At 38.0% G+C, this 72,089-nt stretch overlaps 1 protein-coding gene across 5 annotated transcripts; it reads left to right on the top strand.

Annotated features, from left to right (window-relative positions):
* The first annotated feature begins 37,074 nt into the window (after positions 1-37,074).
* On the top strand, positions 37,075-42,792 carry LOC113313318. Of its 5 annotated transcripts, none has more exons than XM_026562076.1 (15): positions 37,075-37,183; positions 37,298-37,399; positions 37,473-37,630; positions 37,734-38,197; positions 38,689-38,755; positions 38,839-39,098; positions 39,189-39,231; positions 39,412-39,653; positions 39,832-40,192; positions 40,321-40,421; positions 40,536-40,579; positions 41,363-41,588; positions 41,720-41,864; positions 41,999-42,135; positions 42,254-42,792. In XM_026562076.1, the coding sequence occupies exons 3-15, from the start codon at positions 37,588-37,590 to the stop codon at positions 42,434-42,436; spliced, it is 2,316 nt and encodes a 771-aa protein (XP_026417861.1). In that variant the 5' UTR covers positions 37,075-37,183; positions 37,298-37,399; positions 37,473-37,587; the 3' UTR covers positions 42,437-42,792. The 5 variants fall into 5 exon arrangements, with proteins under 5 accessions (XP_026417861.1, XP_026417862.1, XP_026417860.1 ...); XM_026562077.1 differs by having other exon boundaries at positions 37,075-37,187; XM_026562075.1 differs by lacking the exon at positions 37,298-37,399 and having other exon boundaries at positions 37,075-37,218.
* Positions 42,793-72,089: the final 29,297 nt, after the last annotated feature.

Below are 72,089 nucleotides of genomic sequence, written 5' to 3'. Positions count from 1 at the left end.
TCATGAAATCGGAGTAATGAGATAATATAGTTATTGATATTCTATGAGATCAAGCCGTGGATTCGATCACAGAATCAAAACAATTGTTTATTTCCATTCCATGGGACCAGTCGTGGATTCGACCATGGAATAGGAGCAATTTTTATTGCCATTCCATGGGACCAGTCGTGGATTCGACCATGGAATAGGAGCAATAATAGATTATTCTGGGAATTCAGTAGTGAATATCACGGCAGAATTAATCTTAATTAGGAATAATTAACTTTGTGGCTCTATACTAGCAGAGCAAGCTGTCTAGGAGCATTAATTATCCCGATATGAGCTTGTCGGTAAGTCATATCCTTTATATAGTCAGGGTAAACTCGTTGTTTGTCCCTGAAGACGTTACCGCTCTATACTAGCAGAGCAAGCTGTCTAGGAGCCGTCCATCTCGTGATACTATATAGAAATAATCACTGAAAGTGTTCAGTATTCATGAGATATGTCGTTGTCCAGTCGTGAGACTACATATCTACATGTACTCTAAGAGAAAGTACTATCCGTTGAGAATTCGATGAGAGACCCGTGTCTCAATACTCACGTCTGATTGCTGGATCAGAGCTTTGTATAATTATGAGTTTACGATTTTAGCCCTTGTCGAAAATCCACCATCTACATTAAGTCCCCTGCTTACTGAGGAAAGCTGTGTTCCTCAGTCAGCATTAAATGGTAATTTTCCGGCCATAAATAATAATACCATTAATTGAACTTAGTCGTAAGTTGAGACGTTACCGTATTTAGAGAGCATGAGAAAACCACGACTTGATGAAGGCTTCAATGTCATGATTGGAGCATCGTTTGATGAGCATAAAGTGGTAGCACCGCTGATTTGGTGATGGAACCTTGGTCGTTTAGGATTCGCGGGCCGGGCCCAAGAAAGGAATCCGTTTTAGCACGAACGCTCATTCGTTCGTTAGTTTAAGAAACAACAAAATGGACCTAAGTCTAATGATAAAAATTTTGTCTATGAGCTTTCACGAAAAACAAAATTTTATTTTTTAAATATGTGAGATTTCACAAAGTATAATAAACTCTCGTTTCAAAGGTGGATGCTCGTACGAGAGAAAAGTTTTTTTTTTTTAAATAGACGTGCGTCTGTTAGTAATAAAACTTTGTTTATGAGCTTTCATGAAAAAAATTATCTCGAGCTTTCAGAAATCTTTGAGAATATACTCTCGCTTCAGAGACAGATGCTCGTGTGAGGGAGAAAAAATATATAGATATATTTTCCAAATTTACGTGAGTTTCACGTTAAATATTTATATAGTTTGTAAAATCATGTTTTGATTTTGAACAACTGTTGAATGTAAACCATTATACATGGTAAAATAATGTCTATATGTGAGTTTTCACAATCGTAGAATGAACGTCTGTCCAGATTTTGAGAAACCAGTGAATGTTCACATTGTAAAATTTACGTGGGTTGTTCACGGTTTTATGAAAATCATGTCAGAATTTTGCTCGTCTTAGCAGGTTTGAAGGAACGAGCAAGATTGGAAGTATTAACTCATGTACTGTTAGTGGAATCGTAAACAGGTAAGAGTTTAAAGTTACCATTTTTGCAGACGCTGATGTGAGCATCTTTATTCCATGATTCGTTGTTTTGTTGAATCATGCGCTTTGAATTATGCGCTGAATGTTATGCATCTGTCACAGCCACTTTGCAGAATGACTGACTCCCATGATAACACTTTCAAATACGATATTTCCAGGGATGACATCTCCGCGGGTGTAACTTCAAGAAATGGTACTTCTGGGACCTCTGAGTGATGGTGAGAGATCTTTCATACTGAGTTGTACTCCTGGTTATTTCATCAACTATACCACAGGATGATCATGTAGTGAGGTTTCAGATCAATGTAGACTCCTCGGAAATGGAAGAAAGTCTTCGGGGCGGAGCACCCAGAAGTAAGGACTACAGGATGTTAGCAAATGACGTGCAGTCCCTAGCCGTTTCTTTGGTGAGTTGTTAGCGCACCTTGTGTCATGACTTTTTCCTTCCCGTGCAATTAGGATCACGAGACCAAGGTTTTTTTATTTCTTTTCAGACCTTTTCTCCATCGATTGACGGTCTTCAACTTGTTCCCAGGCGAACAATTCAGGAATCCAGTACTGATGAAGAAGTCGATGTAAATATCTCTTTCGTGCAGGTGATCGCGTCATCTCCTTGAATGAAATAATAATAATTTCTGTTGATGAATCCAGGAAGATATCATTGTAGATAAGAATCATGTTGATGAAGCGCACTCTTCTTTGGGAGATGGGAATATGGAGAATTCCCGAAATCCCGAACCGAATGGAGATAGTGGTGTTGTCAACGGAGATTCTGGCATCTTCGAGCCTTCAAATGATTTAGAGACTCCCTTGGTAAGTATGTCTCCTGTAATTTCTTAAAAGAAGTATGATATCGTTGATTAGTGAAGAATGAATGAAAATCCATGTGAATTTATGGATAACTTTGCCGAAATACGTCACCGGAAAATTTCAGACTTCAGATTTTACTAGAAACGCTGTAGAATCTTCGTCCGAAGTCGGATTTTCGCGGTTTGCATATGTATATTAAATCCCAGGAAATTGCCAAGCTTTAACACAGAAGCTCTTTGAAGTTTGAGCATTTTTAAGGCCTGAAAAAGGCGAAATAGTGAACTTCCAGGAGACCTTCAGAACTTTTTCAGATGGCATGTTGCTCCATGTTTTAGCCACATCTCTTTGTTCGTTCATCGGATTGTCATGAAATTTTGAGACGTTGTAGAGGACATCCATACGAAGAGAATGGTATATAAACCATTTTCATATTCCTCGTAGATTTCTCCCATTTCGTCTTTTTTTACAGGGCAGAGTACAATTTCTTCAGACGAGGTTACTGTAAAACGTATTTTCATGACTTTCATGCTATTTTCTCGTGCCTTGAGTGTATAATGATTAATATTGATAATTTTGGATTGCTTGTATAATGTATTTTATGATATCATTTGGTTTCAAGCTTAAATGACTCTAACCTCATGTAATCTTCGTATTAGGTGTCAAATACCGAAGTTGGGGATATTGAAACCAATGAGGATAACTCAAACTGCCCTGGAGTTATTGATGAAGATACAACCATCTCCGCACTTCAAGGCCATGAGAAGGTTGTCATTGAAGTCTTGGAAACTCAGATTATTGCTGTTTCAGTGATAGAAGAAACTGAAACACCAGTAGAGAATACTGAAGAAACTGTTGCCATGGAGGCTGCTCCAGTAATTGAGAACCGTATAGTGGTGCATGAATATCCAAGTGCAGGAGTTTCTTTTGATCCTCCGTTCGATGCTTCACTCCCGTATCATGAACTAGTTGGAGGATTCAGCGTTCCCATTGGATATGCAGGCTTGTACGAGAAACCGTGGAAGATGTATGGGCACATCGTCGTTACCAAGGATCCGGAGCATAGTTATTTCTTGACGAGGCAAGTAGAAGCCATATTGCGTGTTATAAATGATATCCGCATCACAACTAGAAATACTGTCACCCGGGATGTACTCTTTGATTGGGAGTACAACTTGAAGAAAGCTGAAGAACTTGGCTTCAATTTGAAGTAGCTTCGTCAAAAGATTGATGCTATAAGGAAAGCGGTGGAAGGTGACACTTCTTTCACCACCAGTGATGTCGTGTTGAAGAAGATGGATGAAGAAAAGCAGAAATCTTATTTTGCTAACTTTTTTTAGTTTTCTTTTCATGATATCTTGAACATTGGACTTCTGAGAGATGCGAGGTTTTATTCTGGTCTTGATTTCTTGATCGGTTTTAGATTGTGAAATCGATCGTCTCGACAAGTGGACCGTCAGTCCTCAGTATTTTGTTAAGTCTCTCCCTTTCGTTTTCCCTTCTTCTGGTGAGACCTAGATAGAGGACCCAGCTATAAAAATTGATGTAAAGACCTAGGTGGTCGAAGTTGGGGGTACCTTGATGAACGACTTAGCGAAGAGACCTGGTGGACACCGATCGACTGTGGAAGTCATGAATCCCGTCCAAGAATTGTTGCTTGCATGTTGTACGCTTTAGAAGCTGTAGGGACCTCATACAAGGTCGGAATTCGATGCTTGACCCTAACTTTCGAAGCTAAGAGGCTGAGTTATCACATGAGAAAAGAATCACTCAATTTGGAGTTGTAGAGGTCATCCAACGAAGCGTGCGCATTTGCAATTTGTAATCCCGTACAAATTTTTCAGATTCCGTAGACCTGACGGTAAAGGCCATATCTTTAAGCTCGTATGTCCGATTGATGTGCCCTTTTGGTATGTTGTAGAAGAAACATAGACGAACATCTTTCGTTGAGGAAGTATTGTCCTATTCCTCACTAATTGGTACGTTTATGTAAATCCATGGCCCGGAGCATGTCGTATCTCATTTGTAGAGGCGATGAGAACATCTTGGAGGAGACTTTGGATTATGCCCACCAATCGTGCCAGCTTTGGGAAGACTTTCATGTGAGCATGTTATCAGGTCTACACATCTTGATATGAATCATTAGTTCTTGGAGAAGTCTGCTTCATGTGTAACACTTAAGAGAATGATTAGTTGATGAAGCCCTGAGGATGTTGCTCCTGAGACCGTTGTTGGTGCTGAGACCATGAATGATTACGCTCCAGAGATCCTTGTCGATGCTGAGATCATGGATGGTGTTCCTTTAGAGATTATTTGATGTTGATGCCATGGTTGGAATTGCTCCAAAGACAGAAAAAGGCTAGAACCATGATTATAGATATAATTTTTGCTCCTCCATCCAGTGAGCCTTTTACATTCACGAACTAGTTGATGAGTTGAGCGTCCGTAAGATGAAAGAGTACTGAGAGTTCAACCTGAATTCTCTTGAAAGCATAACTTTACCATGAATTGGCTTTGTCAATGCGTCGACATTGTTGTGGTAGATGGCATCAAGAGTTTTCATATTGAATGTGATTGGTGAAGAGATAAAGTTCCTCAATCATGCAGGGGCTTGTGATGTAGCGAAACCCCGTTGATGAAGTTTCACGAAATCACCTCAGGTTGCCCAGTGTATATTGAAGGAGTTAGTGTCATCCGTGTATGAATGATGTTGCATATGCTTCAGAAGTCTTATCATGGGATAATGAAGACTTATCGTTTAGTTACACTTTGATGTGCTGGTGTTGAATCAATGTGTCATCGTGGAGATATTTGTGCTGAAGTTGTACTCTTTGATTGGGAGTACAATTTGATGGCTTCTTAGATGCTTCAGCGTTGAAGCGTATATTCCTTAAGCATCGAATGTTTGATCATCTCGGCCTTGGAGTATCTTCCATTGATTCATCATCCCTTTCGTCGCGGTAGTGGGATTCGACACTTGTGCAGACATCAGAGATTTCTGATTTTGTGGAACACATGGACTTCCAGGAGAAACACCCAAAGTGTTCTTTGCCATGTTTGGACGTCATCTCGGTAATGAATGTTTCAGTGCTTGATTCGAAGAGCGTCAGATTCAACCACTTGGTAAAATACTAATGTGGTGAAGCTACCATTCATAACGTCTTGCAGAGTTGCTAGCGGAATTGAGTCCCCATGCTAGTATAGCATGTGAGGAAATAAATGACATAGACGTGGGATGAGACTTGCCTGAGTGCGGAACCTCTTGATGGATGTATATGCATCTTTTGCAGGTTCTTTCTTCAACCTCGTCAAAGTTTGAAATTCCTCCAAGTACTCTGATGATGGAATGTCCGTCAAATCTTCTGGATCATAATTTTCTTCGTTGGAGAGACGTGTAACCAAAGGCGCTTTGTAAGTACCCATCTTTTCAGCGTGTATCCACGCTCGTCTGAAGGACATGTCATATCCTGGATCTTCCTGATTATGTGAAACTTGGTTTCTGTCCAGTGTTGAACTTATGTTCACTTTGAGAGTGATGTAGCCATAAGTATTCCAAGCGCTCCTTCAAGGTCTCTGATTGAGATGGGAGCATGATTAGCTTCTTGTCGACTGATGCCTGCGGCTCTGAGGTTTTCAGTGGAATGATGTTGATGACGGTGCTGGCATGGACCAACGTTCTCCCGAATTCGTTTCTTCTGAAATTGAGTGTGGTAAGCAGTCCCCAGTCGAACATCTCTTGATCTGTGGAGGCTCAAGAAGTATTTCCGGAATGAACTTCTTGACACGATGTGGTTTAGTGCTGTGAACATGTCTCTCTTTTGTGCCTTCGACGGATAGAGCAATCCACATTCGACCAAGGATTGAACTGCCTCTTTGACAGGTTGTTCAGAGAGTCGAGGTATTGATTGGGAGAGGATCTGTGTACTCCTTTAGTCCCCAGTTGAATCTTGTGTACATCAACCTTCTCTTTGAAGATGTGCTTCAAAATATTGCAGTTACTTGTTGGATGATTGATGAATCCATGAAGATGACAGTACCTGGGGTTCTCCATCTTGCTTCAGTTGGCTCTGTTTGATGAACATCAAGTTGATTGTATCATCTTTCACCCAGACTTCCGGTAACTCGATCACTTCAGGGAGGTTTGAGTTTGTCAGATCATTTCTCGTTTGTTGATGCTAGGTCGAGGTTTGTGCATCTTGGTTATCCTTCCTTTGTGCTTTTAAAGGAGCTGAGGTATGCTTGCACGGCGGTTCGACTTTTCGTTTGCTCCCTTCTGCAACAGCGTTTGTGGAAGGATAGAGGTTGTACTGCTTGTTGATCAGACGTCTGCTACCTCGAGCGCGGTTCTTCGGCCTTTTGTAGCTTTTATTCTTTCCAGTAAAGCGGGTGCAGTAGTCGCCGATCTCTTCGCCGCTTCATGAAGCTCTGAGAAGGTATGGAAACGTAGATTTTCCAACAAAGCTCTGTAAACCGGGATCATGTTGTTGATACAGAAGTCTACTGATGAGTGCCAAATAATGTATATATTTATCCCTTTTTGTTGGCATTTAACTCATCTTTTGTGCAGTAATTCTACATTTTATCCCATATTCTGTATTTTCATTGTTTTCAAGAATAAATATTTTTGTTACTTAATTTTGCATTTTTAGGTAATAAATAAAGTTTGGATGAATAGCAGAGCGGAAAAGAGCAGAAAAGTAGTGAAAAGCCGGAAGAAATTACGCAAGGAAGACGCAAAGAATGGAGCGCACGTCCAAAAAGCTAGGAATGGGCTCAAGAAGGAAGAATTGTTCTTAAAGAAGATATGGGCTTGGCATACCCAAGGCCCAAAACCCTTACCCAAACCCATTTTCTATATCCATACCCGCCTCCATTCTCAGCCGTTAGATCGGATCCATCTCATCATCCAATGGTCGCTTCTTCATCGTTCATCAAAATCTGAAGTCCCTGCAAAACACCATAGTACCTAAATTCCAAGCCTTCATATTAGATCACATTTAGATCCTACGGTCGCTTCTTTGCCTGCGCATCAAACCTCGATACTTCCGCTTAACACTACAACACCTAACTCCATCTGGTGTCGTCAATTTTGTTACATCCCTTCATCCGACGGTCGCTCCACGCTTACCTCCGTATCGCCGTTGGATCCACCTACCATCTTCCCATCCATCGCTCCTTGTCGCAGATCATCAAACCGCGCTATCCCCGCTTCACACCCTAGCATCCAGAACCCATCGACCTAAAACAAGAATCTCCTTCTTCCCAAATCAATTTTCCCCAAATTTCTCTCTTCCTCCCCCGACAGTTGCAGTCGAGCTCTGCTCCTGCCTCTCTTCCATGTCCACTGCCACCCTCTGCCTCACTACCATCACCACCCCATTCACTCGACAGCAACAAAGCCCGAAATCCCTATCCCCCTAACCTAGTTGTTTTACCATCTCTCACCTTTCCTCACTAAAACCTAGGTGAGGGCAGATAAAACACCTCGAGTTAGGGAATCAGTAGAGTTGTTGGAGCAGGAGGAAGAACAAGTACAGAGGAGTTATGGGTCGACAACAATTTCAGAGAATTAGGTGAGATTTCTCCAATTTCTAAAAGCCCTAATTTCTCAAATTTGGGGATTTTGATTGTAAACCCTAATTGGGTATTGGGTATAAATATGGGTGTGGGATTAGTGTTAAAGATATGCTGGACTAGCCAGTGTCCAGGACTTTCAAGTTCTGTTAAAATTGTTCTGTTAGAATTTGTGCTCCTGTTTAATCATGTGTTCTGTTAAATGTTGTGATGTTCCTGTTAATGTGTGTTGTTTACATGTGTTGTTCCTGTTTTGCCATCCTAAGTTGTTCCTGTTAATGTTAATCCTGTTAGTGTTTACTCTGTTTAATGTGCCTTTGTTAGTTTAAATGCTCAACTGTTAGGTTTAGTTCACTGTCAAGAAATGGAATGTTAGGCTAGAAGCTTTGAAACACTGAATTGATTGAGTAATGGAAGAAATCAGTGCTCAACTGTGCTTAAGATTGATTGTACTGTCAAAAGACAGTCAATGCTAGGAGCACATCAGTTGAGCAAGCTAATTCTCTTTCCATTCCATTTGTATGCTTAGGATGCACTGATTTGATTGAGCGATGGGAGAAATTAGTGCTCATAGCAAGCTAATTCTCTTTCCATTCTATTTGTATGCCTAGAGCCACTGCCTTGGCCTTGCATTGCACTGTCACTTTTCCTCATTCCTTCACTGCCACTGTTTTACTTTCACTTGTCCTTCATTTTGTTTGCTATTTTCTCCTGCTACTTCAACTTCTCCTGCTGCTGCTCCAGCTTGCTTCTCTTGCCCTGTGCTACAGCCACTGCTGCTGCTGCAACTGAGCTTGGCTCACAGCACAAGCCCAGCTCATCATTAGGTTACCAAGCCCAGTTCTCAGTCATTACAAAGGCCCAGGTCACTTTTAAAGTAAAAGCCTGATTCAATCAAAGCCTGAACTCAATTAAAGGCCCAGTCCAATTCAGGTTTAAGGCAAAAGCCTAATTCAGTCCACCAAAGGCCCAGTTCACTGTCAAGGGTACTCAAAGCCCATTGACATTCAAAGCCCAGTACACTTCAAGACCAACTGAGCCCAAGCTCAGTTCACTTCATTATCAAACAAGCCTATAATCCAAAGGTACCCTAAGCCCAAAGCCCAAAAGGCTTCATAGTTAACCAACAACAAATTAGAGCCCAAAATAGCTAGAGAACTCCCAACACACCCAATCTCTGTGGATCGACCCGTACTTGCACGAGCTACAACTGACGACCGTGCACTTGCGGTATTACTGTAGGCCCGCGTTTCATTACGCTCAATTTTATACACATCTCCGGGCCCACCAAGTTTTTGGCGCCGCTGCCGGGGACTTGGGTCTGTGTTTTTTATTAGCTATTTTTGCATTTCACTGCATAGCATTTGCATCTGCATCTGCTTCACTTCATTTGCTGTTGGACCTGCTGTTCTGAACCTGTTTTTCCTCTGCTGGGACGCCACCAAGGAAAAGAACCAAAGCCCAACTGGGTTTTTGCAACAATATCAGAGCAGCTGGGCTGTGCTTAAAAGGTAACCCATTTAAGAGAACCCGAATTGTGGGCTTCCAATTTTTTAATTGTGGGCATGTAATATTAAAGCCAATTTTTGGGCTTCTCTTATTTTCTGTTGGGTTTGTAATAATTTATTTGTGGGCTTGTTTGTTTAATTTGTGGGCTTGTATTTAATTTTTTGTGAGCTTGTTTAATTTGGACTTGTATTTTGTATTCTGGGTTTTTAAACCCAGCTGAGCTTGTAACCGATCACGCTAGTTGAACTCGTTAATGGGCCGAGTACCCAAATTCTAGGCCGAGATTTTGGACTCAGTTTCACCAAACGTTTTCAAACCAGCTGAGCCAAAGCAAACACAAAACCAACAGTGGGCTTGCTCCCATTCAAAAACCAAATTTTATTTTCTATTAAAAAAAAAAAAAAAAATATTACTTTTCTCCCATTCAAAAAAACCAAATTTTACTTGCTCCCATTTTTACAACCAAATTTTTTCCTCTTTTCCCATTAAACCAAACTTGCTCCCAAAATTTTCAAAAAAAAAAAAAAAACCAAAATTTGCTCCATTCAAAAACCAAAATTTTCCAAAAATCCAAACCCATTAAAACCAAATAGTGGGCTTTGTGTCATTTCAAATGGGCCAACCTCGTGCTCTCCATGATACATGTATCCGACAATAAAAATTCCATTATCATGTATTGTATTACCTCAAACCAATAACCCTTTTAAAATAAATGCAAGCATGATACAAATACTTCCTATTTCGAGGGTTCGATTCTGAGAACCCTATACTCATGTAAGAGAGTTTGAACAAATTTGTCGGACTATGCAACCTGATCATATGTCCGAAGACTCTCTGAAATTGCGTTTGTTTACATTTTCTTTAAAGGAAAGGGCCAAAACATGGTTTTACGGTTGAGACCACAATCAATCAACACTTGGGACCAACTCACAGATCTATTTTTCAAAAAATTCTTTCCACATCATAGGACCATCGCTATTCGTCAAAGTATCAATTGTTTGTCCAATTGGATGAGGAAACTGTTTTTCACTATTTTGAACGTTTAATGATTTGTTGACGAATGTCCGCACCATGGATTTGAGAAGTGGAGACTTGTCGTCATCCTCTATGAGGGACTAGACTTTAAATCTCGAACCATGGTTGAGTCTATGTGTAATGGTGAGTTTATTGATAAATCTGTGGATGATGCATGGAATTTTTAGCCGAGATTGCAGAAAAACCCATCAATGGGAATCCGTTAGGGAAACAGGAACAACACCACATGATATGAGTCACCCCCATGAATTAGAGTTTTATCTTGTAATAGCTCCGACCTTAGGATTGAAAATTATCCTAGATTGCAAAATCCCTATCATGATGATGATGATGATTATGATGTTATGTTAGAAGAACATGTCTATACTGAAAATGTTATGGAACCTTTGGGTTCAAATACATTAGGCTTCTCTGCCCCGACCTTAATGCATGATATTTCTTCTAGTATTCCATGTGATGTTTCCCCTGATGTGCCGATACACGAGAATAAATCTGTTGATGATGTTGATGATTCTGATTGTGATCTTGCCAATTTGATTGATGATTGTGAGCATGATGTGACATGTGTAGATGAGTTAGGAGATTTTGATTTGATTAATAATGATGCCTATTCTTCTACCTAAGTCACAATCTGATGGCCTTTCACCCAACCTAGATTTGGTTTTTGACCAATATTTGTCTTTTTTTTTTCTGAAAATCCTAATCTAGGTTGGAACTGTGTGCTTCCCAAGTCCTCTTGGACTATTTTGCTTCTAAGTATAATATCTTGAGGAACCACAGTTGGAATTGCATGTTTGCCCGTCCCTAGCACAGTTCATTTCGAGCTAGACCTTTGCATGATGAACCCCCGAAACTGCGCGATTTTGTTTTCAAAATTATATCTTCTGTAAAATCCAGGTTTGGGGGTAGCTCATTTTGTTTCACAGTTTCACTTGCGTTTCTTTCCTGTTATATGTGTGAAGCTGTTGAAATGTCTACACTTCGTTTTGGGTTGATCCTCAACTCTTTAGATTGTTAGTGTATGGTGAATTTTTGTATATAATCCAGTAGATAAAATTTCTTAAAAACCCTTTTGTTCCTTTTGTATTATTTTGCTAATCCAATATGATCTCGGCTGAAATATGTTGGATTTTTGCCTTGAATAACGGAGTTTTAATTCTGCTTTCGCCGAAATCGGGTATTCTCTCTCCTTTTACTCTACTCAGCATGTCCCTTCCATATGTTTTATTTAATTCTTTCCATATTTGAAACATTGAGGACAATGTTTAGTTTAGGTTTGGGGGTATAGAGTAGATACCACGATAATTGCCATAATTGAAAACGAACTCCTTCTTCTTTTTGAAAAAATTGAAAAATTCCAAAAAAATTGAAAAATCAAAATTAAAAAAAAAAAAAATTAAAAAATAAAAATAAAAAATGGAGCTCATTTACCTTGAAATGTTGACTCTTGTGCAAATATGTAATTATTAGGAGTCTTAGTCTAGATATTTAGGCACCCTGATTCTAGCACAATTCACATAGTGATAAGAAATTTGCACGCGCACGATCTACCAATACATGTATGGCCTCGATCTTCAAGGTGTTTGATAGGAAGTTACGATTGCCAATCACTTTAGAATACTGAACGAAACTTGACTAGCTTGTTCTTTGGTTGGTTGGGATAGAAGGTGGAGGTTACATTAAGAAAGACAACCATCGAATTTAACTGGGTGCATCAAAAAGGGCTACCTCTTGCAAAGTGTCATGTAATCTTTTGTTTCCTTTTGTATATGTATCAAAAGTGTTTCCTTATTCAAAAAAAAAAAAAAAAAAAAAAAAAAAAAAAAAAAAATCAAGTATTTATCAATTCCATCATCTCTTGTTCTAAAAATAAAAAGAGAGTAGTCAATGTAAATAAGAGTCATGTAAATAGTCATTTTGTTGTTTCATTATAATAAGCAAGGAGGGTGTATGCCATTGATGTACAACGCGAGTAATTGTGAAATACCTCCAACTCATTCACAATTCTCGTAAAGTCCGGACAGCTAGCTAGATTTCGACCTTGGTTCTTAGCCTGAGAAACTATCTCTTGGTGATTAGTAGTCATAACTTCAGATCTTTCTTTACACATGTGTAGATACACTTTACACTCTTATCACATGTCCTTATTTGTTATCATTGCTAGGATTGTGCCTTTGATAGCTAGATTGACATCTCCATTTTGCTGTGAGCTTAAACTGTTTTGCACATGTCACATTTGATGGAATCTGAGCTTATATTTTGACCTAGAACTTTGTAGGTACGTTCTAAGCAAACCTTCACGAGACTTCAACTCGTCCACTAGGGACACTTAGTGGTTTAAAAGGCTTAGTGCATACGCTAAATGCATTCGAGAGACCAGCGACAGTGGTATAGTTAGGATTTCCTTAGTTTTGTTTTACTTGAGGACAAGTAAAATTCAGGTTTGGGGGTATTTGATGAGTGCCAAATAATGTATATATTTATCCCTTTTTGTTGGCATTTAACTCATCTTTTGTGCAGTAATTCTACATTTTATCCCATATTCTGTATTTTCATTGTTTTCAAGAATAAATATTTTTCTTACTTAATTTTGCATTTTTAGGTAATAAATAAAGTTTGGATGAATAGCAGAGCGGAAAAGAGCAGAAAAGTAGTGAAAAGCCGGAAGAAATTACGCAAGGAAGACGCAAAGAATGGAGCGCACGTCCAAAAAGCTAGGCATGGGCTCAAGAAGGAAGAATTGTTCTTAAAGAAGATATGGGCTTGGCATACCCAAGGCCCAAAACCCTTACCCAAACCCATTTTCTATATCCATACCCGCCTCCATTCTCAGCCGTTAGATCGGATCCATCTCATCATCCAATGGTCGCTTCTTCATCGTTCATCAAAATCTGAAGTCCCTGCAAAACACCATAGTACCTAAATTCCAAGCCTTCAGATTAGATCACATTTAGATCCTACGGTCGCTTCTTTGCCTGCGCATCAAACCTCGATACTTCCGCTTAACACTACAACACCTAACTCCATCTGGTGTCGTCAATTTTGTTACATCCCTTCATCCGACGGTCGCTCCACGCTTACCTCCGTATCGCCGTTGGATCCACCTACCATCTTCCCATCCATCGCTCCTTGTCGCAGATCATCAAACCGCGCTATCCCCGCTTCACACCCTAGCATCCAGAACCCATCGACCTAAAAAAAGAATCTCCTTCTTCCCAAATCAATTTTCCCCAAATTTCTCTCTTCCTCCCCCGACAGTTGCAGTCGAGCTCTGCTCCTGCCTCTCTTCCATGTCCACTGCCACCCTCTGCCTCACTACCATCACCACCCCATTCACTCGACAGCAACAAATCCCGAAATCCCTATCCCCCTAACCTAGTTGTTTTACCATCTCTCACCTTTCCTCACTAAAACCTAGGTGAGGGAAGATAAAACACCTCGAGTTAGGGCATCAGTAGAGTTGTTGGAGCAGGAGGAAGAACAAGTACAGAGGAGTTATGGGTCGACAACAATTTCAGAGAATTAGGTGAGATTTCTCCAATTTCTAAAAGCCCTAATTTCTCAAATTTGGGGATTTTGATTGTAAACCCTAATTGGGTATTGGGTATAAATATGGGTGTGGGATTAGTGTTAAAGATATGCTGGACTAGCCAGTGTCCAGGACTTTCAAGTTCTGTTAAAATTGTTCTGTTAAAATTGTTCTGTTAGAATTTGTGCTCCTGTTTAATCATGTGTTCTGTTAAATGTTGTGATGTTCCTGTTAATGTGTGTTGTTTACATGTGTTGTTCCTGTTTTGCCATCCTAAGTTGTTCCTGTTAATGTTAATCCTGTTAGTGTTTACTCTGTTTAATGTGCCTTTGTTAGTTTAAATGCTCAACTGTTAGGTTTAGTTCACTGTCAAGAAATGGAATGTTAGGCTAGAAGCTTTGAAGCACTGAATTGATTGAGTAATGGAAGAAATCAGTGCTCAACTGTGCTTAAGATTGATTGTACTGTCAAAAGACTGTCAATGCTAGGAGCACATCAGTTGAGCAAGCTAATTCTCTTTCCATTCCATTTGTATGCTTAGGATGCACTGATTTGATTGAGCGATGGGAGAAATTAGTGCTCATAGCAAGCTAATTCTCTTTCCATTCTATTTGTATGCCTAGAGCCACTGCCTTGGCCTTGCATTGCACTGTCACTTTTCCTCATTCCTTCACTGCCACTGTTTTACTTTCACTTGTCCTTCATTTTGTTTGCTATTTTCTCCTGCTACTTCAACTTCTCCTGCTGCTGCTCCAGCTTGCTTCTCTTGCCCTGTGCTACAGCCACTGCTGCTGCTGCAACTGATCTTGGCTCACAGCACAAGCCCAGCTCATCATTAGGTTACCAAGCCCAGTTCTCAGTCATTACAAAGGCCCAGGTCACTTTTAAAGTAAAAGCCTGATTCAATCAAAGCCTGAACTCAATTAAAGGCCCAGTCCAATTCAGGTTTAAGGCAAAAGCCTAATTCAGTCCACCAAAGGCCCAGTTCACTGTCAAGGGTACTCAAAGCCCATTGACATTCAAAGCCCAGTACACTTCAAGACCAACTGAGCCCAAGCTCAGTTCACTTCATTATCAAACAAGCCTATAATCCAAAAGTACCCTAAGCCCAAAGCCCAAAAGGCTTCATAGTTAACCAACAACAAATTAGAGCCCAAAATAGCTAGAGAACTCCCAACACACCCAATCTCTGTGGATCGACCCGTACTTGCACGAGCTACAACTGACGACCGTGCACTTGCGGTATTACTGTAGGCCCGCGTTTCATTACGCTCAATTTTATACACATCTCCGGGCCCACCATCTACCAGTTGTTTCTCTGTGACGCTTGGATCATGATAGTCCAGGGCCTGTGCTCTGAATCTTTTCACATAATCATTGGGATGTTCATCACTCCTTTGAAGCATCCTTCCTAGATCAGAGAGAGTGACTTGCTCTGACACGAAGAAGTATTTTCTGTAGAAAGCATTAATCATCTCTCCCCAATCGGTGATACTTCCCGGTACATTGTACCAGGTGTATGCTCTGCCTCAGAGACTTCGAAAATTCATTCAGACGGACGACATGGTTGTGCTCGTGCCCGAAACCGAGAAATGTGTTTTTGAGTATTGCACGTTCCATCATAAAGAATGTATGTTGGAGCGGTATAACCTTTTGGGAGAGGAATCCTCCGTATGGCAGTGGGATATGAAGGTTGACGAAGATGGACAGATGATGTCTTGTCTTTTCCTCGATCTTCAAAAGAGTGCTCCAGGTCTTCACGAGTGATTGATGAAACTTGTAGGTTCCATTGCTGGAGAGTCATTTGAAGCTTTGCGGGATTCTTCATCATGTACAACATGGATTGGAGAGATTTCAGGATCAGCAGTTGAAGATGTTTCTTTAACTTTTCCTTTCTCGCGCTGAGGATGAGTTCGTTCAGACGCAAGCTTTTCTGTGAGAGTTTTGGGATAAGTACACAACTCTTTCTGTGTTGCATCCACGTCAATCTGAACCTTCATGAGATCAAAAATGGCAGGCTGATTTCCTATGGTTTCTTCAGGAGATCAACGAAGAGTAGATTGTTGATGGCGCAAGTGTCGTCACTTGCAGGGGTGATCACTGGAGCACCAGTGCTTGGAGCAGTAGTAGTAGCAGGTTGCGTCGAAGGAGTGGCGTTAGCGGTACCACTAGAGATTGCGATGTTAGGATCGGGTTTTGAACCCGGATTGGTAGACCTAAGACCGTCCATCCTTGTGAGAATTGAGATTGCAACCGAGAGAATGATCTCCCACTGGGGTCGCCAATCTGTAGATGAGGAAAAACGATTTGCTGGTTTCTAAGGAATTGAGGAGACGAGTGTACGGAGGAGACTCCTCGAACCGAGTGAAATGTTAAACCTCACACAGATGCACCGCTGCAAAGGGGGTGCTTTAGATTCGAGAGATCAATCTGTAGTACTCCGGCCTAAATCAAGACAATGACCGTTTCCAGAGTAAATTCGGTCACAAGAGAGGATGGGTTGATCTGTAGGAGGGAAGCTGAGAAATGTGTGGAATCAATGGTAATAAAAGATTGTGGGTGTGTGAATTCTGAATATGATAAGCTCTAAGTGATTGAAATTGCTCAATTGAGAGTAGTTGCTCAATTGATGAATTGATGATCTCGTGTTGTCAGTTTGACGTGAGATTGATGATGCCGATGATTCAATCATGATTCAGAGACTTATGTATATTGATGGAATTTTAGACACCATGATTCCGTGAAGTGTGACAGTTGATGGGATGAAAGAGTGGGGAAATGGAAATCGCGTTTGAGACCAGTTGCTCATCGTGTGATGACTTGGTCGATTTTCCATCCACTACTTTGTGAACTCCTTCAACTGATTGCACGACTTGCTCACATTCCAACGTGTGTTTGAACACATGTGTCGTAGACCGCCAGACCAAAACCCTAAGTGATATCCCCCCCAAAGTGACACGATTGACGTCTCGTGGTATGTTAGTAAATTGATGACTTTGTGGTTTGATGGGACGATGAGTCCATGTAGTTGCTGAGTTGAACATGATGTTCTGAAACTCATGAATTGAACATGTCATGAGACAGAGGTATAGTTCTTACGATGAAGTGAGCAAGTATTGCTCATTCGATGGATCGTTGAATATTGATTGTTGAACCAATATTCCTTGGTTTGAGCAAATATTTATCATCTGAGCAAGTGTTGCTCATGTGATGAATTGTTGAATATTTGATCGTCTGAGCATGTGTTGCTCATCTGATGGATTATTGGCAGCGTACCAAAAATATTAATTAGAATACTGGTCGTTGAACCGAGCATAATTAATAAAATTAATGACCATGAGGTCGTCGTAAAATTATTAAGGTTGGAATCTGGAATGATGATCCTTGGATTCAGAAACCCTAATTTGATCAATTGATGATCAATTCATGGTTCGTCAGAAGTTTAACCATGGGACAAAGGAGGGAGTGACTACATGGGACCGTGGATCAACCATGTAGTGTCCATATGCTCACGTGAGCAAATACAAGAACTCCTGAAGAGTTGACGATTTGTTGGTGAAAGAATGATTAAATGCTGGTTTAATCATTTATTCGAAAATGCTCGTCTGAGCTTTAGGTGAGAAAACCTAATTAATTATGACGGAGTGAGGGACCGACCATGGGGTCATAAAACTGGCCCTAGGTAGTCACGTGACCGCCTGATGATCACTTCATGAAAACCCAAAGTGTTTGGAAGAATCTTGGACCTAATACGTGCAATTGTGCAAATTAGGTCAAAACTGTGAAACTTGATGGGACCGACTTCTGTAAGCCAAAGAGCCAATCTTGGTCGGTCAAGATAGCGTGATCGTGTCCCTAAGGCGTCCGCGTCTCAGTCCTGAGAATTTTGATATTTTCTGGCGTGCAATTGAGCATCCATTCGAGAAAATATGCCAAAATTAGGGTTTCGACGAAACAGAGGAAAACACCATGAGATGATGGAAAATAATTATAAAATAAGGAATAAGGAGGCGCTGGACCGCCGAGGCCACGGCATGGTCGGCCGGTCGTGGCCACGGTCCTGTGGTGCCTTTTCCTTAATTTTATAATATTTTGATGATTTTATGAAAAATTCATGAATTTTGAGAAATTTGATGAATTTAGGGAGTTTCCATGAATTGAAGGAATTTTCATGAGTTCGGGGAAGCAAAAAAATATTCAATAAACAAAAAAAAGGGCATGTGGGACTGTGGAGCCGCGGCCGGCCGGCTAGGGCTCGGTCCCACGAGTTTCCATAATTTTTAATATTTTTTTAGGTATTTTTTCATGATGTGAGGGAATTTTTCCTAATTTGAGAGAAATACCATGAAATCAAGGAATTTGATGAATTCAAGGAAAATAAAAATAATAATAAAACAAAGGGGCGTGTGGACCGGCTAGGGCCCGGCCCCACAAGTTTTCATAATTTATTTTATTTTATTTTATTATTATTTGGTGATTTGTGCAAAATACCATGAAATCAAGGAGTTTTTCATGAAATTAGAGAAATAATAATAATAAAATAATGAGGAACCGTGAGGTGTGGGGCCGGCTGGGACCAAGGCACGGCCGGTTAGCCCATGGTCACGCCCCACACTCCTTTCCTTAATTTTATATTATTTTTTATGGATTTATGACAATACCATGAAACCGAGGAGTTTCCTCGAGACGAAGGAGATTTGATCAAATGAGAGAATTTTCATTAAATCATGGAAAATAATGTATTAAAAATATAAAAACTGTTGTAGGACTGACCATGACACGGTCGGTTGGTCGTGTGTCCGTGTTCCCAGCATCTTGGTCAATATTTTTAATTATTTATTATTTTCTTCCTTATTTTGCATAGGTTCATCGTTTCGTTGTATTTTGAAATACTCGTTCGTGCAGTGACTGTTAGTGCATCGGCATTGAACACACTTTCACCATTTGGATCGGGGCTTACTTAGAGGTAGCTCAGACGCCCGGTTGTTGATTATTTGTTACTAATTGTGGCATTCAGTGGAGAATAATTCACAAAACTGAGTAATAAGATGTTTATTATTAATTCATAGGATCAGCTGAGGATTCGACTACGAATTCAGAATAATAAAGTGAGCATTACCATTCCATGGGATCATAGACTCGACCATATAATCAGAGTAATTAAGATTTATCTATTACCATTTATGAGACCAGTTGTGGATTCGATCATGAAATCGGGGTAATGAGATAATATAGTTATTTCTATTCTATGAGATCAAGTCGTGGATTAGATCATAGAATCAGAACAATTGTTTATCGCCATTCCATGGGACCAGTCATGGATTCGACCATGGAATAGGAGCAATTGTTATTGTCATTCCATGGGACCAGTCGTGGATTCGACCATGGAATAGGAGCAATAATAGATTATTCTAGGAATTCAGTAGTGAATATCACGGCAGAATTAATCTTAATTAGGAATAATTAACTTTGTGGCTCTATACTAGCAGAGCAAGCTGTCTAGGAGCATTAATTATCCCGATATGAGCTTGTCGGTAAGTCATATCTTTTATATAGTCAGGGTAAACTCGTTGTTTGTTCCTGAAGACGTTACCGCTCTATACTAGCAGAGCAAGCTGTCTAGGAGCCGTCTATCTCGTGATACTATATAGAATATAATCACTGAAAGTGTTCAGTATTCATGAGATATGTCGTTGTCCAGTCGTGAGACTACATATCTACATGTACTCTGGGATAAAGTACTCTCCATTGAGAATTCGATGAGAGACCCGTGTCTCAATACTCACGTCTGGTTGCTGGATCAAATCTTTGTATAATTATGAGTTTACGATTTTATCCCTTGTCGAAAATCCACCATCTACACTATCCAACAAACAATGTCGGATTTATCAATTGTGATTGAACTACGCATAACCTGTGAAATTTCAATTGTATAACGAAATATAATGCGGAAAAGAAACAACACTGACACCAGAAATTTTGTTAACGAGTAAACTGCAAATGAAGAATTACCCCAGGACATAGTCCAGACTTGAACACCACACTGTATTAAGCCGCTACAGACTCTAGCCTACGACAAGTTAACTTCGGACTGGAATGTAGTTGAGCCATAATCAAGTCTCACATCGATTAAGGTATAGTCGCGCTCCTTACGCTTCTTGAATCTCGCAAGACCCTACGCACTTGATTCCCTTAGTTGATCTCACCCACAACTAAGAGTTGCTACGACCCAAAGTCGGAGACTTATAAACAAATTCTTCTCCCACAAATATGTCTATTCTGTTTGTTCCCTCATTTGATTCAAGATCAAGGTGAATAGGAACCAACTAATAATATGTCTTATACTCCCGGAGAGCAGCCTAGAATATTAGTCACCTCATAATAACTTATTTATTTGGTGATAGAAGAAGTTATTGCGGAACCACAAAGTCTGAGATGAAGAACTTTGTGATTTCTTGTATCTTACCTATCGGAGATAAATCTCGAGAAAACCTTAAAGAAGATTAAACTCAATACGATAGAAAGTGTAAGATCATGATACATTACTACAGAGTAAAATAGTTGGACCTAGATTCACGAATCCCAAATGAAGTCTTCAAGTCATTAACCCTAGAATGGTTTTTCAGAAGAACTGAAAACCTGGGTTAATGGAAAATCGACTCTAGTACGCAACTAGGACACACAGAATTGTCAGGATTAGGTTTCCCAGATGCTAGAGTTCTCCCTTATATAGTCTTTCAAATCAGGGTTGGTTACAATCAAAGCTAAGATATCTTAGTAACAAAGCAATTGATATTCACCGTTAGATGAACTCCTGATTTAAGATTCAAGCTAAGTCTGCTTAGAAAATAAGCAATTAATCTCCACTATTAGATGGTCTTAGCTTAGTACACACAAATAAAATATACCTATATTTTGATATGGGTCACCGTACTTAAACGTGTATATCAAGTTGGCTCAATAACAGTAAACCGAAGTTAGCCATATGAACACTTTTGGTTTAGTCATCTTCATCTAACACTTTTAGACCAAATATGATAATCAATCAATCATGAGAGTTGTTCAAATGTTCATTATCTCATAGAAATATTATTCAATAATTTGAAACATATTCGGGTTGGTTTGTAATCGTACAAAGTACTTATACAAGATACAATTCATGAACATAATGCAACGGTTTGCAAAACAAGTTCGCATACCTTAATTCATTAATCATTCCAAGGACTTTTGTTCGCAACCTGAGTTCGCAAATAAACCTGAGTTCATGAGTATGAGTTTACATACTTACCAATTTTAGAACCTACACAATGTGTTCGACAACTGAGTACGCAAACCATAGTTCTAGAGTCGGCTAGTCTAGCCGTTCGAAAACCATGTTCGCGAACTACGGTTCCAGACCTCTTACAGATAAACCCGTTCGCATACTAGGTAAGCAAACAAGAGTTCCGGACCTGAACTAGCACTTCACAGTTCGCATACTATGTACGCATACTGTGTTGTAACCATACATTGGTGGTAGTTCTAAAACTCTTAGTTAATCATTGAAACATCCTTGGAAGACGACTGAAAATGCGGGGGTCTAACAACCACACCCAACAATTCATTTGGAAATATGAGAGGACTAACTCTAATATACTTTCTAGAGAATCACCTAGATAGTCAGACTCAATCTGGAGAAAAGTATATACAAGAGTTTTATATCTCTAATACTTAATTCAATACGCAATCAACAAATATCAATCTGCGAGCCCGATTGAATATAAGAGGAGTAACTTGAATGGTACCAAAGACCAATGTTCAAGGATCAATTAATTTCAGTCAACAACCAAAGGTTGGATTTCCCAATTGATCGATTCAACGCACAACCTGTGATATTTCAATTATATAAAAAAATATAATGCGGAAAAGAAATAACACAGACACCAGAAGTTTTGTTAACGAGGAAACCGCAAATGCATAAAAACCCCGGGACCTAGTCCAGATTAAACACCACACTGTATTAAGCCGCTACAGACACTAGCCTACTACCAATGAACTTCGGACTGGACTGTAGTTGAACCCTAATCAATCTCACATTGATTCAAGGTACAGTTGCGCTCCTTTCATCTTTGATTCCAGCAGGATACTACACACTTGATTCCCTTAGCTGATCTAACCCACAACTAAGAGTTGCTACGACCCAAAGTCGAAGACTTGATAAACAAATTTGTATCACACATAAAAGTCTATTGGAACAGATAAATTTGTCTCCCACAGAAATAGATATGAGTTTTGTTCTGTCTTTTGATAAATTAAGGTGAATAGGAACCAATTGCTCGAAGAACAACCTAGTATTATCAATCACCTCACGATGATCTAAATCGTATGCTGGCGAAACTAGATATTGTGGAATCACAAACGATGAGGCAAAGGTGTTTGTGATTACTTTTTATCTTGCCTATCAGAGATTAAATCTCGAGCAAATCTTAGAGAAGATAGTACTCAAACGATAGAATCGGGCAAGATCAGAACACGCAACTACAAAGAAAATAGTTGGGGTTGGATTCACAATCCCAATGAAGTCTTTGAAGTCGTTAACCTACAAAGTCTCGATAGAAACCTAAGGTTAAAGGAGAATCGTCTCTAGCTTATGCAACTAGTAACACACAGGAGGTGTGGGAATTAGGTTTCCCAGTTGCTAGAGTTCTCCTTTATATAATTTTCAAATCAGGGTTTGCAATCTAAGTTACCTTTGTAACAAAGCATTCAATATTCACTGTTAGATGAAAAACCTGATTCAACCAAGCTAATATCTTTCAACCGTTAGATCAAACTTAGCTTGTTACACACAAATGAAACATACCCTCATTTAGGTTTATGTAACCGTACCCAAACGTGTACACCATGTTGGATCAACAATAGTTAACCGAAGTTAGCCATATGATTACTCTCATATCAACCTTATTCATATTAACCATAACTAGTTCAAATGACTCAAATGAAACTAATTAAAGTGTCGTGATCAATTTCTATATTCTCATAGAAGTATACAAGAACACAATCGAAACAAGATCGGTTTGATTCACTCGAATCAATTCATGAACATTATATCCACGGTTTGCAAAGATTGCATTCCTTATTATATAAATGTTTAAGTTCATGTACACAACCGATTTGAGAAAGTAACCTACTCAAATATGCAAACGGGTACGCATACTTAGGTAGACGGACCGAGTTTGGTTACGCCAGTACGCGTACGGGTGTGCATACCAATTCACACTTCCAAACTCCAGCAAAAATTCACGGATGTAAAACTTCCACCAGTATGCATAGGGGTACGCATACTTGCCCAGACATCAGCCACCACCAGTACGTGTACGGATACGCATACTTCAGGCTCCCGGTTTTGGACTTACACACAAATGTGAGAAGACACTATGTTTATACCCAAACATGGTTACTTGATTATAAACTCTTTATTTAAATCATTGAAACTTTCTTAGAGGATGACAATAGTCGTTTTCACATACTGTTAGCATCAAAGCGATTTTCAAGTTATTGAAATTATCATAACAAAACAATCCAAGTCTATACCAAATGATTGTATCACATAAACCATGTAAGATGTTACTCGGCAATTTTCACATGATCATATTCTGACTTCCGCCAAGAATGTAAGATGAACTTGGTCGAAGCGAAATCTTGCCAATACATATTCCGAGAAATATGTAAGCGAGTTAAACTCAGCTCGAAATCTCAAATGTGTATAATAGAAAACTATATCGTAACACGACTTATGTCTCAATATAGGAGATAAAGTAGAAATAGACTTTCCAAGTGATAGATGAGTTTCAGTATCCACATACCTTTTGTTGATGAAGTTCCACAAGCTCCCCTTAGTAGTTCTTCGTCTTCAAATGATGAAAGCCGTGAAGTCTAATGCTCAACTACACAATCTATATCCTAGTCCAAGACATCTATAAATAGGCTAGAAATCAAGACTTATAGTTTTGATCACTAACATTGACAAACATGCTTGAGATAGCAATGCATGCGAGTTCGACCGAGCAATGCTCTAACAATGAAAATCGTAATCTTACACATACCACTAGCTTCAAGTAATTTTCAAGTAATTAATTTATAAATACGAAACTTCCCGAGATAACATCAAATGACTGTCACACACAAATCACATAAGATGTTCAAGGTAATTTTCATATGATCATCTTGACTTATATTTAGTTTCCAACAAATAAATTGTTTACCACTAAACTCTTCAAGTCGATGATGAAGTTAAGATAAAGCTTTAAACTTGTATATATATATATATACGAGATATACTCATCTCGAAATTTCAAATGTGTATAACCCAAAGTTTATATAGCCATACGACTTAGTCTCATTATAAGATAAAATAGAATAGACTTCTGAGTGATTGATAAGTTTTAGTCTCCACATAACTTTTGTTGATGAAGTTCCTCCAAGCTCTTCAGTAGATTTTCTTCTTCAATCGGTGAATGCCATGAAGTCTAAAGCTCAACTATACATTATATCCTAATCCGAGATATAGTTATAAGTAGACTAGAAATCAAGTATATAGTTTTGATCAACTAAACTTGACAAAACAACTTGAGATAGCAACGCTTGCGAGTTCGACCCAACAGTGCTCTATTAATCTCCCCCTTGTCAATTTTAATGAAAAAACTATCAGTACATATGGATTACAAAATAAATAAAATATTATAGCTTCTGATCCATCATGCTTGATTCCCTGGCTCTTCAACTTCCTCAAATTCTTCGTTACTTCAAGTACTCCATTGATATGAACGTGTTCAACTCAGCATCATTGTTGTTGAAGATCCGTAGCAATAACAATAAGAAAACAAATGTTCTCAATCATTGTTATTCAGTGTCATAGTATTATTCTCTAACTCAAAGTCCAATTGCATCACAACTTTGAAATAATACTACCGTGATATGTATCACTCCCCCTTAGTCAATACTTCCATCTTAGAATGGAATCCACTCCCCCTTACATAATGATCTGTAAACCATATGTATATATATAGTGTGAACTACTAAATAATTCTCCCCCTTTTTGTCAATGTAAATTGGCAAGGGTACGAAAACTACGGGTTCATAAGAATTCACAAAAGATAATTCATGACCAAAAGGAAAACATATCAACTTGTTTCGATGATTTCACATAGTAGAAACTTAGTGTATTCATCAAGGAGTTTATTAAGATACAAGATAACTCCTACAATATTCCACAGCCGCACTCCCCACAAAGATATGGCAATTAAGTATAAGTTCATTTAAGAATTCTTCTCCATTTGATATCATTCCCGAGAGAACAACATGAGAGACCTTACTTTTACAAGAAAAGAAGGATTTATTTGGACATTAACAAATCACATAAATTTGTATCCAGTAAACCTCGAGTAAATTAACCACAAGAGGATCTTATTCATTAATTTAATCGAAAATCACTCAACATAAGAAAACTTACAGAGCAAATACAATACTTTCACATAAAAGTGGATCAGGGAAAGATCAATAATATGGAATTTCTCAAAAAGTTCATTTTATTTTCCATCAATATTTGCATAAAGACATAATAGACATAACTTTTGAGCATTTATGAGACAACAACATAGTTCACGAACGTAAAAGTACATATCTCATAAGCAATTGCAATATATAAAATCAAAAAGATTAAATACTGCAAAAAATCATCTTCCAAAAACTTATAATTTAAATAAATAAATCTAAAACATTGCAAGATATATGAGAAATTATTGGGCATAGCTATGTGTAATCACAAAAATTGTTATACCAAACCCTAGTTATCCTTCTTAAACATAAGAATAAATTATCAAAAAGAATTTTCCTAGAAAAAATAAACCTAATAAAATACTCTAAGAAACTAAAGAGTAGTCAGCAATTAGAGATCTAACAAGGGTAAGATCATCAGTTGCCTTCTTAAGTTCAGCCTTCAGAAAAACAAGGTTCTTTGTTGCAATGGCAAGTTGATCACGTACAACCTTAAAATCACGGAGAAGATTTCCAACCAAAGCAGACGACATTTGAACCGGTCTATTTTCTTCATGATCACATGCATAGTAACATGTTATGATGAGAGGATTCTCATGAAACTCAATATCCTTATTATCTTCAACTTCATCTTCCTTTTTGATTCCATTCATAGTGTCTTGTGGTTTCGGAACGTACATATACATTAAGAGATTAGAAAATCAATCTTAAATATATATATATATGGTTCAAGAACATAGAGCTGTATTGGTTCGCATACCAGTTTGCATACTTAAACCCGGTTCCCTTACCCCAGTTCCAAAATGGTACAATAAATCCGGAAATATTTTCAATGGGTATAAAATAAAGTTTAAATTTGATATTGTTCATATCCTAAAAAATACTGTTTAAATATCCTAAATTTTGTTTTCATTTTTTCTAGCCAACTGTTATAAACAAAACTCTCGAGATTTTTTTCTCTACCGACGTCTTCTTCGTTACTACCATTGTACCCACCGCCAACACCACAATTATTTGTGTAATAACTTATTACAGTCAACCACTATACTAACTCTATTATTCAAAATACAACTTCAGCAAATAATGGTTTAACAAAGATCCATGAAATTATTGATATGTATTTTAGTTCGATAACTTGTTTGAAAAACGAGTAGAAATGTGTTGTTGTTGTTGTTGTCGTTGAAGTTTGTACTCAATGTGGAGGTTCCAAGTGCAGTTTGAGTTCTGTTTGGATATGAGAAGAATAGGTTGTAGTTGGATACAGATTTGTAAGAGAAATTGGGTAGTTCTTATGGGTTGTATTGGAGGAGTTGAAACTTGAATTCGAATTTCATAAGAACAAAGAAGATTTTGGTAAGAGTTTGGTTTTCTTCTAGGCAAGCTTCTGACCCCGGGAAAAACAGCTGAAAAACACTAGTTGTTTTGGTTATTTTTGGCACTGAATGGATGAAACTTTGAACGCTTCCGTGTGCAAAAGTGATTAGAAGAGTTTAGTTGTCTTCTAGTTCGAGTTTGCAAGGGAAAATGACTACAAATAGAGGCCAAAAGTACCACAAGATACTCCATCTTCATCAACATAAAAACGCATCCAACCTATTCGATGGATTGCATGAAAGAATATAGAAAGGGTGTTGGAGTATTAAAATAATAGTGCATTGAGCAGGGAGAGCGGATGGTGATTGATGTATGACGTTGGTATCACTTTGATAGATCTTTTATGCGCCTTTTTTGTTGTTGTTTTCTTTCTTTCTTTTTTGCAGGTATGCATTTCAAGTAAAATTGGTAACACTAGTTGATTTCCGATAATGCTATTTGGTTTCACGTTTATGGTATTATGATTAATCCAATGACAGAACAGATTGCTTGCATTACAGATTAAACCTGGATGAAATCCAGTTTAATCCTGCATATTCCGATAAAAATATATTTTTGGGCAGGATGAAATTGATTTATCTTGCATGCTCTGACAAAAGAAATAAACTCATCTTACATACTCTTTGACAAAAACATTTTTTTTTGTCTTGGACGAAACCAGTTTCATTCCACATATTTTGACAAAAAAAATTTGTCAGGATATTTCTGGTTTCATCCTGCATAATCAGACAAGATTATATGAAATTGTTGAAAAATTACTGTGTATACTAATTTAAGTAATTTTTTCATATTAGTCGACCTATAATTTAGATATATACATACTTAGACGAATCTGGGTTCGTAAATGTAAGAAAAGATAAATTTATACAAACAAAAAGCCTAAACCTAAACTAAATCAATAACTTTTTTGTAGCGACCTATTGCTAAATAAATTAATGAAATGACTATCTTTTCTCTCGTTCAACCTCCATCAACTACTATCATCATTATGTATTTCTTAGACGAGTACTACCGTTTTATGCTTATCTTCTCCTTAGAATTGATTCGCCTTTAAAGGTGTAACCATTAGCCCGTTCCATGAAGTAGCAAATATATATTCCAAAGTAGCGACGCAAATAATATAAAAGCCTTGATTTAGTTTTTGTTAGAGCATTGCTTGGTTGGTTTTCATAATTTAGTATCAAAACTCAATTAGAGTCGCTTGATTAAAATTATTAGAGTCAAGTTCGTTTAGGTTAGACTAAAAAGTCTAGGAATGTTGAGACATACAAGTATTACTCTTAAAACTTGAAGAACGTGAAGACGTATCGACTACAATAAATACATCATCCTTCTACTTGAGGTTAGTGATACTGAATTGACTTGTCTTCATTCTTATCGTTTCTTTCAAGACGTTTAAGATTGAAAACATAAAATGCGAGGTTATATTTAATACTCTAGTATTAGACTTGGTCATATTAGTATGATCAAAGTGTCAAGGAAGAATATTGAATATAGGTGTGATTTCATCCTAGGAAACTTTATTTCATTAAAGGAAGTACATATACGAACTTGCTTCATAATCAAAAAGAAACCAATAGGTGTTTTGGTCTGGTTTTCTATGAAGATCTATTGGATGACCAATTCGAACCTAAGGTGAGAATTCAGGTAGAACCGATCTTAAGTTATGTTGAGAGTCAAGGTATAACCCCATCCCTACCGATCTTGGGATACTTGGTAGAACCGATCCTAGATTTTATTGGGAATCATGGTATAACCGATCCCTACCTATATTGGGAATTTTGGTAGAACCGATCCTAGTTATTGTTGGAAATCATGGTGGAACCGGTCCCTACCTATATTGAGAGTCTAGGTAGAACCGATCCTAGCTTTTATTAGGATTCATGGTAGAACCTATCCCTACCTATATTTGGATACTTGGTAAAACCGATCTTAACCTATGTTAGGAGTCATGGTAGAACAGGTAGCAAGAGAAAACCCGGTTTTGAATATTCACATATCACTTTAAGGTTTTGTGTGAGTTTGGAATTAGGGTTTGCTAGATAGGAAATTCCGGATATCGACATTATGTGAACATGTACATAATTCTTATTATTGATTGTTAAAAGATATTTCATGATACCCAAGGTGATCCCGAACCGAAATATTGAAGAATCTTTTAATTAAGATTTTCGAACTATATGTTTTTGATTTTCAGGCAATCAAAACATATCTCTAGAAAATATATATTAGTTAACTGCTAAATTAATATTAGATATTTTCTAAAGAGAGATTTCGGAATTACAGGTTGGATATTAGTTGGAAATATGAAAACCGAAATTATGTACTTTACTGCATATCTTGAGCACCTTTCGGTTTTGGAATTTCCTTGTCGTCCAAAAAACTTTGGTATGTAAATAGTGAAGTTTGTTCTTCTTACAACTATCTTTAGCCAGACGAACTTCATTGTTTCTGGCGGAGCCGATTACTAGTATTACTTGTAATACTAGTTATACCGTAGAGGAAAGTACCCTAATTAGGCGAAAACTCTTACGCCCGCTCATTTAAAGACTTCTTTGGGATCAAGAAGCTCTAGTAAGTTCCGTTAGTGGGAAACTAGACAAGAGCATTGTTATTTAGTTTTTGATTATTATTTTTATTGACTAGCGGTTGTTGAAAATTTGATTGCACCTAGTTTGATTACTCTTGAGATCCTCGAACATAAGGTCACTCAAAATATATCAAAGTATTGATGATATCTTCAGAACTGAAGACAACTTGTGATCATCCATTGTTAACAGACTCCCTTATGTGTCTGATCGAACATAAGTGGAATCAAGTTTTTGTGTGCAGGTACAATTGAAGATAATTGAAGATTCAAAGACAAAATAAAAATCTAATTAGTTTCGCATCTTGTGATATTATTTTAGGCACACATATTGATTGGTTGGGATCCGACTAAGATCTAATTTATCTTTGGTAGATTTGATCAAGTAGTCATATAGATCGACAACTATCATTTGGTGGTATTCTTCAATATATGAATCTGATAGTTGTGAATCTAGATCTGATTATTTCGGATCTTGGTGATCTTACCCGGCAAAGGACTTGTTCAAACGGAAGAGCCTTTTTCAAAACTCAACATATATTTTCTTAAATATTGATAGAGTAGTTACCAAAGAGCTTTGTTCCTTTACTGTTTGGAATACGGTCAAAAGAAGATGGGTGCTTAAGACTTTACATCGGTAAAGCAACTCAAGCTAGGGATTTATATCTTGGGATTCATGTGTGTTGACCAGACGGTTGTAGACGCGGGGATACTAAGGGAACTAAGTAACTAGGGGTAGATTACTTGGTCTCAACTATACGAAGTTGACTTTGTTTTTTGTATAACGACTTGATTCTGAGAGTATTCAAAACTGGGCTACGTCCCGGAGGTTTTCTGCATTTTCGGTTTACTCGTTAACAAAATCTTGTTGTGTGATTTACTTTTACTTTCCGTAATTATAATTATTTTTTATAAGTAAAAGTAAGTACACTAGTACGTTAATCCAAGACACTTGATAGTGATCCTACAGTATATTGGTTTCATACCGTAACTATTATCAAGTGTATACCTCGTTGTTGTATTGTTTTGATTTTGTCCATAGACGATCACACTTGGTATTAGACTTATAGGTTGAAAACGAAAAACCCTCATCATTTCAGTTTTTATTTTATAAGTGAAAAAATATAATAACAAATATTAACACATGATGCTACCAAACTCATCCGATGATAAATCATGCTGAAACCATTTTCATTCGGTAATAGTACTAATGCTAGTAGAGATTTGAGTGATCTGTAATTGTCGTTTATCTCCTATACAAGTAGAAATCGCGAGAACTTGCGGAGGGATTCTGTGGAGCAATTGCGAGTAAAGACAACACCAGTAAGTGAACCGAACGTACGGAGTTTAACTGCTGGGATCGAACCTAAATTCACAAACCCTAAAGCATTCGGTTAAGTTACACCTTGTAATTATACCTCAGGGAGGCTCAGTTGAATAGAATCCGGTAGTCGAGCGCTTCCGTATCCGGTGACACAAGGAATTGTGGGATAGCTACACGTACCTGCTATTCTACGGTTGGTAAAAATTGATTCTAACAAGAGATAAACGGGTACGATGTTGAGTTAACGGTTAGTAACGGCGAAGGATTTCTTAATTACCATCATATTTTTCTTATTATCCTTTTTATTCTTCTTTATGTCAACCAACTACCCTTCTTTTATATTTTCGTTAATTTGGATAACATACAATTGCATTACTCCTCGTGGGAACGATCTTTACTACCGCTTTATTACTTGTTAATTAGTGGGAAACATCTTATTATTTTGTTGAGCAAACGACGCTCACCAGATCTTCCTTGGAAACCAAACCAAATTTCGAAATAATGGAGAACATCCCCAATATGATGATCAAAATAATCTTCAAAAAGGAACATGCGTGAACCTGCGTGTTCCATGTTTAACGATGACAGGGTGTTGATGGTGGTTTTTAGTTCAAGGACTAAAATCGTAAAACATGTATTTAATGCGCTGTCATCCTGCAAAGGAACATAATCCATTTAAAAGCAATGAGTGCTTAAACCTCTTCGCTCACATATGTATTGAGCAATTAAATATATCTGTATATATGAAATTTACTCAGAACGGTGCGTGCAACAACAATCCCAAAATATTCTATGAATTTTATCTTCCACCAGCATTATTCACTAATGCATGACTTGCCTAGTATTTTCCTATGCTATGTTCCCAGCCGAACTCTCAATATTGACATGACATGGCATGACATGACGATTAAATGTTCACTCTCAGCAGAGTACCATGAATCTCCCGAAGTGTCAGTATTGAGATCTGCATATAAGTACTCACACAGGTTGCATCACTCTCTGACAAAGAGAATTTTGTATCGACGCACTTTTAAGTTAGATCGATCGAACACGCTTAAATTCCTTAGGGAAAATCTAGACTGTCCATGCCAGTCTCAAAAATAACCGCGGCCTACTCCTAGCAGAACTAGGCGATCATCATGGTGACCACCGGCGGGCCTACTAATGCCCTGGCCGAACGGATTCCACCTAGTACACCCGCAGCGCTTCGAACGATTAACCCCAATGTGGGTGATCGCGTTGTTGGCAAAACAAGTTCAAACGAGTTGAGACCGGCAAAAACGGTCTCAAAATCCATTGCATCCGTCCAACTTAGCCAGCCTAGTTGGAAGTCCTAGATCGCATCTCGAACGATCGAAGAAGTACCAATGTGTTCATTGGTGGCCCAACTCCTCCCTTGGTCGATCGACCTACCCGCGGCAAGTCCATAATACATCAATTCGTTCGATTGAACTAGGATGGACGTGGCCGGTTTAAAACCCTAATTTTTACTTACGGCAGTATGCTACTGTCGCAAATCGATCATGACCACCCATCTTCGCCAGCCGAATTGAGTGGCTTAGATCTAATTTTAGATGATCAAAGAGGCGCCAACATGGTCGCCGGCGGCTCACTTTTATCCCTAACTGATCGAATTATATGTGGTGATCCAGAAGCACGTCGAACCGCTTTCCCAAAGTAGGGCGATCGCGCGCTTATAAACCCTAAATTGAATAAGCGGCGTTACACAACTGCCGCAAATCGATCACGGCCGTCCAACTTCGCCAGCCTGGTCGGACGACCTAGATCTAATTTCAGAAGGCCAACGAGATGCTTGCACACTCACCATCAACCCATCCGTGCGTGTACCTAATCGGCCTGTCCAAATCAGTGGCAAATGCCATGAATCGTTTGGTCTAATGTTAGGGTGGCCGCACGGCTTCAAACCTTAAAATAAAATCAACGTCAGCGTATAACTGCTGCAAATCATTTCGTCCGTCCAACTTTGCTAGCCTGGTCGGACGGTTTAGATCGGATTCTAGATGACCAACAGGGTGACGCCATGATCACCGGCCACCACTCCTTCACAGGGAGCGATCGACCCAGCGATAACTCGCCCATAAGGTCTTCAAACGATCACTTAAAGGTGGTCGGTCGTGCTACTTATTTTCAGACGCTCAATCTGTGACTGATTCGATCGAGCTCTAAAACAACGATGCTTCTAGCACATCGACTATTTTCAGCTGCTTGTTTAAAAGTGATGCTTCATACACATCGATTATAAACAGTGATTCATAAACATTGATTTCACAAATAACTTTATTATTTAACCTAAAAGCACTATGTGCTGATTTTAGCGGTAAGTCTCATGAACATGTCACAAACTGGGGGATGCTCACTGGGGTATTGGTCTGGCGGTTTACAGCGTGCGGCGTGCAACACGCCCATTACGAGAAAGTGTCACGAAAGACGGACGGTTAACAGTAATAAGAGTAGTGGGTGAACGTGTGATTAGTCTTCCCTCATAACGGAAACACGATGATCACCACCTTCTACACAACTCCACTTCTTCATTACTTCCTCTACTTCCTATGAGATCAGAGTACGCTCAATGACTTATATAAATAGGTTTTCAACCTATTTCAAACACATGTGTTATCAACGCAAGTAGCCAGAAACCATTTTCTGATACAAGTCATAAAACAACCACACCTTCATAATTCAACATTCTGATCTCAAACACCTTCTTCGCTTTCCTCCCTAAGATCAACCCTTCTCCTTCACCTTGTGACCGAATTGAATCTGGAACTACCATTTCTTGGTTTAGGCCAGAGTCTTACATATTGATCTCTCAAACTCAAAAGTACTCCTGTGCAGTACATTTGTTTAGGGTTTGAATTTGTTTCTCATCAACACACCCAAATTTACCAAAAACAATAGAATCAGTTTTTACCCGCAAACAATTGGTGACCACAATGGGAGATTGATCTCTTGGTTGTAAAATCAATATTTTAATATTCATTCCAGTTTTCTCAATTTCAAAAGGGTGGATCTTAGATCCAATTCGATCATTAAATTGTTCAACAACCAATTTCAATTCCGGTGTTCCATTCGCTAAGAAGCTTCACAAAAATGCTTTTTCAAGCAATGCTACTGGAAATGCCTTGGATAGTCGAGCACCAGTAAATCTCCCAGATGAAAGAACCAGAAATCCGCGTGAAGACACAAGAAGACGTGGATACTACCTAAAAGAGCACAACGGCGTCTCTCGAAGGTCCGGATGGAGAAACCGCCTTCTCTGTAATACCACGAGTGTTATATGGATCAAACCAGAAATGCCTCAAAGTTATCATTGATATTAACATCACCAGGATCCACACCTAGATAGATAAAGGGAGGATTCACATAGACGTTGTCCCAGTATGGAGATAGACGACAACAAATCTCAATACCAATGGAGTCCTAGAAAGATACCTGCAGATATCACACAAGAAAAGGTCTATCTCTATTCCACCACTGCTACCAGTTTATGGTCAGGAGTATCCGCTATCACTTTATCAGCAAAACGTGTAGATCCAGAACGTGGCGTAATTCTGAGGGTTCGTACATCTATAATAACAAAAGAGGCTTGACACATCTTCAAATCATCATAAAGGGTTTCGCCTATTATGTCAACCCGGACAAGAGAAATCCCGGGACATCTTCAGATATACTGGAGCCAATGCCTCAAGAGAGCAGCCTCAAGAAGATTACGATGCCCGCGTCATCATGCCGAGAAAGAATCCGCAGCTTGGGAGAATCACTTTGTCAGACTTAGGAAGAATGTTTCAGCGAAACAACGAACATCCAAATGATTATGTCAAGATGTTCAGAATTCAGGCACTGGAGAGTCACGATCCAAATGTGACTGAACAACAATTGGTGTAATGCATCAATAGGATGGTACCTGTCTATCTTGCTTTGCTGAACCTGCGCTTTCAGACACCTTCTGAACTTCGTGAAGCTGCTAGAGGCTCAGATGCAACAGCACCTGCCCTGCCAGAAAGAGCCAGGCCTGCCAGGAATGAAGAGCCTCATGATATTCTTGGAAGCATACATCTCACCAACATGCAATACAACCTTCAACCTTTTGTAAGCAGTTTCACTGAAGAAACAAGAAGAAAACCAACGAGATACAACATCCTGTGCATCCAAAATCGCCCGCTCCAACTCCAGTATCACATGCACAACTGCTACAATGATAAAACAATGTCCAGGATATTTCATATCTGGCTCGACGACAACAACATCAATAAGAGACGCTTTCAGAATTTCGTCTCCCGTAGAAGAAGTAGTTACGTTACCAAAGGATATTGCACCTGGGACTTAAGAGGTACATACAGACTCTCTATATCAAGAGCTTCATCATATTTTCACAACCTGTTAGTTAAGTCGTTCGCATGAGGGAACTTCCCTACTCCTTAAAGACACGATCCAAAGATGATAAAGGCAAAGGAATGTGGCTGGGGACTGCTCAGCACTACCCATCTCAAAGATGCTGAATTTAGAGAGACGCAAGCACGCTATCATTATGATTCCAAGATATCCAAAGACGAGGACATACTCGAGAGAGCAAACGTATTTTCAAAGACCAGCGATATGTCTGGACGTCTATGAAACGCAACGTAGACGTAAAGACGGTCTCATGATCAGTAACTCGTACGATCCTCATCAACATAAGGTTCAATTCCAACTCTCATCCAAATTATTTCCTCAGAAACCCAGCGTGACAACATCTATCAAGTCGAAAGCTCAGTGGATACTCGTGGGCAGGGGACTGTCTCCCTCTTTTCCATTCCGTGAGGCAACATCAAGGAAGCTATCGGCTCCATCATTAGCTTCTCCCTCTAATAACGAGAAAAGCTCTACCACTATACGAAGACTGCCAAGTTCGTGCCCGTAGCTATCACGCCTCTCCCTACCAGTCTCTTCTGATCACAGCTGCTGCTAAGAAACGTTGTTGCTCGTTTGTTGATACCAGCCCGAGCTTCACCATAGCAACAACCACTACGAACAAAGGTAATCCGAACTTATGCATATTTTATTTTCCCATGAAGAAGTAATATAGTCACGAAGGCGAGATGGCGATATTTTTATTATGGTAAACCCACCAACCATACAATATAGAACCATGTAAATCACGCTTGGGGACGGAGGCTCAACACGGAATCCCTTCACTGTCAAGGACCTCTTCAACCCAGAAGAGACAGTCAACCAAGAAGTCATAACTGTGACAAGGTTACCACTTCTCAAAGATGCAGCGTAAGATTACCATCACCTCCCTGTTTGGGAAGCGCCTGGCCGACTAGGTAGTTGAGAAACCAACCAGTCATCATTTGCGTTCTACCGTTTGAAGGCGAAGATCAACCGAAGTTTTTGGAGAACTTCATCAACAAAAGGTAAGTGAAGACTGAACCACCTATTTCTCAAGTTATATTCATCTTTTTATCCTTGAGATGATTGTCGCATAACTAATTAGACTAGCTTACAAAGACAACAATTTCGAGTCGAGACTAATTATTCAGTTTACGAGTTTCTTGAAATATAATGACTAAGCTTAATGAACATCTTTTCATACTTGATCAATTTCGGTGGAGAACAATTTATTGTTCGGAACCAAATCATGATTCAAGTTTATCTTTCGAAAATAACCTGAAACAATGATATGTATCATTGATGTTATTCGGGAATGTTTCGAATTGATTTAGATAGAACTACTATATTCGGAATACAAGACAGTGTTATCGGTCTTACAAACTGAGAAAATCGCTATACGTCTGAAGCCGTATTACATGTACTCGTACACATAGCGGAGTAGCTATATATCAACTTACAAATTTATGTGGTATGCATATTCGTATGCACATTATGAAAAAATCTATTTGTTTCGTGATCCAGATAAATATGTATATTAGTATACAAACCGATTGGAAGAAAAACTTTTTAATTCTACTTAGGACGAAGCATTGCTCTCTTAAACGTATCTCTATACTCTATTCAAACATTGCCAAAAATTTCAATGGTACCCCCGGGGTATTGGCTTCCCCTGACAAAAATATATCAAGTGTGAACCAAATACATGATTTGATGTCTCACTTGTATAAAGACTCCACGTCAGGAGCAATTGGTCCTACACATATTAATAGCGGGTGAAGACAGGAAATCCTAATTCCTCCACCAAAACAAAAAGAACTCTAAAAAAAAAGAGTTTTTAGGGTTTTATGTTCTTGACGAAAAACCCTAACACACTCTACTTTTCAAACACAGAGAAAAAGGGACTTTTGATGATGAACAAATTGTAGGTTAAAATCTCCTCTCTAACCTGTTGCCCTTGTAAGTTATCGATCGAACTGCCTAAGATCTTTGAATATTTGAATTAACCTTCTCTCCGTAAAATTTCAATCTTTCCTAGGTCATCTTCCCAATACTTCTATTTTGTTTTTCTTGATTGATGGTAATCTTCAGTGGGCATTTGAGGTTACTTATTAGCATTTCCAAAATTAACTTCGGCAGTGTAAGTGTTATAATAAGACATTCCTAAAGCACCCTCTTTCTATGACCTATGTAACCATAGTACACTTTTGCAGGTTTCTGCTTCTTTCACAGGTATATAGAGAGGTTCAATTGGTCGATTACAAGAAATCATTAAAATCCAGAAAAGTAGATTTTGTTGGTGCTGGGAGGGGAGAACTATTCGTGGGAATGGATCTTGATGATCTTCTTTCTGAGCCTGTAGTGGTGAATGGTAAGTAATGATATATTAGGTTTTAGGTATACGAGTTTTAGTTTCTTAGTTTAATGTTTTTGCAATGTGTTGATAAGTTAGGAATCTTATTATTTTCTGGCAGCTCGAGCTGGGTTTAAGTTTCAACCAAAGGCCAGACCAAAGGGTAAGGTGAAAGGAACTGTCTTGCCAACCCCTAGCCAATTTGATTCTTCTAAGGACAAGCCAGTTGCAGTAGACGATAGACATGCTGACATTTTGAAGTCCGTAGCTCATTTGGTCCCCCTTGCAGAGACTGTATCCGTTAACTCTTCTGCTGATACACCAGATGAAATCCCACGTAATTCCACAGTTATAGATTCTTCATCCCAACCAGTGATTCAGCACTCTGTAAATCACACTGGAGCTTTGTTTCAAGAGGTTTCAGTGTCTGATGGTGACAGAATTTTTGCATCAGCTAATGTCTCTCCACAGTTTGGCACCAGGGGGGCGGACGTTGCCTCCCCAGATCCTTCATTTGTGGGAGTGGCAAATTTTTCTGACATTCATGCTGATAAGCAAGCTGGTTTTACAAGATCGGGAGTAGAGGTATACTTCAAGATATTGTCATATGTTGTTTGGGGCGAGGCGTGAGGCGTGACATTGAGCATAGAATATAAAGCTGTGGCAAGCTGCCGCATTATATATATATTAATACCCAAATAAATATTAGTAAATCATCATAAACAGATAAACTAGAAATGTGATCTCTATAATATATGCAATGAAGTCCTTATAGGTTAAAAGTATGCATATTGGAATCCTAGGGCCCGGAAATAAGTTCCAACCTGACCCCTTAAAAAAATATCCACACTTCCACTTTCAAGCAACACCCACCCTCTTACACCTCCAACTGTGGTGTCTCCGAGGTTCCGTCATGGCACCTCATTTTAAAAGGGGTAACCTTTCCTTGAGTGTGGCCCCAAAAGTGAAACCACTACCACTTTGGAGCCCCAGCCGTATTCGAGTTGCCGACAACGTCTCACTTTGTCATCTGCTCAAGCTTCGCACTTTTGGTTTTGTAATTTATTGCTTTTTAGACTGCAGATATTTTCTCCGATCTGGAATCACTTGATGATATTCTTCCTCAGCCAGCCATGTCAAATGGTGCGTGATGAACATCTTCACTTATTGGAAGGTTGTATAAGGTTATTCTTCATGACACATAATGTCTGAATTCTTATCTGTAGGGAACACAGTGAAAAAATTCCAGCCTAAGGTGAAAGTGAATAGCCAGCCTACAAATAAGCTACCTATATCACGCCCCGTTGCTAGTGAAGCAGACTCAGAAAGACTTGCATCTGTTGCCTCAAACCCCAATGCTTCTATTGCTCCAGAGATAAACAGTAACCCAGATATTGTTGAAGTATCCCAGGAGGTGTTAAACTATGGAGATGCTGCTGATGCCCTTGGAGTATCATGGGTCGGTGACATGAGGCTGGAGAGAGAGGTAAAAGAGTTTTTTTTGCTAACTGTAAATGTGCTTCTTCGATCGATGTACATGTAAGATTGACCTTGACAAGACCATGTATGCTTTCAGGAGGAGGCTTTTGGTGGAATAAATTCTCAGGATACTGCTACCGGTAATTTCGAACTCTCAATATGTCAGTGTTTAGTTCACAATTCCCACCTTTTTTAATTTGAATGGTTGCATCAAGAAGCTACTTGGGTTATTGTTTTGGGGAAGAATACACAATCCCAGCTGAAGGTCCGTGCAAATGTAATGAATTGTATATCTTTTTTTTTCTTTGTTTTTCTTCCAGGGAATCCTTTCTTAGTTCCTTGTGCAAATGAATCTTTGGAAGAGGATTTGACTCCCACCTTTCCTTCTGATAGTTTTATTGATTCCTCAACCATGGGGTTTTCTAATTCTGTGCCAAGGGACGCATCCCCGGAACAATTAACACACGAGTTGGAAAGTTCTGCTGAAAGATCTTATCCAGAGCTTGTCACTCAGGAAGAACTTGTGGACTTACAGGCTGGTCATGTGATCTCTGGAGGAGAGGTAACAAAATCAATTGGGCCTGTGATGATTATACTATACAAGTTGTACGTGTAAAATATGCTAGTTACATTGAACCAAAGCTTTACTGTTGTCATGGTCATTTGGCTGGATACGATGAAGAAAAGACATAAAGATAAAATTTTGTTGCAAATACTGATGGTTTTTGTTATAAATCCAGAATGAGAGATCTGTTTCCGCTGCTAGCAACAAAAATGGAACTGGTAAATCCTCAAGGCTGCTGAGAAATGAGGTGTCTCATCCTGTTGCTGCTGATGAGATGGCAGAGGAGACTAGAGAGAATCAGCATTTGCTTTCTGAACCAGCCCAAAATTCTTCGGGTAATGTGGATAATAATGATGACTACTGTAGAGGCGAAGAGGCGCCCAATTCGAACAGGACACCCGAAAACTCAAAGAAACCAGTGTCTGGAAATGAAAAAACAGGTCGCAGGCGTAAAAAAGCAGATGGGCCAGACTCCTCAGACAAAGAACTACCCAAAAAGAAGTTCTCTCATTCTACTCGAAGAAATAGGAGAAAAGGTACCTCATTTTTTATGTTTTTGGCTAAAGAGGTTCTTGCACTTTATGATTTGCTTTGGAGTTTGATATCATTCTATTGGTGACACTGGGTGACTCATCTGTAATTGAATTTACTTTTGCGTTTCAAGTGGACAAGATTTTGCTTGAAACCCCGGATCATGAAATTGATCCTCGGAAGCTGACCCTGAAGGACCTAATCCTGCTTGCAGAAGCCAAGGAACGGTTGTTGGTATGTATAACTTCATATAAAATATTATCGCAGAAGCATTATCTTTTGGAATTAGTTTTTATGGCGAACATCACCATTTTGCTCATCTGATGTCTGTTATTCACTTATTTGCAGAGTAAAGATCCAAATGCAGCGAAGAACTCCTTACCGAATCAAAGGTATTAACAGGTCCACATATATTACTGGATGCGCTTTGATTTTGCAATAGGTTTCATCATTTTTCACTTATGGGTATCTAGTAAATTTAGTGCCACATGAAAAGTTTGTTTGTAATAGATTGCATGATGTCAGAATTGTTTTTTATTTTGACTGTGAAGTAAATTCTGATGCTTAGCTATAACACAGAACTTATTAGTGTTGACAAGGAACTTCATCAACTGTTTAGATAATTATTTGTACCACTGTATTGCACAGAATGGAAAAAGAAAAGTTGTGGGTTGGTTGGAACCAAATATTCTGTAAAGGAAGGTAGCCATTAAAAAAAAGTTGTGGGCTGTGCTTACAAGTTACGTCTTAGTAGGCACAAACGCTATTGGTGGGTTATGTGGCTCACATTCCTGTATTTGTCGCCCACTTTTTGTCTAACGATATCTCTTGTTGAACCGACTCCCTCTAACAGTATCTAGTAAACACAATAGCATATGCAGCAACTGGTCTGTGTGCCTGGATGATGATTTCCTTGAGTTAATCCCTTACATTAAGCAAGTAGGAGTAAACATCAAGTGCTAGTTATCTAACCAATGCTAATAGTATTCTTTATCAGAGGATAAACTTGAATCTCAGAACAAAAATATGCTACTAGTAACGAAAGTTACAAACTAAACTATGCTAAACTTGTTTTCTCATAGCAAATATGTAACATTATCTTATGTTTGGCAAATTGGCAAAGTATGCGTACAGATGTTGAATAACTCGAACTGGATTTGTGTTTCCTTCTCCAGAAATACCCGAGATACCTCTTTTGGTGAAGAGGACTCGTTTGGCTTGCCAGAGGACTCGTTTGGATTGCGAGATGACTCGTTTGGATTGCGTGATGACTCATCCTTTGGCTACCAGGACGATGAGCAAGCAGCACCTTCTGCTCAACCTAAACTCAACTACCATACTTTCATGAAAAGGACATCAAAACAAAGTTGGTCCCAACAAGACACTGAACTGTTCTATGAGGTAAGAGTTACTTGTATTCTCTGAGATGCTGTTCCTTCGCAGCACTACTGAATTAAGTCATGATAGAATGTAACCCCAAAATTTCATGTAATATTAAATCACCATGTTTGATTACTCTTGCATTATGACAGGGAATTCGGCAGTTTGGAACAGATTTTGCAATGATACAACAACTATTTCCTGGACGAACACGACATCAAGTGAAACTGAAATATAAGAAGGAAGAAAAACAGCATCCTCAAAGGCTTTCTGATGCTTTGACAAATCGTTCCAAGAGTAAGTCGAAATTTGAATGTATTTTTATGTGCAATATTGTTCTGCTTTAGCACCTAGTATGTAGCTTTACCAAAAGAAAAAACACCTAATTTGAATGATTTGAAGACTCAAATGTGAGGACTTTTCTCTTGCAGATCATTCCCATTTTGAACTGGTTATTGAAAGGCTAAAAAAAGCTGCAGCCGAAGCTGAGGCTGAGCAAAATTCTAACAGAGATGACGAGTCTGTTGGCCTGACGGGCGAGGAAGAGGAGGTCACTCATGACACAAATGTAGGCCCTGATTTTTTCTTGTCTTTCTTCCTCATTGTGAAAGGAAAACAAACAAACAAAAAACTCATAATCTCATTGTACTTGTATGTTCTTTTTTCTTTTATTGCTTTTCTCACAGGAAGAAGTGACACAGAATAAAAACCAAGATAAGTTTGAGGAGGAAGAAATGGGTGAAGGTACGATGGAAGCAGAGGAGGTGGCTACTGTGAATCATCAAGGTTATAATCCTGTTAAGTGTCATCAAGAAAGTGAAGAAGAAGATGTCTATGATATATGGAGTGAATACAAAAGTGACATTTAAAACTTGATTTTTGGAGGCACTGTGATGTGATATCCTGTCTTCAACTTGTATCTGAAAAAACAAAGAATAGAAGAAGACAGGGAAGAACTGTGAAAAAACAAAGACAGACAGAATGAAAACAAAGAATTAGAAGAAGACACGGACGGACCGAATAAAAATGAAGAAAGATTAATGATTATTGGGGCTGATGGGAGTCGATCCCGGGTCTTCAGAGCTACAACGCGCCAATATTACCACTAAGCTATGCTGGGTCTATTTAGCGTGTTTTATTCTTAACATGTACTTTGTTGGTATTGTTTTATTATAGAATACTAGGTATCACCCCGGCCTACGGCCGGGGCTCAACCTTTTTTCGATTTTTTTTGTTGTTGTTTGGAGCTTTTCTGGTCGTGTCAAATTAGTCGGGGACTACAGCCCCGGTCGTGGTCCCTTACGGAAATTCTAGTATTTTATTGATCGTGTCAAATTAGTCGGGGCCTACAACTCCGGTCGTGGTCCCCTGCGTAAATTCCAGTATTTTATTGGTCGTGTCAAATTAGCCGGGACCTATGGTCTCGACCGTAGCCCCCTAGGCAAATTCCTTTATTTTGTTGGTCTCGGCAACGGAGCCTGCAGCCCCGACCGTATTCCCCTACACAAATTCCGGTATTTTGTTGGTCATGCTAAATTAGTCCGAGGCTTGCATCCCGTCCATAGTCCCCTACGCAAGTTCCGGCATATATATATATATATATATATATGCTTAATAATCTCATATTTGGTATTTGGTAGTATTAGAAGTGGCAGTCGGTTTTTATCATGGTAGGTCCTCTTTCTCGATAACACAATGAGGTACATGGAGTATGTTTAACGCCAATAAGGGATTAATTTAAAGGAAGTGATAAATAAATAATAGCTCACATTGATGCTCATCAGATAATAATGGTGGGGGCTTTTTCTTACTTGTTCTGGCCAGGATCAAAATTTTCAATTATACAAACTCTTCGTAAACTTCTACCCTGTACTGATCATATCCTCGTTTATTTATAGACGATTTTCCCATCTAATCTTAATCTTTTGGAAAGTTAATAGCAATTGTATAAGATGATAGCAACCTATGGTGTAGAGATATAGAGAGAACCATTAGTGGGACCGCATGTGGTAAAAAAATCACATTCTCTTTACTACGTCAACGGTCTTACTTTCTGGAACGAGTAGCTTGATTTTCCTTGCTTGTTTTATTACAGCGACCAGCTTAGATTAGGAAATTAGGTTAACCATGTTTAGGGTTAGTAGCTAGGTCATGTTTAGTTTCTGTACGGCTCATTAGCGGATGGTTATTATTGGTTAGCAGAAGGCGAGGGAGAAGACTTTAGTTGAAAAGAAACAATTCTTCTTCTGAGATGCAGAAACAAATAATTGGAGATGATGACGAATTTAATGGAGTGATGTATATTAATATCATGAGCTGGTACCGATTAAGGAAACCAAAACAACAACAGTTCGAAATCGGGAAACTCAAGGGATGTGAGTTTGTTTTACATATAATCGAAACATGGCCATATCAGGAAACTCAACGGATCGGACGTTTATATAGAACATATAACGAACCGATCCATGCCGTGGGATGACGAAATCGATGGTCGGATTTGTAAGGCTACACACACACCACTTCTTTTTATAATAGAGATTACTATCATCCTTTGTAACACATTATTTAGCATGCCAATCTTCGTGTACTGTTCCAATTTTTATGGGATGTTTCACGTCCCCATGTTTACAAATGTGTAAAAAGCTGAAAATGGGAGTATGAGAATCAAAATAGATATGGAAAAAGCTTTTACAGAGTGGACTGGAATTTTCTAAATGCCATCATGAAGAAGATTGGGTTCAATGATCAATGGTGCAATAAAATCTAACAGTGCATCTCTACCGCCACTTCTGCTGTCCTTATACGCCTTTTTCAAAACTTTTAGGGGTTTGAGACAAGGTGATCTCTTATCTCCCTATCTCCTTCTGTTCTGCATGAATCTTTCTCTAGAATCCTCATACATGCAGAAGAATTGGTACTCATCACTGGAATAAAAATCTGCAAAAATGCACCTTCTATCAGCTATCTTCTCTTTGCTGATGACTACATGGTCCTCCGCAAAGCCAATAAGATTGAAGCCCAAAATATCATGGACATTCTAAACATATTTGGGCAAACCTCTGGTAAGCTAATCAACTTCAACAAATCTGGAGTCTTCTTCAGTAAAAACACCAACCCTGATCTTATTCCTAACATCAACAATATTACGGGAGTTCAAGTGCTTCACCTGGATGACAAGTACTTAGGATCTCCTCTTTTCACTCACAGAAGCAAAATAAATTCTTTAATCCAGGTGTTGACAGACTAAGGATAAGACTCTCTAACTGGAAAAATGTTCCCCTAAATCCAGCTGTAAGAGAAGTTCTCATCAAATCTGTCACATCTACTTCTAGCATATATCAGATGAACTGTTTCAGGCTACCAAAGCAAACCTTCCAAGATCTCAACAAGCTTCAAAGAGACTTCTTCTGGGGGAAAAACTTAGAAAATCCAAAAGGTTACTATCCAAAGGCCTGGACTGCAGTATGCAAACCTAAAGAACTAGGAGGATTAGGCTTCATGAATATGAAATTATTCAACAACTCTATGATCACTAAAATTGGTTGGAGGTTATAACAGGATAAAAACTCTCTATGGTTTCAACTAATGGATGCTACGTATCTATTTGGCAGGAATGTTCTCAATATGGACATCAAACCAAAAGATGGAGACTCCTGGATATGGAAAGGAATCTTAGAACATTCAACATCATTGTGCTTAGAGGATTAACAATGAGAGGAAGATCATAATTTGAGAGGATATCTGGATTCCAAGTATCTCTGCAAAACTTATCAAACCTGCTAACTGCCCACACTTAATTGAGACAATTTCAAATATCCTTTTACCAAATGGTTACTGGGACAACGCCCTGGTCTAAACGTACTTCAATCACCATACTTCTCAGGCTATTCTTGCTCTGGATACCCATCCAGGGGAGGAAGACAAGATTCGGTGGAATCAAAATGACATAGGAAAATTCTCTATCAAAGCCCTATAGAAGGCCAAGATGGAGAACCTCTACATAAATGATATTACCACAAGAAACCGGGGTGCAATATGGAATATGGACATTGCTCCAGTGATTAAGATCTTTATTTGGAAATGTTCTCATGAAATCCTGCCCACCAATGTTAAAACAGCCAGCATTTTGCATTGCATTGATCATATTTGCCAAATATGCAAAAGTGGGGAAGAAACAATGACACATATGTCCTAAATTGCCCTGCTGCCATCTCTGTCTGGAAGGAAACTATTGGCTCTACTCATGCGCAATTTGATAACACAACAATCTTCATATATTGGTTGAACTCCTGGTATCCACCTGGAGATGCCAATAAAAACTACAACATTTATGCTACTGTTTGTTGGTTCATCTGGAAGGTCAGGTGTGATCTGGTTTTCAAACATATCCATCCAAATGCCATACAAACATCAAATGGCATCAGGAAGCATCTATGCCATTATAACAGAATACATAAGCTCCCAAGGCATGTTATGAATACTTTCTCCCTAAATTATGAGGAACATGAATCATCTGATGATTATACCATTGCTCCATACAACTTGGATCATTACACTGGAGGAGACTTTGGCATAATCATCAAAATATGCACCATCCAAGACCATGACACTCTAATATATTATACTGCCCTAACTTCTACAGATTTTGCAGATAACCCCATTAGAACAAGAGGACACCCAGGACACTCTGGAATTGGGGGAGCAACAGGAGGAGCAGATTTAGCTCTCAAATGGGCAAAAGAAATGCAACATACCAATGTGGAAATACAAGCTGAATCCATGGAGATCCTGATCCGTTTCAAGTTACTATATCATAATGTTGTTAAAGGGAAATTTCATATGAACTTTGATGAAGTTATGAACTACAAAGAAGAGGACAATACTACCAGAATTAACCCAATTAATTTTGTTTTAATTAGTCCTGAAGTCATTCATAGATCTCAGAATCTAGAAACTTTTAATATGGCACTTTCTCGTAAGAATAATGTGGGCAGGACTAGTGACAGCAGTCTGATGCGCGTCGTTTACACAACAAATTAATTATCTTCTTTCCACACTATTAACTGGTAATATAATGGCAAGGAGTTCGTTCCCACGAAGAGCAGGGAGTTTTTAGTTGTTAAAAGTAACCGAAAGGGGGGTTTTTAGATTTTAATCAAAGTAATTGACAAAAGAAAATATAAAAGATTTGTTGTAAATAATAAGAAGAAAGATGACTAGGGAATCCTTCGCCGTCACTGAACTGAAACTTAATTGAATACAAGTTTATATATTGTTGAATTTATATTGTTACCAACCGTAGAATAGCAATAAGCTCTGCTATCCCCCGGATTCATGTTGTCACTGGATACGGAAGCGCTCGACTACCAGTTTCTATCCAACTAACCCACCAAGAATAAGCTCTCAAGGTGTAGAATAACCGAATGCTTTACACTCTGTGAATCAGGTTGATCCTAGCATCAGACGCATAGGCTCAACCCGCTTACTAGTGTTATCTTTATACACAATTGCTTAACAGAATCCCTCTATCAGTTCTTGCGATTTACTACTTGTGTAAAGAGTTGATGTGACAATTACACGTATCACACAACCCTAAACTAGTATAAGAAATATTGATTGGTTAATTTAATTGATCACTTTAAATAACTCTTCAATATTCTTAGACTTTAAAAATAATAAAGATAATCAACAAATAAATAAAAGTTCAAATAAATTTGGTTTAAGAAATTAAAACTTCATTATCAGGACTTTGAAATCATCCCTAATCAATAAGAAGATTAGCTACTCATAGCTAATTCGTATTAAGAAATAAAGAAAGAAGAAATAAAAAAATTAAAACTAAAAATAAAAGCTCACGGGAAAAGCAGGGAGCAAAATTTTATTCCTCTCTTTGTTTTTATTTCTAGCAATAAAGGAAATTATAAAAGAAGAAGTGATTTTTCACTTGGTTATTGGCTGCTATTTATAGCCTTCAAAAACCCTAGCTGATCCACAAAACTAGTACATGACAAGGTTTGAAAAACGGCCGTTTTTCCCGAAAAAACGTCCGTTATAACGGTCACGCCCATATACCGTGCCCGTGAGGCTCACCAACACGCTTACCTAAATAACACCGATAAATAGGAAAAAATGGCGTTATTTAGACCCGTTATAACCGTTTTCACACCTGTGATTACCATTTTTCTAAAATTAATATTTCAGTTTTTTTCTGGCACCCATACTTTTGCTAAATTTTTAATCCCAGGTGGCACATGCATGTAGGGAGTAATTGTACCTCTTTTTTGTGCCAAATGCATTTTGAAACGCGAAATTCCCGCAGACACTTCTTTTTCACAAAAATTACACTTCAACTTTTTACCATCACTCATTACAGTACAATATGCATGAAAAACATCTCGTTTTGCAGATGTTGATCCTTCCATTATATTCTGTAAGTAGGAAATTTCACATAGCAATAAGTGACATATATAAATACAAGTTAAGTGGACATATTCCATCAATATAAAAATGGTTAGAGTAGCATTATAATTAGAAATCACAAGTTGCATTAGTCATTTACTCAACTTGAATATTAAAAGTTGAAATTAAGGATCGTGTAGCCTCTCATTTTTTCATGATTGAGAACAGGAATACAAACATACCATACATCAATTCATCATGCCATTTTTTTTATAAAGAAACAATGATTTTTTACGTGCCAACTGATTCAAGTTGAATGAAAAATCTACAAAAAAATAATTAATATTACCTCTTAAACTTGTATTTTAGAAATTCAAAATGTAAAGCATTCCTTTGAGCAAGAAGCAGAGAACCAGAGAACCAGAGGTATTGATTTCATTTCAATTCTCTTCTTGTCCTTTTAAAGCATTCCTTTGGGCAAGAAGACATAATAGCTAGCAAATCGAAATATTCTTGAAACATTTGGAATCTCGTTGCATGCGTATATAAGCACAGTCTAGCTATGTCTTTGATCATGAAACCAACTACTCTTTTTACTTTTTTTTTTTGTTTTATTTCTTTAACTTTTGAGTCTGAACTCTAAAGTACAGACCACATGTAGCATATACTGTACACACCTCCAAATGCAAAAGAAAAAGATAAATCGACTCCCTGACTTCCCTCTCTCACTCTCTTTTTCTCTAACTAGTCTCTGACTCTCTTCCTGTTGCATTCCTTGTTGGTTAGTCTTGTAGCAAGTAGCTAAGAGCCTAGGATATTATTTGACAACAAAGTTTTGACTGCTTTTGAATCCGAATATGCATTATTGAAATATTGGGGAATGCATCGAACTATTCGAGTGACAACTTGAACATATCAAGTGGATAGTGATAGTATGCGTGTATAAATATTGTCGGTAGACGATAACTACAATGCATTGTTATAAGTCATAGACTTAGGGTTGTGAATTTTACTAGATATCCATAAATTTGTATGTTAAAAACCCATAAACAAATAAATAAAAAATCAAATAAATAAATTAAACCAAAAAAAATGAAAAAACGTAGTAACAACGTTATTTATACCCGTTGTAACCGTTTTCACAGCTGTAATTACCGTTACATAGGAAATTCAGATCACAAATTATTTATTTTTCTTATTCAACCGTTATCACACCCGTTATTTTAGAAAAACGTCAAAAAACGCGTTTTATTTCTATATAACGCGTTTTTGACCCAAAACGTGCTCACACCCGTCAAAACACGTTATAACGGTCACGCCTAGTACCTGTGACCTGGGCCGTGACCCGTTTTTCGAACCTTTGTACATGATAACAATTCAAAGTCGGTTGAGTCTATCCAAGTGCTGATTTGGTGTATTCGAGCGCAGCAAAGAAATATCCACACACTTCTCATCCATTCGATCCTATGATACTCCATGTGAAGCTTACGTGTCTTCTTCTGGACCGTTTGTACATCCAGCGTCGAGACTCCGTAGTACGTTCAATCATCACCTTACTCTCTACGCGTCAGAGCTTGGGCAGAAATGCTGCAAACACGTGCTCGCCTTATACCTTCTTCTGGTTTGTACGACTGTTGGACTTCTGTTACAGTAGAAGTGGTTCCCTGGATGACGTCATCTAACAACTCCTTTCTTCATTACTTGTTGGTCATCTCCATGTTAATCACTACGACCATCATCGTTAATGGCAGCAACCTATTCTTCATCGTCAACCAGCAGCTCGAGCTCCACTTCTCTGCCAAAGTCAAGCTCCATTCATCACATCAACTTTCCATCGCTGCCATGGTTCACAGCTCCACAGCAATTCACAATCACTGCTGATAATCGATGGCAGCAGCATCACCGATCTGTTAAACACACTTCCAAGCACGACCCATCTCTTCTAATTGCTCCAGTAGTCCATTGGTTCACTCGAATTCGAGAATTACCCCAAAATCGTCACATCTTGATCATCACGATCATCAGCATCATCATCTCCCTGAACCTGCTCGAGACCATTGAATTGAAATCAGGCTCCTACCCAAGCTTTACATCACCTCCAGGAACCCAGTGATGTATTCAAATTCGAATATCACTGCTTCCAAAATTCATCACCGTCGTGATCATCATGATTATCAAGTTCCGCCTGCCATTACATGTGTGCTGTTTAGGAAGAGGGAAGACGAAGTGCTCTGAGATAATCAGTGGGTGTCCTTAACATCATTTGAATCCGGCAGCCCCCAGTGAACAAAACTCGACTCCGTTTAGCACTTCCATTGAAAATGTCTGCCCCTTAACATGAGGGTGTCCCTTAGCGATCTTCATTCAACTGTCAGTCCTGGAAGACTGACAGTTGAATTCCAGCTTCATTCTTGTTTCACCCATAACTTCTTCATACGATGTCAGAATGACTCCGTTCTTTCGCCATTGCCTTCGTATTTTCATCCTCTTCAAAATGAAAAGTAAAATCTTGTACTTGAACGATATCCACTTGGTCTTTGACCTTTCTCCACTTGTAGCTAGCTTCTTTCCTTGCACAATTAAGTGCAAATTCACTTATTTTGGATGATTTACCTAACAAAACACAAATACGAGAAAACAAGCGTAATATACAATAATTTGCAAGAAAACCAACAAATACTAGCATGGAATTGACACTAAATATATGTGAAAGATGCACTTATCAAATTCCCCCACTCTTGCCTTTTGCTAGTCCTCGAGCAAACTAAACTAAACTACAACAACTCCATTTCGCGGAGGGTACGGTTGCACTTAGCATATGCAACAAGCCTTTAAACCCCTAGGTGTCCCTAGTGACGAGTTATAGTCTCGTGAGGGCTTACGAGAGGTATCCCACAAAACCTACTCCAACTTCAAAGCGTTCCAGCGTCCCAAGCATCCAAAGAGCTATGAAGACATAGAGTTTCTGCATGCTAGTAATAAGAAGTTAGAAATACCAAAGAACATGTTCATTCTTAAATCTTGAGTGAGAAATAACCACACCATAATGAGAGAATGCGTATTTGAGAGCGACCAATAAGCATTTCGTCCTCGACTTCTGCCTCACTTAAAAGGATTTTATGATAATTGCACTCAATAAGACGACTTTTTTATGGGTCTCACATGTGTGCAGGTAGGAATGAAGAGAGAAATCCTACACACGTTGAATGGTGGGAAGGAAACCTTCCGAAATAATTTCTGGAGACCCCACAAAATCGCGGAAAATAAAAGACTTTTTCTGATGATCTCTAAGAAAGGAAATCAACCATTATTATTAAAAATAGAGAATGAGAGTACTTACCACCTTCACATCTGATTGCAATGATGATAACACCACTCTCACAGCATTCAATAGAAACGTCTTGCTTCGGCTCGTCTTCTTCATCTTCTTGGTCTTCGGCTTCGGTCTTCAACTGTTGATGATAAATTCTTGAACTTCTTAGATCCTTGACAAATTGTAACTCTTTTCCTCAATTTTCTTGTTGCTTGAAACTTCTTTATATATTTTTCTTCCCCATGGCCTTATTGAACAAATAACAACCTAATGTAAATCTTTTTGTATTTTTTTTTTTTGAACAAAAAAATTGCAACTACAAAAATAATAACGAAATTAAAATTAACATGGCCATGAAAGAAGTACTTTACCACTTGATTCTTCACAACTTGTATCGTCTTTTATGTCATAAACTCCATTAATTCTCATCTTTTAATTTTCTTCGCTCTTGTAATAAGTCTTCAACATGTATATAAAATCTGCTCATTGTATGTTGCTTTACTCGGATATAAAATTTGCTCTTCCTTGTATTGTTGCTTGTAAACCTCAAACATCTTCAACCTTCCTTGTAAATTTTAATGTCGCTCCACTTGTTGATGATGATGGTGTGTTTCTATGGAGCTGTTGTTGGTGAGAGAGAATGGTGCTAACTGCAAATCAAACTACAAGAAGGTGGTTTTCATGTATAGACGTCACCCTCATGATTGAAAAAATTAGCACTCAAGATATCAAAGAGTAATGCTTCTATTGGTGGGAGGTTGGGTAGCTCACCATTCTACCCAGAATTAACGTACGGTGACACACACTCAAAAGAAAGCTCTTTAGTCATTTATAAAGAAATCTGTTCTGGTGCCTCAGTTGATATGAAAATGGGTAGTCTCCACTAATGATTGATCAGCAACTCTAATAATGCATTTCTCCCTGCACCTCATTTGCATCACCGGCATGATTAAATCCATTATTTAACACTCCAATTCGTAAGAAATCCGAACGTAGTTCCCTAACACTTCCAAGTTCAGTTATGTCGGTCAGACTTCTCTATGTAAACATACCTAGAAGTATGCTAGTGACTCTAAAATCTCTAAAAGTTGGAGGTTTTATGCAAAAATTTTAAAAACTCTATATGCAAAATACTCCCCCACACTTAAATTTTACATTGTCCTCAATGTAATTGACTCATCCGAAGTAAAAAAAAGGTGGGAAATCAAAATATGATATGAAAAGCTAAGAAAAATAAAAAATACAAAAGATAGAGATACAAAACCGGTGGGTTGCCTCACATTTAGCGCTTAGTTTTACGTCCCCAGCCCGATTTGGCATTCTCCAAATTACTCCTCCAGAGGGAGCAAATCATGAAGCTCAATCTCATCAACATCCATTGTAGTGAAGTTCTCGTAGTATGGCTTCAGTCTATGGCCGTTGATCTTGAAAACTTTTCCAGTTTTAGGACTAGTTATTTCAACTGCACCATGAGGAAAAACATTAGTAACAACAGATGGTCCCACCCATCGGGACCTTAGCTTGCCAGGAAATAACTTAAGACGAGAATTAAATAAAAGAACTTTTTGTCCCACAACGAAATTTTTTCGAGAAATCATTTTGTCGTGGAATAACTTCGTCTTTTCCTTGTATATACGAGAGCTCTCATAAGCATCATTACGTATTTCCTCTAGCTCATTGATTTGTAGCTTCATTTGTTTCCCAGCTTCATCGTACTCCATGTTGTACATTTTTACCGCCCAAAAGCCTTATGCTCAAGTTCAACCGGGAGATGACAAGCTTTGCCATAAACCAACCGATATGGAGACATACCAATTGGTGTCTTATACGCCAATCTATATGCCCAAAGTGCATTATTAAGCCTAAAACTCCAATCTTTTCGTGTAGTGTTAACGGTTTTCTCCAAAATGGACTTATTTTCACGATTTGAAATTTCAGCTTGCCCACTAGTTTGTGGGTGATACGGCGTGCCAACCTTGTGTGTAATATTGTACTTCTTTAAGAGAGCATTGAAGGATTTCTTGAAGTGCGAGCCTCCATCACTGATAACCACTCTTGGTGTACCGTGTCTAGAGAAAATATATTTCTTCACAAACTCACAAACAACTTGAGAATCATTAGTAGGGGTGGCTTTAGCTTCCACCCATTTAGAAACATAATCCACAACAAGAAGTATATAAAATTTTCCATTCGAATTAGCAAAAGGACCCATAAAATCAATGCCCCACACATCGAAATCTCTACATTAAGAATAGGTGTGAGTGGCATTTGATTTCGAGCACCTAGATTGCCCGTTCGTTGACATCTATCACAAGATTTGCAAAAAGCATATGCATCCTCAAATAGGGTAGGCCAATAAAATCCACTCTCAAGAACTTTGAGAGCGGTACGTTTAGAACCAAAGTGACCACCACATGCATAAGAATGACAAAAAGACATAATTGATTGAAATTCAGAGTTAGGTACGCACCTGCGGATAATTTGATCAGCACAATATTTCCACAAGTAGGGTCATCCCACACATATTGTTTGGCTATTTTCTTAAGCTATAGCTTTTGAAAATTAGACATGGTACTAGGTACTTTTCTTGTAACCAAATAGTTCACTATATCAGCATACCAAGGTGTTGATTCTTCAATTGAGAAGAGTTGCTCGTCTGCAAAACGATCATGTAAGGGAAGTTCTTCTTTGGAGACAATAAGTCTACTAAGATGATCAACAACAGTATTCTCAACACCTTTCTTGTCTCTGATTTCAATATTGAATTATTGTAGCAAAAGAATCCATCTTATGAGTCTTGGCTTGGCCTCCTTTTTCAATAGGTACCAAAGTGCTGCATGATCAGAATATACAATCACTTTTGTACCAACTAAATAAGCTCTGAATTTTTCTAATGCAAATACTATAGCCAGCAACTTTTTCTCAGTGGTTGAATAATCAATTTGAGCCCCATTAAGGGTCCTTGATGCATAATAAATCACATGTGACCTCTTGTCCACTTTCTGACCCAAAACAGCTCCGACTGCATAATCACTTGCATCACACATTAACTCGAACGGCAAACTCCAGTCAGGTGACTTAATAATTGGAGCAGTAGTCAGCATCTCCTTTAATTTTTCAAAGGCATCCTTGCACTCCTGATCGAAGTTAAAGGCAACCTTCTTTTGCAACAATTTGCACATCAGCATTGAGATTTTGGAGAAATCTTTGATAAACCGCCTGTAAAAACCTGCATGACCAAGAAACAAGCGAATCTCCCTCACCGAAGTGGGGTATTGTAAGTTTCTAATCAGGTCTATCTTTGCTTTGTCCACCTCGAGCCCTTGAGAGGACACAATGTGACCGAGCACTGTACCATGGTTTACCATAAAGCGTCATTTCTACCAGTATAAAACAAGATTAGTGTCTATGCATCTTTTAAGAACAAGTTCAAGATTATTTAAACAAATATCAAATGAATCACCATAAACACTGAAATCATCCATGAATACCTCAATGATGTTTTCCACATAGTCAGAAAATATACTGACCATACATCTCTGAAAAGTGGCAGGCGCATTGGAAAGACCAAACGACATTCTTCTATATGCAAATGTACCGAAATGACAAGTAAATGTAGTCTTCTCTTGATCCTCCGGTGCAATAACTATTTGATTGTATCCCGAATAACCATCCAAAAAGCAATAATGTGAATGTCCCGCCAGCCGCTCTAACATCTGATCAATGAAAGGCAAAGGAAAGTGATCCTTGCGGGTAGCCGAATTGAGCTTTCTGTAGTCTATGCAGACTCGCCATCCTGTTTGAACTCTTGTAGGAACAAGTTCATCATCCTGATTTCTGACAACAGTGACACCTGATTTCTTAGGCACCACTTGCACCGTACTAACCCATTTACTGTCAGAAATTGGGTAAATCACCCCCATACTTAGCAATTTGAGGATCTCTTTCTTTACGACCTCCATCATTGGGGGGTTAAGCCTACGTTGAGCATCACGTACCGGCTTGCTATCTCTTCCATAAGGATTCTATGCATGCACATTGATGGACTAATACCTTTGATGTCAGCAATTGTCCAACCAATGGTCGTTTTGTGCTCTTTCAGAACCCGAAGTAGACGTTCTTCTTGTATGGCAGTGAGGTTCTTTTCAATGATCACCGGAAGCTCCTCTTTTATCACCCAAATAAGCATACTTTATGTGATCGGGAAGAGGCTACAATTCTAGCTTAGGTTCCTGCACAGTAGAAGGTAAAGGAACCTCATTAGTTACGAGTAAAGAAATATAATAGATATTACCCGTTCGAGCTTCTTGTAATGTTTTTAAAGCACCACACATCTCCACTAGATCTTTGGCTAAGTCGACGTCCAAGTTTGGTTGCCCATGAACGTCCAAATCAATGCTATTACGCAACACAACTCCAAGTTCATCTTCATTGCTCAAATCAAACATTTGTTGTGCTAACGAACCAATAACATCAATTGAAAAAGCGGAGTGCACATCACTAGGATAACGCATAGCCTCAAATATGTTGAAGCGAATGATCTCTTTATCAAATTCCATAGTGAGTGAACCACTATCGACATCAATCTTCGTCTTTGCAGTCTTCATGAACGGTCTCCCAAGAAGTAACGAAGTAGATGAACAATTATCTCCATTGTGCATATCCACAATGTAGAAATCAACCGGAAAGATTAACTGATTCACTTGAACTAACACGTCCTCCACGAATCCCTTAGGATATACATTGGACTTGTTAGCCAATTGAATAGTAATCTTTGCCTCTTTTAAAGGTCCAAGATTCAAAGAATCATAAACATCGGCTGACATAACACTTATGGATGCTCCCAAATCAAGCAAAGTACGCTCAAATCGTCGGTGACCAATAGTAATTGGCACTGTAAAACCACCAGGATCTTCACACTTAGTAGGCATCTTCTTCAGTAACATAGCTGTAGCATTTTCGCCCACCTGAGTAATTTCATTAGCAATCAACTTATCCTTCCTTGTGCATAAATCCTTCAAAACCTTGGCATACCTGGGTACGGTTCTGATGGCCTCAATAAATGGAATGTTGAGTTGTATGTTGCTGAAAATATCCATGATCTCCTTGTCTTGAGCTTGCTTCTTTGACTTGGAAAAACGACTAGGGAAAGGAGGTGGTGTGGTAAAAGTAGGAACCGTGTCCTTAGGTTGGCCGGTTGAGGTTGGCTTTTCCTTTGGTATGGTTTCCGCCTCTATTTCCTTTTCGATGTCGTTACTACCCTTTTCTTGTTGCTTTGTTCTTCTGTTTATCTCCCACTTCTTAGAGTGACTGCATTAACGTGCTCTCTTGGATTCACAAAAGGTTGTGATGGGAGTGTTGTAGACGCATGAGCCTTCATAAGATTCATATCCGTTTCCAATTTCCCAATCTGAGTATGCAAATCTTTAATGGCAACATCGTTCTTTTGTTGATTTTTCAGTACTGTTTCCTTGAGACCCTCTATAGAAGAAGCAAAATTCTGCATAGTTTGCAAGATGCTATTGAGCTTATCGTCTACAGATGAATCTTTATTCTGTGTTTGATGTTGTTGTGGTTGCTGAAACTGTTGTTGAAAACCACCATGTCTTGCAAATGGATTAGGAGCTGCAGCTTGCTTGTTAGCATAACTGAAATTAGGATGATCTTTCCAACCAGGATTATAAGTATTAGAATATGGATCATACCTAGGCCTCTGATTAGGAAATATAGCATTTACCTCAGCTTCATCTTCATATGAAGGAATGATCACTGCTGCCATTCTTTGCACTACCTTTTCGATGTTGTTCATCCGTTGTTCTGATTGTGAAGTTTCTTCTATTTCGCTAACTCTTCTGACATTTGAGCTGTTTGTGGTGTAGAATTGTTGAGCATTCGAAGCCATACTCTCAATCAAACTAGTTGCCTGCGAGATTGTCTTTTCGGTAAGGGAACCACCAGCAGCTGCATCAATCAAATTACGTTGCTCTGGAAGTAATCCTTCGTAGAAATATTGAATGATGAGTGTTGGAGATATGTTGTGGTGAGGACAACTTGCCACTAACTTTTTGTATCTATCCCAGTATTCATAGAGAGACTCCCCAGTAAACTGAAGAATACCACTAATCTCCTTATGGACAGAGGCTGCCTTAGAAGCAGGAAAATATTTCTCTAAAAATAGCTTTTTCATCTCATTCCATGTTGTAATACTCCCTGGAGGGAGGTAATACAACCATTCTTCTGCTGAATCTATTAAGGAGAATTGAAAAGCTTGCAACAATGTTGTATCACTGTCTTCGGCACTTTGCCTAAGACTTGTCATTTTCTGTTGAAATTGTCGAAGATGACGATTCAGATCTTCACCTGGAAGTCCCTTGAACTTCGGTAGATGATGAAGCAGACTCGACTTTAGCTCCACTGGATTAGTGAGTGTAATGCACAGTGGTTGCGAATCTAAGCATGAAGATGTCAACTCTCCTAACTTCCTCTCCGGAGGTGGAGGTGGTGGACTAGCGCTGCCTACCATTGTTGATGTAGAAGGTTCTTCTTACAACTTTGGACGTGCTTGTAGTACCGTTCCTTTACGGGTCCGCACCTCTGGTAATTCCAATCCTTTGATGCCAGATATTGAGTACCTGAAACCAAAAAGAAAAATCTAGAGTAAAATCTAAAAAAAAAAATTATTCTTTTTTCCTTTTAATAAAAATAAAAACAAAAAAATAAAAAACAAAGTACTAAAATAAATAATTAAAAATATATATATATATATACTAAAATAAAATAAAACAACTGAAAGCTACCGACTGCTACCCGGCAGCGACGCCAAAATTTGATGCGCGTCGTTTACATAACAAATTAATTATCTTCTTTCCACACTATTAACTGGTAATATAATGGCAAGGAGTTCGTTCCCACGAAGAGCAGGGAGTTTTTAGTTGTTAAAAGTAACCGAAAGGGGGATTTTTAGATTTTAATCAAAGTAATTGACAAAAGAAAATATAAAAGATTTGTTGTAAATAATAAGAAGAAAGATGACTAGGGAATCCTTCGCCGTCACTGAACTGAAACTTAATTGAATACAAGTTTATCTATTGTTGAATTTATATTGTTACCAACCGTAGAATAGCAATAAGCTCTGCTATCCCCCGGATTCCTGTTGTCACTGGATACGGAAGCGCTCGACTACCAGTTTCTATCCAACTAACCCACCAAGAATAAGCTCTCAAAGTGTAGATTAACCGAATGCTTTACACTCTGTGAATCAGGTTGATCCTAGCATCAGACGCATAGGATCGGCTCGCTTACTAGTGTTATCTTTATACACAGTTGCTTAACAGTATCCCTGTATCAGCGCTTGCGATTTACTACTTTTGTAAAGAGTTGATGTGACAATTACACGTATCACACAGTCCTAAACTAGTAGAAGAAACATTGATTGGTTAATTTAATTGATCATTTTAAATAACCCTTCAATATTCTTAGACTTTAAAAATAATAAAGATAATCGACAAATAAATAAAATTTCAAATAAATTTGGTTTAAGAAATTAAAGCTTCATTATCAGAATTTTAAAATAAAGAAATTGAAACTAAAAATAAAAGCTCACAGAAAAAGCGAGGGACCAAAATTTTATTTCCCTCTGTTTTTATCTCTAGCTACAGCGGGAATTATAAAAGAAGAAGTGATTTTTCCTTTGGTTATTGGCTGCTATTTATAGCCTTCAAAAACCCTAGCCGATCCACAAAACTAGTACATGATAACAATTCAAAGTCGGTTGAGTCTATCCAAGTGCTGATTTGGTGTATTCGAGCGCAGCAAAGAAATATCCACACACTTCTCATCCATTCGATCCATGATACTCCATGTGAAGCTTACGTGTCTTCTTCTGGACCGTTTGTACATCCAGCGTCGAGACTCCGTAGTACGTTCAATCATCACCTTACTCTCTACGCGTCAGAGCTTGGGCAGAAATGCTGCAAACACGTGCTCGCCTTATACCTTCTTCCGATTTGTACGACTGTTGGACTTCTGTTACAGCAGAAGTGGTTCCCTGGATGACGTCATCTAACAACTCCTTTCTTCATTACTTGTTGGTCATCTCCATGTTAATCACTACGACCATCATCGTTAATGGCAGCAACCTATTCTTCATCGTCAACCAGCAGCTCGAGCTCCACTTCTTTGCCAAAGTCAAGCTCCATTCATCACATCAACTTTCCATCGCTGCCATGGTTCACAGCTCCACAGCAATTCACAATCACTGCTGATAATCGATGGCAGCAGCATCACCGATCTGTTAAACACACTTCCAAGCACGACCCATCTCTTATAATTGCCCCAGTAGTCCATTGGTTCACTCGAATTCGAGAATTACCCCAAAATCGTCACATCTTGATCATCACGATCATCAGCATCATCATCTCCCTGAACCTGCTCGAGCCCATTGAATTGAAATCAGGCTCCTACCCAAGCTTTACATCACCTCCAGGAACCCAGTGATGTATTCAAATTCGAATATCACTGCTTCCAAAATTCATCACCGTCGTGATCATCATGATTATCAAGTTCCGCCTGCCATTACATGTGTGCTGTTTAGGAAGAGGGAAGACGAAGTGCCCTGAGATAATCAGTGGGTGTCCTTAACATCATTTGAATCCGGCAGCCCCCAGTGAACAAAACTCGACTCCGTTTAGCACTTCCTTTGAAAATGTCTGCCCCTTAACATGAGGGTGTCCCTTAGCGATCTTCATTCAACTGTCAGTCCTGGAAGACTGACATTTGAATTCCAGCTTCATTCTTGTTTCGCCCATAACTTCTTCATACGATGTCAGAATGACTCCGTTCTTTCGCCATTGCCTTCGTATTTTCATCCTCTTCAAAATGAAAAGTAGAAATCTTGTACTTGAACGATATCCACTTGGTCTTTGACCTTCTCCACTTGTAGCTAGCTTCTTTCCTTGCACAATTAAGTGCAAATTCACTTATTTTGGATGATTTACCTAACAAAACACAAATAAGAGAAAACAAGTGTAATATACAATAATTTGCAAGAAAACCAACAAATACTAGCATGGAATTGACACTAAATATATGTGAAAGATGCACTTATCACAGTCCTACAAATCTTTTTTATGTGCATTAGGTCCTTCTTGGCCTAAGTTTTTCTATAAAAAAAAGTTTGCAAATGTGTCGCATTTTTGTATCCGCACCTTGCCCACGACTGGTGGGAAAGATTCCCTCCCTGCCTGTTCAACTGGGGTTACCTTAATATTTTCTTTTGTTTTTTCCACATGGATTTTGATTGTCTTTCGATAATCATTAAAGCTTGACAACTGATAGCAGAAATCCTTAATGGAAAATTTTCCCAATTCAGGAGAACGTGGAAGATGCAAGTTCACAATTCCAACCAAGGCTCCCGATAGCTTATTTACAAGGCATCTTCCACTACGACGTCTATTCCCTATTCGCTTAAGACATAGTCCTAGAAGGTAATTTTATTAATCAAAGGAAACGAATAATAAAAAAGAGGAGGCATAAGATTTGATCCCAAGAAGAAAAAAATAGAATAAAAGAAAATGAAATAAAAATAAAAACAACAAATTGAACTTTTAAAAAGATAAAAATTTCTTGAATATAAAACCTATATGTCAAAATAAAATCATTCTCAGACACGAGAAATTATCGACTAAGATTACAAAACCACACATAGATTTAACTTGAAATACGTAATCGAACAACTATAGAGACATTTTAAGGTTTTTACACGTTGACCAGACCTAATGGAAATCACCATGATTAGTATCGAGACTGATTATAAATTGTAGATGGATTGACAAAGTCATAGCTTCACAAAATTTTAACATAAATCTTCTACCTTTTGTAGAAAATCAGACAAAATCGATCTACCTATAAGCATCCAAATTATTTTTGGTATACGTTTGTAGAAGCTCTAATGGATATACCAGAAACGTTTGATGCAACTTTTAGCAATTAAAATAATAATAAAACCTCAGCATGAAACGTCATCGCCACCAACTGATTTTTTTTGAATCACATCAAACACACATATTGATAAAATAGATGGATTATTCGTGCGAAAAACCTTTGTCACTTCGCTGGAAGGCGAAGAACCTCCGCCACTCCGCTCCGAGTAAAACCTCTATTAAACTAAAAACTCCACAGTGTCACCCCGGGTCTTTCGAAAAACTCAAGACTCCCTAACGTTACCTAGGCTGTCGAGTAGCTCTAGCACTGAGTGCTAGGCCATATGTCACAGTGCCTCTTCAGGCCCGACTAAGTTTTCTTAGTACTGAGCACTACCTTATTGTACTGAGTACCACACCTTCGGCCATGATTCGCCTCCGTTAAGCACAAACAACCATACTAGCTTGATGATCAACCTCATCCCTTCAGTCGTATTAAGTACGAATCACCTCTGCTAAGCACTGACCGCCACGTTTGGCTGATGATCAACCTTATCTCTTCAGTTGTATTGAGTAATCGCCTTCGCTCTGAGTACAGATGACCACATTAGGTTGATGGTCAACCTCAACTCTGATGACTTCTACAATGGACTATGATTATATAGAACTGACCACATCTCTGCTCAACCATCGATAGACGATCATAATAGGTCAAAGTTCGACCAATATCAGGTCAGAGCACCCCTTTCAGAAACGACCTTTCCCTAAGTTTCTTCCCAGAGCCTCCCCAAAATCCTTCCAAGGAAGACGTTCACAATTAGGTTATGATTAGCCTCGGCCAAGCTTGTGCTCTCCACATGACACACACGGCTACAACAAGCCTCCCAAAAATCTTTACACGATTATGGATGACCTCCATGTGCAAACACATGTATTCCTCAATGAGAAGACGAGGGTACCAAAATACACCACAATCTTTTATTTATCAACATATAAGTCCTTTACCAAGTGTGATCGTCTATGGAATGAGTCGAGATAATACAACAAATTCGGTACACACTTCGTGTGATCGTCTATGGATACGAGATCGAGACAATACAACAACGAGATCACTTGTGTGATTGACTATGGATTCAAGATCGAGACGATACACAACAACGAACCGACCACTTGATAATAGGTTCAATAACAACCGAAACTCTATAGGATCAATATCAAGTGTTACAGATTAACGTACAAGTGCAATTTACTTTAGTTATAATAAACAATTATAATGCGGAAAAATAAAGTAAATGGCACAACAAGTTTTGTTAACGAGGAAACCGCAAGTGCAGAAAACCCCCGGGACCTAGTCCAGTTTTGAATACAGTAAAGGATAAATCTATTTGGTAACCACTCTATTCAATCTTGGTAATAAGATATTATGAGTCTTTGACAAAGACTCTTCTGTTTAATCTATGAACTCCTTTGTCTGTTTAGATCTATTTTTTGATTACCGAAATAATCAAACTATAGATTTACAGTCAGTCAATACAGATCTCAAAGAGAAACTATAAGGTGATGCCGATCTCCCGCAACTAATCAATCAAGTTTATCAAAGATAAACATGATTCTAGTTGGATCCTAGCCGATCAAGGTTTGTGCACACAATTTACAAGGTACGAAACTAATAATAAAAACTTCGTCGTCTTCAAATCTTCGTTTGTCTTCAATAACCTGCACAACACCACTTGAAACCTCTTGTGATCAATCACGCACAGAATGGAGTCTGTTAACAATGGATTATCACAAGATGTCTTTAGATCCGAAAATGGTTTTAAAGATTCCGTCAATACTTTGATCTAGTTTGAGTGAATCTTATATCAGAAGAGAAGATTCTCAAGAATAAACAAACTAGGTGCAATCAAAGTTTCAACAACCTTTAGCCAATCAAATCAATAATCGAAAAATACAGTAACAATGCAATATCTAGTTTCCCACCAACAATACTCGTAGAGCTTCTTGATCCCACAAAAGTCTTTAAACGAACGGTCATAAAAGATTTCACCTAATTAGGATGCTTTCCTCTCCAGATAGACGGCTCCACCAGAAACAACAAGAATGAATTTTGCCTGGCTCTTAGGATAGTTTGCAAGAAATGCAAACTTAAGTATTTATACACCAAGTTTGTTTGGACAACAAGGAAATTCCAAAACGGAAGATATTCTCATTAAAGTACAATTTCGGTTTTCCTATTTCCACTTAATTTCCAAACCATATTTCCGAAAACTCTCATAGAAAACTTCTATTATTAGTCTAGTACATTAACTAATAATATTTTCCAGAGGATATGCTTTAATTGCTTGTAATTCAAACATATATGATGAAAATTATAATTAAATGCTTTTCACTTTTTCGGACAAGGGATCACCTTGAGTATCAAGGAATATCTTTAAACAATAAATGATAAGAGTTATGTACATGTTCAAATAATGTTGACATCTAGAAGTTTCTCAGCAAACCCTAATTCCAAGCTTCACACAAAACATAAAGAGATATGTGAATATTGGAAACTCGATTTTGGTCCTTGGGATCAGTTGTACCAACCTCACAATGTAATTTGTGATTGGTTATCTCGTGTTTCCCAAACCAGGTTGTGACCGGTTACACTAGGTGTCAGTGTTATTTCTTTTACTGCATTATATTATTTATCTTTATAATTGATATATCACAGGTTGTACATAAATCAATTAAAGTAGATACGTCCATCGTAATTGTTGGATACGACTTGATTGATCTTGGACATTGATATTTGGAATCTTCCAAGTACTCTCACGGCATAATCAGGTGCACGGACTTGTCTCCGTTTACATATTGATTATGAGAGAAAGAGATATAAACTCTTCATAGTTCCCGATTGAGATTCATTAAGTTGTAACTCTCAGAATTGTATTTGAGTTTAGTCCATACAGGGTGCCTAAGAAAAAGTTGGTGGTGTATTTTGGTACCCCGCATTTTCAGTGAGTAATTTCTTACCATCACCTAGCAGCCTGAAATTGTGTTGGCGTACACAATGCACTTGACTGTAAATGCTTTGCCATGCCCAAGTTGAGTTATTTTTTTAGGTGCATGAAATAATGACGTATCTAGAAAATGTTTTTCTTTCAACACCTTAGCCCAAAGTTGCTGATAATTCTTGTAGAGGCGCCAAACTTCTTTAGCAAGCAATGCTTGATTAAAACACTCTAAATCTCTAAATCCCATTCCTCCAAGCGACTTATGACTGTTGACTTTAGTCCAAAAATTCAAGTAGATTCCTTTTCCATCCCGTTTTCTCCACCAGAACTTCCTCTGAACCTTGTCCATTTTCTTGATTGTTTCTTTAGAAATTTTAAAGACACCCATCTGATGGCATTCAAAACGTGCTTCACCATTATAAACCTTCCAGATTGTGTCAGAAACTTCTCATTCCACTTCAATAGTCTTGTCTTCATGCCTTCGACGAGAATTGAGAAAGATATTGTTCTACGTGTACTGAGAAACAATGGTATCCCAAGATACTTCTCATCTAGTGACATCTTTTTCATATTTTATCTTTATAACAAAATTCTACAATGTCTTGAGTGCAGATGTTTTGAGAAAATCTTTTTGCAGATTTTTGTAAGTTAATCTGTTGACCCGAGAAAACACTGAAGTCATTGATGAGTTGTAACGAGTTGTTGACGTTATGAAGATCGACTTTTATAAAAAATAAGCAATCATCTGCAAAGCATATGAGATATATGTGGAAAATTTATTGATATTTTGATTCCATATATTTGTTTTTCATGTTCAGCTCTTGCCAATGATCTTGTGAACAACTCTATTGTAAGAAGAAACAAATAGGGTAAAATTGGTTCACCCTTCCTAATTTATCTTGATGGTTTGAAAGAATCACAAGGTGATCCATTTAACATTACTTGGATATCTGTCGTACTAATGCATTCATGTATAAGATTACAAGAATGATCTGCAAAACCAAATCTCTTCATAATTATGTCTAAGAAAGACCATTCCACCTTACCGAATGCCTCCGACATATCCAGTTTTAAAGCCATGTAACCCTTCTTTGTCTTCTTTTTCTTCATAACATGTATCAACTCATGGGAAAGTGTGATATTATTCACTTATTTGCCTTCCCATAATGTAAGATGCTTGCATAGGAGATATCTTTCCATTAATTGCTTGAGTCTCAAAGACATTATTTTTGTTGTTAACTTGTACGTTGTATTGCACAAAGCTATCGGTTTGTAGTCACTAGGTGTTTGTGGCATTTTATTCGGAATCAAGTAGAGATTGATGTTGTTCATCTTACGAAGAATTCTTTCACTTGCGAAGAAACTTTGCATCATTTGTATTACACTACTCTTTGTAGTTCCCCATTATGTTTGGAAGAAGACCGATGAAAATCCATTGGCGTCTACGCTTTCCAAATTGGCCCCACGAGAATGCAAGTCAAAAGAATGTATTTTGAACATGAAGTGAAGAAGATGACACTTTTAAGAAATGATTTTCTCATCAACCAGATATCCTTTGTTGCATGTCTAGTATTTCTCATGAACAATTTTCTGGGCACCATGGATTTAGTACGGGGACCCTTATCTACGAGGCCATCCATTATGTTGAGCTAGGGGGTATCATAATTATAGTAAATGACCTAGTTATCTCTTACTTAAATTAACCTAAAACTGATCCAGAGCTAATAAACTAATTAAAACTCTAATTCATAGACATAAAAACACATTTTTTTTACTAATTTGTTTCCATTTTAAACTCTTCTCGACTCCTCTTGTTCTCTCTTCCATTTTCATAACGATTTTAAATACGGGTTTTAGAAATTTATTATAAGAAGGTATTTTCCGATTAACCTGTGTATTCTTTATACATTTGTGATTGATAAATTAATTAGTAATCACAAAAATTGAAGTTGCAAAGAGAAGTTCGGCTAGGAGTTTTGTGTAAAAACTGTAAGCGAACTAGCCGAACCTGATGGAAATGAAGAACATGAAGAAAAATTCGGTTATTTCAGGAAAAAAAAATCCCAGCCGAACTTTCTGTAAATGTATGTTTGGTTATTTCAATAAAAAAGAATCCTAGCCAAATTTTATAATTTCTTTGCCGAACCTTGTAGTTTTCTAGTCGAATGTTCTGTAAATGTGTGTTTTGGTTTTATCCTATGTTCGTCTAGGAACATGGTGGTCTTGACATTGCCGAGCATAACTCTATTAAACACAAAGTAGAAATTTCTCTAGTTGTTCTTCAATTTTCGAAGCCGAACCTAGTCCACACACCATTAAGGAGGATGTTCGGCTACCTGTACTTCTGTTTTTCTAGCCGAACCTAGTCTGGAACTCCTTTAAGAGGATGTTCGGCTACTTGTACTCTATATTCCTAGCCGAACCTATAACTATTTTGAAAATTTATCCTTTAAAAGTTTTCATTTTCACAAGTCACTCATTACCGGACCGTTATGAAGATTGAGGATTCGCATTCCTCAAAATTGACTCGCAAATCACTCATTTTGGATATAAGAATCTCAAATCCTAGTTTTTTAGAAAGCTTTCCTACAAACTCTAGACTTTTCTTCGGGAATATAAGTCTGGTATATCAATTGGTTCCTGTTCACCTTGATTTATCAAAATACGGAACAAAACTCACATGTTTATCTGTGGGAGACATATTTATCTATTCAATAGACTTTTCAGCTAAGGCAATCAAGTGCGTAGAGTCCAGCTGGGATTCAGAGACGTAAGGAGCGCAACTTTCCCTTGATCGGTGTGAGATTGGTTAGGGATCAACTACATTCCAGCCCGAAGTTAACTTGGAGTAGGCTAGTGTCTGTGGCGGCTTAATACAGTGTGGTGTTCAAATCTGGACTAGGTCCCGGGGTTTTTATGCATTTGCGGTTTCCTCGTTAGCAAAACTTCTGGTGTCTGTATTATTTCTTTTCCGCATTATATTTGTTTATATAATTGAAATATCACAGGTTGTGCGTAAGTTCAATCAATTGTGAATCCAATCTTTGGTTGCTGATTAAATTGATTGACACTTGGATATTGGTTTTTGATACCATCCAAGTTATTTCTTATATTCAATCGGGCTCGCAAATTACTATTTGTTTGATTGCGGATTGAACTGAGAAATATAAATATAACTCTTTGATATACTTTCCTTAAGATTGAGTCTGACTGTCTAGTTGATTCTCTTGAAATTATATTGGAGTTAGTCCATACAGATTGCTAAGAGAAATATTGGGTGTGGTTGTTAGACCCCCGCTTTTTCAATTGGTTTCAGAGAAGGAAAACACGTTTAAGACCTTACAAGTTTGTGTTTGTAGCGATTTGATTCTATGGACAGTAGTGTTTTCTCAATAAACGCACCACCAGATCCAGAGATTTCAGAATTCTCTTCCATGGATGATTTAATAAAATCTGTAGAAGAAATTTTATCAAAACCTCTATCAGGTTTAAAATCCCTTGAAGTGTTTTCAGGGATTGAAAAGAAGCTTGAGAGTTATCTCTTGATGTTGAGTTATTCCTCCAGAAAGAGCAAGAATCTCTTAATAAGACAACCCAAGTTATGATGAATAATATTCATGTTGAGGTTGATCTTGATTTACTAATTAGTAAGAGAAAATCTCCTCCTCTGGGTAATCCATTTGGTTGTGACAAACTAAACGAATTACAAGAGGAGTTTAAATCTCGGTCTTCAGACTGCATCATCCCAAAGCATGATTCATCTCTTTGGTCAATTCCTGATACACCTAGTCAAGATAATAGTATTGTCTTCTTTTATGGAAGAGTTAGGACGTATTTTTTATCAAAAGAGTTTTCTTACGCAGTACTAAACATTATCTGCAGACACTGTTTTTATTAAGTTTTAAAATGAGACATCAGGGACTCAATTTTTTGGGTATCTCTCTAAAGGCTTTTGTAAAACTTGTAAAAACAGATTCTTGGATGTTTCTCAACTTTGTTGAATGCAAAAGTAGTTGGAAAGAAACTCTTTCTTGGTGTCATGGTGAGAAAGACATTGTTCACCTCAACACAACTTGATTGTGTTGAAAGTGCATCCTCACCAAGAAATTCCTTGTTATGTATACGGTGAGGGAAGCACAAGAACTGGGGCACACATATTATGTCGGGTATGATTTTGAATGTTTGGTAATGTTGTAGAATTCAATCGGATTCTTCTAAAAAGGTATGTCTCTAAACTTGAGCAAGTTTTATGATGATCTATGTACCTTGTGTATCATACATGTCTACCTAACTTGATTTGTGTTTAAAGTTCTTAAATGTTCCGGTTTGAAAATAGTTGTTCGGGATGTTTTAGCCTTCATGGTACACTTCAGTTATGCATACCAGTTTACAAATGAATTTTTGTAATAAAATCCAGGGAAATTCGTTTGCATACCAGTTTGCATACTGAAAATCCGTTTGCATACTTGCCTGTAATCGTATATATTCGGTAAACTTGTTTTGGTCGTAACTTCTTCGTCCGAACTCGGAATGACCTCATTCTTTTTGAGTTCTCCTCCTCTTTGAATTATCTTTAAAATGGAGATGAGAATTCTTGAATTTTGATGAGTTAAGATTGTTCTTTGTCCCGTCTATTGTTTTTGAGTGTTTTGCTCCGTTTAGTCGCACTTGTTCCATTTCTCTTGGACTCGGGCACTTGGATTCTTGGAGTACTTCTATTATAATCTCATTTGTATCTTTTACAAGAATGTTCTTGGTGAATCACAAATAAGAAAGTTCAATAATGGGCAGCATTATGCATTGTTATGGGATTCTTGAACGTTCACAATTATCTTATGTGAACTATGGTGCATGGTCGTTAATGACTTTGTATGTTCTTATTTGTTAAGAAAATCTTTTTATACACCTTTGGTATCTATTCTTGGTGTAAATCCGTGCGAAAAAGATTGATTCTACCCTCTAAGGAAAAATCATCTTATATGTGCATTACGAGTTTGTCTTGATGTCTAGGAAACTTCTTATGAGAATTTTTTTTTTTGTTTTAAGAAGGATAAATAGGGTTTGGAATAGCCATTATTGTGAGTACACATAGCTATTTCCAACGATTTTCATCTTGTAATATTTTTAGATTTATTTATTTAAATTCTAAAGTTTATTTGGAAGATGATTTTTGCAGTATTAATCTTTACGGTTTCATATATTGAATTTTTTTATGGGATACGTGTGTTTACGTCCATGAAGTATGATTGTCCCATATAAGTCAAAAGTTAAGTCTTTCATATGTCATTATGCAAATATTGATAAAAGATTAAGTGAACTTTTGACAAACATAAGTTAAGCCTATTATGTCATTATGCAAATATTGATGGAAGATAGGATGAACTTTTGTCTACAAAGATTAAGTCTATTACATGTCTCTATGCAAATATTGATGAAAAATAGAATGAATCTTTGAATATTCCGCAGTATTGGTCCTTCCCTGATCCACATCTTTGTGTAAGTACATCGCAACTTCGTAAGTTCTATTATGTGAGCATTTCCGATTAAATTAATCATGGGTTCTCTTGTGGTTAATTTAATTGAGTATTTTGGATACAAATTCGTGTTTCATGTGATTTGTTAATGTCCAAATAAATCCTTCTTTTCTTGTGAAAGTAAGGTCGCTCTTGTTGTTCTTTCGGGAATGACATTTTATGGAGGAGAGTTCCTAATTGAACTTGTGCTTAATTGCCAAATCTTTGTGGGGAGTGCGGCTGTGGAATACTATAGGAGTTTTCTTGTATCTTTATAAACTCCTTGATGAATACACTAGTTTAGACTATGTGAAATCATCGAAACAAAGTTGATATGTTCTCTTTTGGTCATGAAGTATCTCTATGAAAATTTCATTAGGATCTCACTAGTTTTCGTACCTTTGTCAATTTTATTGATAAAAAGGGGGAGAATTAATGTATAAAACACACTACAAATACATATGGTTTACGGATCATTATGTAAGGGGGGGGGGGGTTCATGTGAGATGAAGTATTGACTAAGGGGCAATGATACATATCACCATAGTATTGTTGTCAAAGTTGTGATATAATTGGACTTTGATGTTGTGTAATAATACAATGACACTGTATACAATGATTGAGAGCAACTGTTTTCTCATTATTATAGCTACGGATCTTCAACAACTATGATGCTGAGTTAAACACATTCAGAATCACTGGAGTACTCGGAAGTGACGAAGATTTAGAGTAATTTTGAAGAACCAAGGAAATCAAGCATTTGGATTGAGAGCTACAAAGTTTATTTATTTTTTATTCCATATGTATTGATAGTTTTGTCACTAAAATTAACAAAGGGGGAGATTGTTAGAGCACTGCTCGGTCGAACTCGCAAGCGTTGCTATCTCAAGCTTGTTGTCAAGTTTAGTTGCCAAAACTATAAGTCTTTATTTATAGTCTACTTATATCTAAGATCTCGGATTATGATAGAAAGTGTAGTTGAGCATTACACTTCACGACGTTCATCGATTGAAGACGAAGAACTACTAAGGGGAGCTTATGGAACTTCATCAACAAAAGGTATGTGGAGACTTGAACTCATCAATCACTCAAAAGTCTATCTACTTTATCTCCTATTTGAGACAAAAGTCGTATAGCTATATAGACTTCAATTATACACATTTGATATATAGAGATGACTTTAACTCGGTTACATGTTTCTCGAAATATGTGTTGGTAAGCTTTCGATTTAACCAAGTTCATCTTATATTCTTGACAAAAGTCAAAAGATGATCATGTGAAAATCACCTGGTAACATCTTACATGATTTGTGTGAGATATTCATTTGATGTAGACTCAGAATGTTTCATATTGATCATTCGATCACTTGAAAATTGCTTTGAAGCTAATAGTTTGTGTGAGACAGATATTGTCGTCTTCCGAGAATGTTTCAATGATGTAAATGGAGTTTAGAACACTAAACCATGATTGGATAAAGCATAATATGCATACTTTCATATATGTAATCCAAGTCCGGGAACCATAGTATGCATACCCGTATGCGTACTGGTTGGTTTAGTGAAAGTCCGGGAACCTTGTACGCATACCGGTACGCGTACTCGCGTGAGGTTCAGGTCCGAGAATTTCTGCTGAGTTTGGAAAGTATGCGTACTCGTTTGCGTATTGGTGAACCCAAACTAAGTCCGGCTATTTAGGTATGCGTATCCGTTTGCATACTTGAGTAGGTTATGTCCTAAAATCGGTTTGTTCATGAACTAATACATTTATATAATAAGGAATGCAATCTTTTGCAAATCGTGGCTATAATGTTGATGGATTGATTCATGTGAATCAAAATCGATTTCGCTTCAGTTGTGTCTTGTATACTTCTATGAGAATATAAACAATTGAACAACTCTAAACTAGTTTCATTTGAGTCATTTGAACTAGTTTTGGTTAAGATGAATATGGTTGATATGAAAGTGTTCATATGGCTAACTTCGGTTAACTATTGTTGAGCCAACAAAGGTGTACACATTTAGGTGCGACTACTCATATCTAAATGAAGTCACTTTTCATTTGTGTGTAACAAGCTAAGTTCGATGTAACGGTTGAAAGATATTAGCTTGAGTCTAATCAGGTTTTCGTCTAATGGTGAATATTGAGTGCTTTGTTACCAAGGTAACATTGATTGCAAACCCTGATTTGAAGACTATATAAAGGAGAACTCTAGCAACTGGGAAACATAATCCCCGCACCTCATGTGTGATACTAGTTGCGAATAGAGTCGATTCTCCTGTGTGATACTAGTTGCGACTAGAGTCGATTCTCCCTTAACCTAAACCCTGTAGGTTAATAACTTGAAGACTTCATTGGGATTGTGAAGCCAGGCCCAACTATTT

The sequence above is a fragment of the Papaver somniferum genome, chromosome 9 (assembly GCF_003573695.1).
Source record: "Papaver somniferum cultivar HN1 chromosome 9, ASM357369v1, whole genome shotgun sequence".
NCBI lineage: Eukaryota > Viridiplantae > Streptophyta > Magnoliopsida > Ranunculales > Papaveraceae > Papaver > Papaver somniferum.
This window is presented reverse-complemented; position numbering and strand designations above follow the sequence as displayed.

Bases quoted from the DNA above. Each gene is read 5' to 3' on its own strand.
- LOC113313318 (XM_026562073.1), top strand. From the start codon at position 37,107: ATGTTCTTGACGAAAAACCCTAACACACTCTACTTTTCAAACACAGAG. The intron at 37,184-37,472 runs GTAGGTTAAAAT...ACACTTTTGCAG, and splicing joins CTTTTGATGATGAACAAATT to GTTTCTGCTTCTTTCACAGG. The intron at 39,099-39,188 runs GTAAAAGAGTTT...GTATGCTTTCAG, and splicing joins ACATGAGGCTGGAGAGAGAG to GAGGAGGCTTTTGGTGGAAT.